At 51.1% G+C, this 70,782-nt stretch overlaps 1 protein-coding gene across 1 annotated transcript; it reads left to right on the top strand.

Annotated features, from left to right (window-relative positions):
- Nucleotides 1-14,082: 14,082 nt before the first annotated feature.
- On the top strand, nucleotides 14,083-58,289 carry SFRP1 (secreted frizzled related protein 1). The gene is made up of 3 exons (XM_061134429.1): nucleotides 14,083-14,623; nucleotides 19,532-19,609; nucleotides 54,821-58,289. Exons 1-3 carry the CDS (start codon nucleotides 14,098-14,100, stop codon nucleotides 55,141-55,143), a joined length of 927 nt encoding a protein of 308 aa, XP_060990412.1. The 5' UTR covers nucleotides 14,083-14,097; the 3' UTR covers nucleotides 55,144-58,289.
- Nucleotides 58,290-70,782: the final 12,493 nt, after the last annotated feature.

The following is a 70,782-nucleotide window of genomic DNA, read 5'->3' as shown; positions in this document are numbered from 1 at the left end:
GTATCCTATATTCTCCACATTCATTCATCATTAGTTCATTTGTTCATTCAGCAAGTGTTTCTGTATTGAGTGCTTTCTAGGCACCAAGGCATGGTTCTTTGGGATGCAGTTTTGAATAAAACTGATATAAATCTCTGCCTCTGAGATGCGGTGGTGGAGGTATAAAGGGAGACAGACAATAAAATAAATGAGAAAAATATGTGGGTGTTAGAAGATCATAAGAGGTGGGTAGGAAAATCAAACAGGAAAAAAGAAAAACAAAAAAAGCAGGCCAATGGGTTGGTTGTGGTAGAAAGGCCAGGTACATTTTGAAATAGGAAAGACCTCCCCGAGCAGGTGACGTCACTGGCAGGAGAGCATTCCTTCCTGAGATGCCTCGTGTTCAACACCTGAGATCTGGGTGCTTGGAACGACTTTCTCAGGTGCACAAAAAATCTAGGCAGAATTCTTGTGTTTGCCATATTGATAATGCAATAGTGAAGAAGAAAAATGCAAAGAGAAGAGCTAAAAGCCTTCTCTCTCCAGGGGGGATCAGAGCACGTCCCTGGCAGAGAAGAGAACCAGCTGGGAAAAGGCCAGGTCCGTGGGGACGATGTTGTAGCACCTGCTTCTCTGCCAGTGGGGGGTTCTCTCATCTCTCCAGCTTGACACAGTCGTTAAGAAATCACATCCAAACAGCCGGATTGTTGGTGATGGCTTTGCTTGTTTCACACTGGTCTTTGCCAAAGGTTATAATCATCACTAACATTTGCACTGGGCTTTTGAGTTTCCTGGTGTTTGGGGAGTTTCTGATGCAGTATGAGATGTAAAGCAAAGGAGCTGTGGCCAGAGTATTCTTTCTACATAAAATGTCAAGGTTTGAAAGCCTTGAGCTTAAGTAGGCCATATGTGTGTGCACGTGCGTGTGTGTGGGTGTGGAAGTCAGTTGCTCAGTTGTGTCCAACTCTTTGCAACCCCGTGGACTATAGCCTGCCAGGCTCCTCTGTCCATGGAATTCTTCAGGCAAGAGTACTGGAGTGGGTTGCTGACTTCCTCCCAAATTAAGGCCCTGAGGCTCAGAGAGGCCAAGAAATAGGTCCCCTGGTTTGCTCAGGCGGAGAAACCAGACTCTTCCCATCACAGAGCTGATGGCTGATGTTATTACAGCACCGTTTCCTCCCAGAAGCCAAGCTGGTTTTTCCTAAATAAAACTCCCAACACGAAAGGTTGTTCTGGGGTTAACCACTGGTACCAGGCCTCGCAAATTAAACACAGAGCCTGCCTTGCCTGCGTCCAGGGCAGCAGCGCGGTCTCCGGTCTCGGGGGCGGCTGGCCCTGACCAGATGGTGTCTGCCTCCCAGCTCTTTTCTGGGTGCTGGGGCGCTTGGAGTGTGGGGCCCAGGAAGTAGCCCGGGCTGGTGCCCCCGTGCCCATTAGCCACCCGCTTTGGAAGCCCTGAATATGGACTTTGTCTGGCAGCCTCCATTCTGCTCCGAATGGACTAAAGCCAGTCATTTGGCAAAAATCAGCTCAGTTGCCGCCATTGTTCGTAAAGAGGCAGAGCTGAAAAGGCTTCGGGACTAATGTATTCTATTGTGCCCCGCCGGCCAGCCTCTGAGCGTGGGGAGGGGGCCCGCATTCCACAGACGCCCCCTCCCCCAGCGCTGGAGCTATGGAGCCAGCCTTTGGGGGCTGGGAGTGCCTCACCTCCCAGGGAGAGTCCCAGAAAATCAGGTGGGCAAGACACCCCATCTGGAACCCCCTCGGAGGAAAGAGAGGGTCTTGAGAGCAGCCAGGAGCCCAGTCTGAGAGCCAGGGAAGGAGTGGAAAAGTGGGGAGCTTCGCTGGAACCAGGAGCATCACACTGGTGGTCCAGCCCTGCCTCCCTCCCCCCCACCCCCCACCTCCGCTCTGCAGGGCACAGCCACCAATCAAGCAGCCCCTTTCCCCTGCAACCCGTTCCCCATCAAGAACATTCCATCTCCGAGGACAAGAAGGGTCACGGGATTTGTTTGGAGCTGCCTGCAGATCTCTGGTTCCAGGGTCAGTTATGCCCCAACCGAGAGAAATATGATGTGTGAGAGATAATGGGAGAGGGCCTGGCGACAGGGTGCCTGGGCGGACACATTCATCACATGCGCCCTTTCGGCGCAGAGAAGCGGTTTTGTGAGTAGTCTTGGCAGACTATGTCTGGTTCCCTGTGTTTTTGCAAAACTGGACCTCCATCCAGGGCTTCCCCTCACCTTGGAGGGCTAGAGGGGACCTCAGCCAGGGAAGGAGGGAGGGAAGGCCGGGTGTGGCCCCCTGGTGCAGGACTTTCCAGCATGACAGGCAGGACTTTCCAGCATGACAGAGGCGTGCAAGTGTGATGCCTTTGGACTTCAGGATGCCCTGCTTCTTCCTGCCAGCCACCCCCTTTAATCTGTTACAACTGCACTTACTCTTGTGACAACAACTACCCAACCTTTGGGTAGTATCAGAAGGCTGAGAGCCTCCTTGTTAGTTAGCTAGTTAAGGGAATGGACAGAATGATGAGGGGAGAGAGAGCGATTCCTAGATGATAGAAGGATGGGTCTGAGATTGAATACGGGATCTCTGCATGCTGAACGCCACAGTGGGGGTGAGGTGGGGTCCTGGGGGGCTTGTTCTGGGGCCCAGTTCCTAGCATGTCCATTGATTTCCCTGAGTTGCTGGACAAGAGATGGACAGACGCAACTTCAAGATAAAGCACATTCCTAACAGGGTGTGACACTTTGTCATCCAGGCTCTTCCCACTGTCCCTCTCTCCAACTTAGCTCTGCCAACACCGGCCCCCTGAGGCATCTCTGATGGGTCTTTCTTTCCCATCTCTACGCTTGTAAGGGTCTGGGGACACATCTTAGATGCCCACTTCCCCACAGGACCCAGCTCAGACAAAGCTTGTGTCAGGAGAAAAGGCAGGATGGAATCAACCCTCAGTCTGAAATCCCCACTGATTACGAGGAGGCACCTTCCTTGCAGTGGACCCAGAAATAGAACCCCCAAAGCTCAGTTAAAATCATGCAGGATGCAGAGCGTGTCATCTTCCAGAAAGGATATTTTATTCTCCGGTCAAGGCGCCAATGATGATGGCTGTAAAAGAAGACGCAAGTGATGCTGGTAAGAACTACGTGACGCCTCAGGAAGTGCTCGGTTACATATTTACGGATGAAAATGGCCGGAAAACTTTTCCCACCCAAGGAGCTCAGGCAGAACTTGGAAAGCACTCCAAGGCTGAGAGGTTCTACTTGGGAAGTTGTTACTGATGGAGCTTATACCGTATATTCAGCAGTTTGGTTAATAGACTACAGTTGAACGTTGAGAACAGAGGGGTTGGATGGACACGCTCTGCTTTCCTAAGGGCTGGGGATTATGGCTTTCTTGTAACGCTGTAAATGTTAAAAGGATCCATAAAAGGGCATGCTTATCTAGGGACAGATACTAAATAATATAGACTCTGGACCTGCTGGAAGATTACAGAAGTCTCCAGATACACAACTGCTTATACTGCAGTGAGTGGGGAGAAAGTGCGGTCTATTTGCTCCTGGCTGGCGCGGTCAGCCTCGGAGGGACCAAAGGCCAGCACTTCCGTGCTGCCTACACTTTGCCTTGTAGCACCCCCTGTGCTGTTTCCTTAAGAAAAGAGAGTCGCTTGTCCACCCGTCTGTCTTGTGAACGCGGTCTCATTGCTAAAGGATTGTCTGAATGCTCTATCCTTGGGGTGGCTGGTAAGCCTCTCTGTGACTGAGTCCCCTCTTCTGATAAGTAGGGGTCCATAAGCCCCTTCCAGTGGATTGCTAAATCAAGGAATACAGAGCAATGAGGGTGCTTGTGCATGACAAATCCACTGACACCTAGATAGAGGATTCTTTTGCAGCTATAGGTATCGAAACAGAAGAAAGAAGAGTTTCTTAGGATGGTACTTCTCATTCTTAAATGTGCATAACATGCCTATAAGAATGTTGTTAAAATGCAAATTCTGATTGAATATGTCTGGGATGGGGCCTGAGATTCTGCATTTCTGACAAGATCCCAGAAGCTACTGATGCTGCTGGTCTGGGGACCAGACCGTGAACAGTAATGTTCCAGGAGGCAGTAAAAATTAGTATGCTCAGTCCTCCAACTTCCCATCTGCTGTGAGAGTCTCTAAACAAGAGCAGTCACTTGGGTCACTTCAGTTTGTTTCTAACTGTGTGAAAGAGAAAACCAGAATGACTTTGAATTTCAACAAGTGAGGCAGAGAGACTGCAGGTCTGGCCCAACAGGAATTCTGAGGTAAGCCACTCAAGTCACTGCTTATGATCCAGGTTCTTCCCATCTTTCTGTCCCTACATTCTAGTATGTGAGACTTTATCTGCATGCTTGTGGTCCTCATGGTTGCAAGATGGCTGCTGTACCTCTTGGCATCACATCTGAATTCCAGGCCAGCAAAAGAGTGGAGGGAGGGTCAAGGTGCTTGCCTTCTAAGGCTGCTTTCTTTTTTTTTAAGCTTGCTGTGCAGCTTGTGAGATCTTAATTCCCGAGTAGGGACTGAAACTGGATCCTCAGCAGTGGAATCAAGGAGTCCCAGCTGCAAATCTGCCAGGGAATTCCCTAAGGCTGTCTTTTTCAAAATGCTTCCCAGGGTGCCCCACTTACCAACCTGCACTTACTTCTGACTGCACAGAGCTGGGTCATAGGACCTGTCTCACTCAGGGATCCCATGTGATGACATGGCAGGCAGGGGGCTAAGTATGGAAAATGCAAGGACGAAAAGGATAAAACTTCTGGCTTCAAGGAACTTTGGAGGAGCTCCAGACATGCAGACAAGCAAAGAGCAGTTGAGGAGGGCTGCCTGGATAGCTGTGGTGCACAAGGGCAGACAGGGGGCCACCTTGGCCTTGCAGGGAGAGCCTGGGGTGTGGCCAGACATGAAACGATGGGGAGCTGAATCTTGGGTACCGGCTGGGAGGACGGCGGGCCTGCAGGGGCAGCGTGGTGCATTCTGGGAATGGCGCATCCTCTCGCTCCTCCGTGGGAACTGCCCTGGTGCTGGGATGCAGCGGCACGCCTGCAGGACTCCATAGGGGCTTCCTACCTGGCATACGACCAGGTTGATCATGCCATACTGGTTTTAAAAGATTTTTAATATTCCCCCTGGGAAGACCATGCAACCTTGCAACTCTCAAGATGTTCAGGGCCTGGAGAGGACTGTGGACAGACCTTCCACCTTACATCATGGACGAGCTCTGGTACAGCGCTCTCTTTCTCTCTCTCCCTGGTGTAGCGAGCTCTCCCGCTTTGCATGGTTTGCAATCTTTTCTCCTCTAGAGCTTTTCTTCTGGGCACCCACATGATGGAAGGTCGGCGGCACGTGTTTCGTTGGCAGCTGCAGGCTCAGAGCATTGTAGTTCCCTTGGCAACCCAGGACCCCCCGAGTCCCCTTTCCTGACAAGCAGTCCCCACACCCCACTTCTGACCCCCGCAGGCACCCGCAACCCTGTCCTGCTCTTCTGCGGGGAGACGATGGGTGAGTGCCCATCAGGTGTGGTGACCACACTGGCACTCTGAAGCCAACCACCCTCCGATCTCCATCCGCAGCTAGGGGCCCCTCTACCAGTCTTAGAGGTCGTGCTCACCTGAGTTCAAGCACTCTGCCCCCCACCCCCAGGACCCTCAGGAAGGCACCTCGTGCACTCGCCCCTGCTTCAGACCCATCTCACCGTCCCTCCCTCTCTCGAAAGCATCGCCTCCTTCTAGCTGGTCTCTGGGAAGAACTTGATATATGAAGTTACGATAAGATGTCAATGCCAGCAGAGGCTCTCTGGGTTTCTGTCCCCAGAGATGGGCATTTCACAAAGGCAATTGTGTTGAGTCAACAGGTTTGGAATCCAAGATGGGTTTTCCTGACCTGAGTCTGTCCAGCACAGAGCCCAGTAATGGCTGGACTGCTAGTAAGGGTCCCACCACTCTGAGCCTCTGGGTCTTCTATTCAAGGGGAATAACCAATTGCTCCGCCTGCTCAGAGGCTTTCGTGAGGCCCAAAGGCAATAACGCAGGTGGAGTGAGGCCTGGGAAGTATTGCAGAGGGGCAGTCACTACTGGGGATGGGGGGTGGGTGGGGGGAAGAGTGCCTGAGCTCAGGTGAGGACCGCCTCTAAGACCGGATGCGTTCTTCAAGCAGAGGGAGACTGGGAGAGGGGACCTCCAGGTGTGGATGGAAATCAGAGGGTGGTTGCCTTATACCTGACTGACACTTGCCCATCCTCTCCCGGCGCCTCTTTTATATCAAACCCCCGAGAAGGGCGGGGCGCGGGGCTCCTCCTCGCGCTCCCCGCTGGCCGCCCATCCCACCTCGGGAAGCCGTCTCAGCAGATTTATGGGCCCCTATGATGGAAGCCTGTGCCACTTCACTTTCACTGCCGGGATCGCCAGAGGGGAGGGGTTCCTAAGGATTCACTTTCTCTGCTCTGTGATGGCCAAGCAAAGCCCAGAGCTCTGAGCCACGGCCTGGCACCGGGTCTCACCAATGCCAAGGCTCCTCCAGCTTCTCTTGACCCTCCTCCACTCTCAGATGCTGTCAGAGGCTCCCAGGATCCCGGGCCTTTTGGGTTCCAGATGCCGATTTTTTAACAGGCTTGTGTTAGCATTTGGGGGTCAGGGTCCACACAGGATTTACAGGAAGTTCAGTTCTCCTCCAGGAATCGTCCAGGGCGTTCACCAACTCCCCAGTGGCCCGGGCCCACGGTTACTCAGCAGCCTGCTTGGTGCAGGCCCCCTGGGAGAGGTGAGTGGGATACGTTTCTGCCCATAAGGTTCACTTTGAGGGTCAGAGGGATGCAGGGGGAAGACCCAACCCGCCACTGTTACCTCTGAAGATGGAGGAGGGGGCCAGGAGCCAAGGAGTGGGGGCAGCATCAGCAGCTGGAAAAGACAGAAAAAGTCCCAGAGCTTCCAGAAGAAACACAGCCCTGCCAATAGCTTGATTGTAGCCCAGAGAGGCTCTGACCTCCCGAACTGTAAGACCTGTAAGACGACAATCCATCAATACATCTTTACAAAAGCCCCACACTGTTTGTTGTTGTTTAGTCACTCACTCATGTCCGACTCTTTGCAACCCCGTGGACTGCAGCACACCAGGCTTCCCCGTCCTTCACTGTCTCCCAGAATTTGCTCTAACTCACGTCCTTGAGTCTGTGATGCCATCCAATCATCTCATTCTCTGTCTTCTCGTCTCCTCCTGCCTTCAATCTTTCCCAGCATCAGGGTCTTTTCTAATGAGTTGGCTTTTCACATCAGGTGGCCAAAGTATTGGAGCTTCAGCTTCAGCATCAGTCCTTCCAATGAATATTCAGGACTGATTTCCTTTAGGAATCACTGGTTGATCACTCTGTTCACAGTATAAGGCTCTGAGGATCAGTTCCTCTGCAGTCAAAGAGAACTATGTGAGTTATTTGTGCTGACTTATTGCCTTAGTTCTCAGGAAACAATGTAAAATTGATGTTCAAGTATATACCTCTTTTAGCCTGGATCCTTCCCATATCTGCCTCCTTCTACTACATATTTATGTATTTATTGGGGGTGCAGAGACTTTCTGAGCACTTACTGTGTGCCTGACACCATGCCGGATGCTAAGGTTGCAAGGATAAGTGAGACAAAATAAGACAAGATCCTGGCCCTCCAAGAGTTCCCGGTCACGTAGAAGACCCTGAAAACAAGCAATTATAAAACAGGAGTGTGGTAATGAAGTGTACACAGATGCTCTGGGGAGCAGAGAAGAGGAAGTGGTTAATCCCACTAAGGGTGGAGAAGGAAGGTGATGGGTCAAGAGGGGAACTGGGCAAGGCTGCTGGGAGGAGGCAATGCTGGAGGGATGAACAGGTGGGTTTGCCATGTGAAATATAGGATGCTCATTTCAATTTAAATTTCACATAAACAGGTATAAGGTGTAGTATAAGTATATCCTATGCAATATTTGGGACATACCTATACTAAAAAAAATTTTTTTTGTTCATCTGAAATTCAAATTTTACCAGACATCTTATATCTTTATTTGCTAAATCTGGGAAGTCTATGAGTTGGAGTTTGTACAGAAGTGGAGGAAATTACTGACAAAATGACATGCATGATCTGGAGGGTGGAGGTGGGATACTGGAAGGATGTTGGAGGACAAGGTCTTGATTCCTACCGAAGTCTGGGCTTTTTCCTGTGGATAGTCAAAAAGTCTGTGAGGGTTTTAATCAGAGAAACAAGCCATTAGAGATTTTTTAATGTTAAGTTAAAAATATGTGTATTCACTAGAGACTCATACTTGGAACTTTGGAAGAACTCTTAACTTAGAGTTCTTGAGTCATTTAGGATAACTTAGATTGTTGTATGTATCTAACTTTTATTGAACTATATATGCAGAGAAGAATTCATATATTGTGTATTCAGTTATTATTTTTTTGTAAATCGTGAATTATTCTGAATTTTGTTAGTTTTTCTTCCTTCATTTATCTGGATGATCCTATGATCATCTCATTTGTTCTATTAATGCAGTAAATTAAATAGATTAATTTTTGAACTTAAAAAAATATGAGTCTTAATCCCCTCTTTTCTGGAAGACGGTATAGAAATTCTACAATGTATATATTTATAATTAAGGTAGTTAAGTGAATACAAAGGGCCAAGCCCAGTTTGACAAAGACTCATCTGGAGAGTGAGAGGGTGGGTCTGTCTGAGCGGTGGGGCAGGGAATGTATGACTGTGACCTTGAGGTTCAGGGCAGGCCCACTGCTGCCAGATTAGCGTGGCCTGGGGAGCAGAAATTACAGGGAGCACAGTTTCCCTTCAGGAAAGGGAGAACATTCTACTGAAGTTGCCTGAGTCTGGTGGCTGTGTCCCCAAGAAGCGACAGGAGCCAGTGGTGGCAGCTTGGGGCTCAGCCAGCCCCCATCAAGTGTGGTCCAGAGGTTCACCAGTCCTGTCCTGGATACTTAAGAATGCATTTGGAGGGACTTCCCTGGCGGTTCAAGTGGCTAAGACTCTGAGCTCCCAATGCAGGGGGCTCTGGTTCCATCCCTGGTCAGGGAGCTAGATCCTGCATCCTGCAACTGAGAGTTTTCAACCCACAACAAAGATCGAAGATCCTGCGTGCCACAGTTAAGACCCAGGGGTGGCTCAGTGGTAAAGAATCCACCTGCCAATGCAGGAGACACGAGTTCAATCCCTGGGCGGGAAAGATCCCCTGGAGAAAGAAATGGCAACCTGCTGCAGTATTCTTGCCTGGAAAGTTCCATAGACAGAGGACCCTGGGGCAGGGTTGGGGGGTGGGGGGTGGCTACAGTCCAAGGGGTCGAAAAGAGCTGGACGCAACTGAGCATGCACACAGCCAAATAAATAAATAAAAGAATGCATCTGCAGGGCAGCTCTCATGTTACATGTTCTTAGGACAATAAAAAGTGAATAAAAAGAAAGATGCAGAGGGGTGCTTGCCTGCGAGAAGATGGGACTGGACTATGCCTTTAAGTGTTTATGGTTCTTCCTAGACAGTTCCAAGCCCCACACAGCAAGTCAGGCCAGTTCTTGAGTCAGAGGGGCTTGGGAACCACAGGGCGTTTGTACCTCCATGGAGGCAGAGTGGAAAAGATGCTTATCCAAGTGAGAACATTACTGGGTTTCATGTTGTCTTCTGTGGAATGCCACTTTATTTGTGTGTTTATTGGTCACGAGGCACGTGGGACCTTAGTCACCTGACCAGGTGCATTGGACCCCACGCCCCCCCGCGTTGGAAGCTCAGAGTCTGAACCACTGGCTCAGCAGGGAAGTCCGTGGAATGTGACTTTAAACGTTGCAGACCTTAGAAGCCTAACTGTGAGCCTCAGCGACACTGGATGCTGAGAATCCATAGATGGTACCTCCTGAGGGAGCGGGGCAGGCCTTAACTGCTCTGATCTACAGACGAGCACTCAGCCCAGGGAGTCAAGTACAAGTCATCCAGCCACAAGAAGCCACACCCTGCATTTCCTGACTCTGGGTCAGGATGCTTTTCTCCACGTGGCCACAGACCCATGACTGCCCAGCCACAGACAGGAGACCCTCCCCTCCGCCCTGCTGTCCCACTGCTGGCTGACCGAGAGGATGCTGAGCGTAGTTCTGGGGATTGTGTGGTTAAGAATCTGCCTTGCGATGCAGGGGATGCAGGTTCGATTCCCAGTCAGGGAACTAAGATCCCACTTGCTGCTGGGCAACTAAGCCTGCCTGCCACAACTAGAAGATTTTGCATGTCATGACAAAGACCCGATGCAGCGTAAGAAATAAATACATAAAATTAAAAAAAATATATATATATATATATTTTTTAAAAAGAGCAAAACCTGCTGGAAAGTTTTCCCCACCTCCTTGTTTTTCTTCTTCTTTTTCCGGCTGCACTGTGTAGCGCAGAATCTTAGTTCCCAGACCAGGGACCAGGATTGAACTCATGCCCCCTAGAGTTGAAGTGGGAAGTCTTAACCACTGGACCACCAGGGAGGTCCCAACTGCTATTTTTCTAGCAAAGGGCAGGGAGGAGCTCTGGGTGTAGGTGCTGGGAGGCCCCACAGTGATCCTGCTTGGCCTGACCATCAGCTTCGGGCTATGGGGAAGCTGAAGAATGCCTCCTTAAGCTGCAGGCTTGAGGCAACAGTGGACGCACTCCCAATGTTCTTGTACAGGCATCTGGCAAGGTGGGGAAAATAAGAACTTTTTGGAAATGAAAAACACAAATGTGAAGGTATATTTTCGCCCCTGTTCATTTAAGAAGGAAAGGTGTGCCTCCTGGTCCATGATCCCATTCTGGAGACCCCTGGCTTCTGAGATCTCTGTCATGTCAATAGCACGTTTAAAGAACCTTTGTTCTACAACTTTCTCCTCTACACACACACACACACACACACACACACACACATTCTTGCCCAGCGGAGGGGAGACTGGGCTTTGAAGTGCAAAGTTTTGACGACATGACTAAGGACAACCCTCCTCCCCAGCCCCTTGCAAAACCCCAACAACTGCATTCGCCTCTAAAATACGGAGTGTCGGGCTATTCTGCCTGGCGCTGTCTTACAGCATGAGAACTGACTGGGGCTGGCAGTCATCCCTCAGAGTCCTGTTCAGTGCTTGGTCGCTCAGTCATGTCTGACTCTTTACAATCCCATGGACTGCAGCCCTCCAGGCTCCTCTCTTCATGGGGATTCTCCAGGCCAGAATACTGGAGTGGGTTGCCATGCCCTCTCCAGGGGATCTTCCCAACCCAGGGATGGAACCAAGGTCTCCCACATTGAAGGCAGATTCTGAGCCACCAGGGACGTCCGTGGAATGACTCTAAGCATTGCAGACCGTAGAAGCCTAGCCTTGAAGTGAAGTGAAGTGAAGTCTCTCAGTCGTGTCCGACTCTTTGCGACCCCATGGACTGTAGCCTACCAGGTTCCTCTGTCCATGGGATTTTCCAGGCAAGGATACTGGAGTGGGTTGCCATTTCCTTCTCCAGGGGATCTTCCCGACCCAGGGATCGAACCCAGGTCTTCTACATTGTAGGCAGACGCTTTACCGTCTGAGCCACCAGGGAAGTCCCTAGCCTTGGTGTGGGTTAAAGACTGTCAGTGGACTGAGACTTGAACCCTGCCTTTCCAGCTGGGCCTTGGGAGGAGCCAGAAATGCACTGAGTTTAAGATTCTGGGGTCTTAGTTGCACTCATACTCCCTGTATTTCCAGGGACAGTCATGTCCCTGGGTGCCCCAAGAGGCCTATTGCTGAGACTATTTGGGGGTGATCAATCAGAAACAACCAGACCTAGGCTAGGCCCTCCCACGAATGGAACTGTGACATTTACTCCTGCCTCGAGACCCCCAACGACTGATGGAGGGGCAGTCCCATGAACTAATTTCCCGAATTTTCATATGGGACAGACATATGGGTCCTTCCACCATTTGGGGAAACAGAACAGACATGAGTGAGGGCTGGGCGAAGCCTGCATCCAGAGGTGACAGGATGTTATCTGCTAACACAACTCTTTGCAGGGAGTGAGTAAACAGGCACATTTGCCTTGGGACCGAGGGCCTGCCTCCGGGAGAGAAAAGGACCCCTACCAAACTGCATTTTTCTCTAACTGCCCCTTGAATTGAGACACAGTTGCCTGGTTTCCTGCGGTCTCTTCTCTGCCTGTGAGGAATGTCTTCCCCAGCTTCTGGGCTGAGCATTACCAATTGTTTAGGGATTAACCCTTTGCCACCCGAAGGAGTCTCGCTCTCCTCCCATCTCTTTTCCTCCACATTGCCCCTCTTGCTTTAGAGCACCTTTCATCAGCTTAGAAATGATGGAGAAGTTGGCCACCAGCACACACTCCCTGGGTGCACAGTGGCATCACTATGTCTTTAGGCGCAGGACTGCTTTAAGAGCCTCTCTTCATCGAAAAACTCGAGTCGTTTGACTTGGAATCTGTCCATCAAGAAATTTGGTCTGCAGGGTCCAAAGTCAGCTTCCCACAGCAAGGCAGCGCCTCCTCCGGTGTCTGCCTTCAGCTAGGGCTCTGTGGCCCATTTGCCACCTGGGGTGGTGTCACGCCACTCAGACGCGATCTGCAGTTTTCTCTGAGCCTCCTCTTCACCCCACATTTTGGGACACAAGCAGTGTGGAGACCCAGCCAGCCTCAGGGACAGTTGTTGCTCTTGCCTGTCCCTGGGGTTGGTTGTGGTCACACTCCCAGCTTTCTGGAGCTTGGGCCTCATTACAAAGGATCCCCAGGGACTCTGAGGTGGAGGGTGGCAGGGGGACCACCCTCTGTTCCAGGGTGATGGTGGGGGTCGGGGGTGGGCTGGATGGAAAGAAAGGGCTGTTTCTGCTGGGACTTCTTTCTTGCCTTCTGCCTGAACAGGAACCCTTGGTTTTTGACTTGAGGTTCCTGGGCTGGCTCTGAATGTAGCATGTGTGCCTGAGTGATGGACTTGATATTTACACAAGCCACGCTGATAAGTGCACATGTGTTTTTAATGTTTTGGCTTTCTAGACCACAAACATGTCAATGTGCATATGCGTGCACACACAGACGTGCTGTCGGGCTGGGCCTTGAGCAGGGCTCTTTTTTCCCTTCTTCTTTTCCTTTAAAAAAACTACAACAAAAAACCCACAATTGTCCTCCCCAAATCAACACCTTTGTGCGCACCTTTCCCTTCCACACTGCCTCGGGACTGTCGGAGGGCCATCATCCGGTTGTCCCACCTGGAAACGCGGCTGCCTTTTAAAGCCAGCAAACAGCCGGACTCCACCTTCCCCCGGGTCTTCGCGGGAGCCGAGCTCCACCGGCCCGGGATGGAAAGGCAGACTTTCCTCGCTACAGCCTTCCTGAGCCCGGGTCCGCCGGCAACGGCCGCTTTCCTACTGCAGTCACAGAAAACAACACCGAGAAAGCAGTCTGCTGCTGCGTTAAGTTAGCGAAAAGTGTCAAAAAGAAAAAAAAAAAAAGAAAAAAGTCTTGATTATCTCATGGACTTGCAAGTGCTGTTACGCGTCCTTGCTTTCCTGAGATCTGACTCAAGCTAGCTGCAGCGTTGCGCATCCTTTTTACCCTCCGCACGCTTCTCTCCAACCCCTCTCTCCCTTCCTTTTTGCTTTCTTTCTTTTTTTGTGTTTTCCTCGTTTTCCCCCCTTCTTCTTTTATTTATTTATTTTTGGTTTTGTTTTTTAAGGGGTGTTGACCTGCGCTGAGTTCTTGGGAGCCGAGCCCTCCCGCCCGCGAGCCGATTGGCCGGCGGCGCGGGTGACTGACGGGCGGGCCCGGAGCGCTCCCGGCGGCCGGCGCTGATTGGCCGGCGCGGCTCGGAGGGCTCGGCCGCGGGAGCGCCGGGCACTCGGGTCCCGCCGCCTCGGGCGCCTGGGCCGCACTCGGGCCGCGCGCTCGCCTCCCAGCGCAGCTCTCCCGGGCCGCCCCGCCAGCGCCGGGCAGGAGCGCGCGGCCGCCCAGCCGGGCGCGGGTGCGGACGGCGCCTTTTGTCCCCGGAGCCGGGGAGGGTGCAGGGTGGGGCGGGTGGGCTCCTGCAAGTTCGCGGCGGGACGCGCGCGGGGAGACCACCGAGGACGCCCCGCGTCGCGGGGGCCGGGGCGCCGAGCATGGGCGGCGGGCGCTGGGCCGCGGCGGGCGCGCTGCTGGCGCTGGCCGCCGGGCTCCTGGCCGCGGGCTCGGCCAGCGAGTACGACTACGTGAGCTTCCAGTCGGACATCGGCGCCTACCAGAGCGGGCGCTTCTACACCAAGCCGCCGCAGTGCGTGGACATCCCGGCCGACCTGCGGCTGTGCCACAACGTGGGCTACAAGCGGATGGTGCTGCCCAACCTTTTGGAGCACGAGACCATGGCCGAGGTGAAGCAGCAGGCCAGCAGCTGGGTGCCCCTGCTCAACAAGAACTGCCACATCGGCACCCAGGTCTTCTTGTGCTCGCTCTTCGCGCCCGTCTGCCTGGACCGGCCCATCTACCCGTGCCGCTGGCTCTGCGAGGCCGTGCGCGACTCGTGCGAGCCGGTCATGCAGTTCTTCGGCTTCTACTGGCCCGAGATGCTCAAGTGCGACAAGTTCCCCGAGGGCGACGTCTGCATCGCCATGACCCCGCCCAACGCCACCGAGGCCTCCAAGCCCCAAGGTGAGGCGGGGGTCCCCCGGGCTGCGCCCCGGGCCTGGGGACGTGGCCCTGCCCGACGGCCGCGAGACGTCCGAGGTGGTGCCCGGCGGGGCAGCCCCGCGCGCGCACCCGCTCCGGGTCGTGGAGCCGCTGCCCTGGGAATCCAGTTTCCAGGAAACAAAGCTTTAGCTCCGGGTCCCAGGAGAGCGCTTTTCTCCCCTGGGAGGGAACCGAGTCCTCATCGGAGCTCTGAACCCCCCCAGACGAGATGCCCCCGGGGCTGGGGGCGGGAAACACAACCCAAACTCTAAATCTGGGAAGCTCAGGAAGGCCGAGCAAATGCTAAGGTGCAGCTTTGTTTATATTCTTAGGTTCGAGGAGGATTTTTTTTTTTTTTTTAATCGCTTTTCTTAGCTAGTCATTCAGCCAAGTAGCTCCCGGACTGGTGCAAAACGAGCTGAGAAAAAAAGTTTAGAAAGTGCAAGCCTTTCTGTTTCCTCCTTTCAGGTAACAGCTTCGGGAGACTTGAGGGAGGGGGGTGGATGGAAAGACTCTTCTCCCCCATTCTTGCATACCCCCTGCTTCTCTCATTCACACAAATCCTCAGGTAATTAGAAAGATAAAATTGTCATTAGCTCATTGTTCCTCTCTCCTTGGGGAGCGGACCGCAAATTGAAGACTTTCCTAACAGCCCCGGGGATGGGCAGGCGGGTGTTCTCGGAACCCCTCCCGCTTAAAGGGCAGCTCTTGACGGGGGAGGAGGCACATCACGGCGCCACCTCCCACCCCCAGGCCACAAGACAGAGCAAAACAAGTTAACAAGCCAAAAAAAAAAAAAGAAAAAGAAAATCCCCAACAAACCAACACCCCAGCACCATTGCCTGAACTTTGAGAGGAATGAATTCAATCCCGACTTCTTCGGAAGCAGAGTTGAGGCTCAAAGAGCTGCCAGTGATCAGAGGTGGGGAGCTGGGTGCCCTGGGCACCCGGCCGGTGTCTCCAGGGCTTTTGGAGGACAGGGCTCAAGGTGTGTGTGTGTGTGTGTGTGTGTGTGTGTGTGTGTGTGTGTCGGGGGGGGGGCGGGGGTGGAAAAACCTGTTGCTTGCTGGCTCAGCTTATCTCCAAGTGATGCCGGAGGAGGAATGTCTCCTGCGGGGCAGGCTCCCCAGAGTGAGGGTTGGGTAGTCTGGGGAAGGGCACCCTGAAATTTGAATGCCTTTCCTTATTTCAGGGAGGGCGGAAATAGGTCCAGAGTGGGGGGTGTGGAGTTGGGCCTGATGGGTGGACAGGGCAACAGCCCGAGGTCTGGGTCCCATGCTCGGCCTTCCTGGAGGTCCGCTCAGGCTTCACCTTTGGGGAGATGCTGCCGGTACCTGGAGCAGACTAAGCCCTTGGTGTTCTGTCCAGATAGAACCCACGGGATTTTCCTTCTTTCCTCTGGGACAGAAGCCCAACACTACCCCCAGAGACCACGGCCAGCTTTGCTGGGGCAGAGCCCACCCCCAACTGCCCCTGTGTGGTACAAGCGAAGACAGAAACCTTCCGAGGGGGACTTGGCAGGTGGGGGCACTGGCTGGGGTGCCTCCTTATGCACGGACAAGACCCCCACCCCCGCCAGAGGCAGGGGTGGTTGAGGGAAGGGAAACCAAAATCCATGCTGTCTTCTTGGAGCCATTTACTCCTTGGCTGCCGCCCCCCCTGGTCCCCCCGAAGTCTGCCCTTGGCACCATCTGCCCTCTTCCCTCCATCCCAGGAGTGCTCAGGTAGCCCCTCTGGACCAGCCACACAGCCGTGAAGGGACCAGTCTGGGGTGGAACTTGGGACCTGGTTCTCCCCACCGTGTGTTTGGTGACCGGTTCTGCGGGAGGCCCTGCTCCTACCCGGGACTGCAGCCCCTTCAGTGGGAGGAACCCCCGAAAGGCGTCCCCCGGGGCTGCCTGGTCACTGCTGTCAGCTGAGCCTGGAAGTGGGAAGGATGGGTGTGTGTGTGCGTGTGTGTGTGTGTGTGTGTGTGTGTGTGTGTGCGCCGGTCAGGGGGAGAGACCAGACTCCTGGTCTTCATCCCTCATGGCTCATGCCCCCAGAATAAGAACTGATACTTTTGGAGGCGACCAGGTACACGTGCCCCATTTTTATCCTTTATTTCTTTTTATTCTGTAAAATTAAAATGGGATTTTCAAAGCAGTGACCTGTCTCCGAATGCCAGCTGGCTGGCTTCTGTTCACATAGGGGGGCAAGTACTGTTTAGGGTACTGGGGCAGGCCTTTGGGACCACACATCATTTAAGGTAAACTTGATAATGAGATGAGTCAAAGGAGGCTCCCTTGCACCCCCAAAAAGCTGAGGCTTAAGCTGCTTTAGCATCGGTTATGGGAGAAGCACTTTTTTTTTTTTTTTTAACAGAAAAGTTATTTCTCAATCTTGCACTTGCATTAGACCCGTGCACTCCCAAGCTGATACACTGTCATTTCTCCTCCCTGCCAGGTTTTACTGATTCAAGCTCCGTGAAGGAGCACATACTTTTAGTTTTATTTTGTTATTGTTTAGGCATGTTGTGCGTTAAATCAGCCTGACTGTTTCAGGCACAGATTGCAGAGGCCACGGTGCCTCATTCTTCCCTAGAGCCCTCCTTAGGGTCCCTTCCCTGTATTGAGGAGCTGGCCAGGGAAGACCTGCTGTGTGTGTGTGTGTGTGTGTGTGTACAGTGTGCATGTGTGTGCATTGATTTAAAAAAAAAATCACCACGTGTTTCTGATTCCAGTGTTGCACTCCTCTTCCCCTTAGATATTGATGAAACACAACACCTTTTGGTTTTTGCTTCTTTCACTTGAAACATTTTAAATACATCTACAAACAGCCATTTCCTCCTGCCTCTCTGATGGATGACTGGGTGGGTTTGATTTTTTGCACTCAGGCTGCCTGCTGCCCCGCCCCGGCACAATCCAGAGGCCACAGATTAATATTGCCCTTCAGAGCTGGCTGTGAGAAAAGGTGAGGCGGGCTGGGGAAAATACACTGAGCTCACCCCAGCCACCTCCTGCCCCCGTGGGAGACGCTGAGGGCCAGACGTGGCGATGGGGCTGAGAACAGTGAGAGTGGTGTCCAGAGCCCTGGGCTGCCAGTCAAGTTGGGGACTCGGGGAGTCCAGACCTAGTGGTCTGAGGGAGCCGAGGCCACCCGGGGTTTGTGTTCGGATAGTCCTGCCCTGCCGCTTGTTTGGCCAGATTATATTCATTGAACTTTGCCCTGTGATAACTTCCGTTAAATTTTTTTTTTAACCCAAACAAGGAAGGTCCCCCAGCACAGTCCACACTCCCCAGGCCGGTACCTCGGTCCTTCCCATACGGTGGGACTACCCTTCCATTTTTCTGCCCTTGGAAGCCAGAACCAGGATGGACAATTCCGGGTAAGCGTTTCCCTTTTGTCAGAAACATGACCTCTGGAATCCCATCTTAAGTTCCGGCTGAGAAGCACAGTTCCAGCCTCCGGGTCCAAAGATAGTCCCACCGTCTTCTGCTTGGAGCGAGGCAGTGGTTCCTGCTGCCGAAGGAGTCTGGACGGTGCGTGGCCCTGGGCCCAGCATCAAGGTGGGAGAGGGGTCTGCCAGCAAAGACAAAAGCCTGTGGCCTCTGCTGGGCCTCACAGTGACCCTGCCTGGGAGCGGGGTGTGGTCAGGCATCCCTTCCCGGGCTCGGGGGACCAGCTGTGTCCCTGGGGGGCAGCGGCTCCGGCCCCAGAATGCTGTAGCTGACTCCCTGTCTGCTGTGGGAGGCTCTGCCCATTTCTCTGGACCACAGAAGTGCTCCAGGGCCAAGGAGATGCTGCCGTAGGAGCCACAGAGAGGGAGGGGGAAGGGAGGAAGAAGAGTCTTAACGGGAGTGGAGGTCGCTCAGCACACCGCCCTCCTTTGTGACTTGCGCAGAGCTCCAGTGCAGTGCTGGATAGAGGTCCCCTAGGATGTGCTCAAGCTTTCCTGCAACCTGGATAAAACTCCAAGATGTCTGATAGATGATGGAGGCGATGCTGCTGCTGTCGGTGGGATGGTGGGATGGTGGTCGCGGTGGCGGTGACAAGCCGCCTCCCCTTCTGGCGATTCCACTGGGTGGCTTTCTCCCAGCTCTTCCACGGAGCCCCTTCACCTCCCAGGGGAGGGCCCCTCCAGCATCTGCGGCATTTGGCCAGGAGGAACCGCTGGCCCTGGCTTCCAAAGCTTCCTCCCCCCGGGGCCTAGCCGCCTCCAGTTGCCCCCCTGCCTGCGGCACACACACTTCCTCATCAAAGCACTTCACGGTGTGAAAACGCCAACAGAGGGTCTCCCCGTCCCTCTCGGTCCTTCCATTTGGCAGCAGGGCTGGTGATGCCCCCCCAGCCCCCACCCAGCTCCTGCTCCCCGCCCTGCGGGATCTATCTGCAGCAGCCCTTCTGGGCAGGGGTGTTCAGGGCCTGTGGTTGGACTTTGTGAGTCTGGCTGATTTTGTTTCTTGGCTCATGGAGAGCTGGTCAGATGGATTGGGGAGTTTGGAAACAGGAGTGGGGCAGGAATCAGGTGGGTATTTCAAGGGGAGGGGAGAAAACAGGAAACAAACAAACAAAAAACTGGGCTAGAAGTGTTTGGTTACAAGTCAGCTTTTCCCAGGGACCCACCACATCAAGACACGATTCATAGGACCCGCCCCGTTCAGCCCCAGATAATGTTGTGAATAGCTGTACCATATGCAGTAGCTCTAGTCCCTGAATTTTCAAGGAACTCGATATCTGCCTTGGTTTCCAAGACTCGTCTTTTCTGGGATTGCCTTTCAGAAATTCCAGAAGACCGTTAACCGGCTTCCAGCCTGGTCCCGAGGCTGATCTCTGTCTGCCCTGGGGGCAGCTCCTCCACCATCCTCGCCCCCGGTCACTCAGCTCCTGTCCTCCCCTTTCCTCTCCTAGGCACAACCGTGTGTCCTCCGTGTGACAACGAGCTGAAATCGGAAGCCATAATCGAGCACCTCTGTGCCAGCGAGTTTGGTAAGAAAGCGGCCCAGGCTGCCTCCGGGAGGTCGGGCATCCCTGGCTCCTCCTGGTCTGAGTCCCTGGAGCAGAGCCTTTTGGAGCTTCTTTTTGGAGATGTGTGTTCTCTCCCTCCATCCTCTCCCCAGACAGCTGCTTTTCTCAGGCTGATTTGGGAGACTAGATAGGGGAACTGGCTGCTTTTTATGAAAAGGCAAACTTGGCTTCTGCTTTTCCCTGTGTGGGATCACTGGGTGGGTTTTTGGGGGGACCTTCTCTGGGCATGGAGGGAAGCAGATTTGGGGCGAGCTGGGGGAAAACCAGGCTGCCGGCTGGTTTCCCGCATGGCTCTTTTTCCATCCACCCCTAGGTGTCAGCACCACGCCGCCCAGGATCGGGGAGGGGGGTCATTGGTGTGTAGGGCCATGGGGGCCGGGACTCTCGCCTGCTTTCTGGCAAATAAAATGACATTCCCACAGTGAGGGGAATTTTCCTCCCTTCTTCCCAAATCTCTCTGGGTTAAAAGGGAATTCTGGGTCCACATTTGCAGCCCCAGGAGGAGGGCTGGATGCAGGCCTGGGGCCTGATCTCAGGGGACCTTTCAAGGGCGGTTCTTGTCATCTGCTCCTCAGAAGATGGAGCCTCAGACACCTCGGGAGTGTGTCCTCTGGAAAAGTAAACATGAACTGCATCCTCTTGAAAGGTCGGCTCTCTTCAGCCTGCCTCTATTTTGTATGGAGCTTACGTATAAAATAGAGGCGCCGGGGGCTGTTTTGCTAAGGACAGGTTCTCACGATTCCAGCCAGGGTGTCCCTGAGGCTGGATCTCTTGCAGAATTCCTCCCAGGAAAAGTGTAAATGACAGGTAAAGGGGATCTTTATGTCCCTCCAGGGCTACCTATTGTGGGTTTTCATTAACCAGGCATAGTAACGCACATGAAGGGCCTCATGCTGACTAAGTGCTGTTGCAGAGCTGCATACGTGTAAAGCGGAAGGAAACAGTACATGTGACACTTGTAGTCTCTGTATTTGTCGCTGTGACTGCGGGCAGGAGTTGGCCCGGAGAGCTCCTTGAGAATGCACACGTTTCGCTTGCCCTGTTTCTGCATGAAGTATCTCTGCCTGCCTCTTTGGTTCTTGGTGGAGGAGCTCTAGGAAGGTTTGTCTGCCCTGCCTTCTGCCGCTTGTGTTTGAGTCATATCCTTTGTCCTGGTTGCCATTTTCAATGAATTTCAAATAAGCTGTAGAGAGCACCTGCAGTGCTTTTTGCAGTGTTTGCAAACTCTGATGATGCTCCTTCTGTCTGACCGGGACTTCCTGAGGCTCACATTCTTGCTCCATCAAGGGGACCCCAGCGCCCAGTGAGGCTGGCGGGTCTGCATGGGCCTAACCTGACGGAGTGACAAGCTTTCCTTCCACAGATGGCGCGAGATTCCTTCCCAAAGAGGCATTTGGGCATTGAGTAAAAGGCCATAAATAAAATCTCTCAGAAGTCCTCACCAGAAACCTTTTGCTGCAAAGGGGAGGGGGGAGGGGCAGGAAGAATCAGCTTGCAGGCCGCTGTCATCCCAAAGCATCCTTCTTTGTGCGGGGGTGGGTGGGGGGTTCGTGGGAGTGGGAAGGGGGTGGGGGACCAGGGTGGGGATGGGGCAGAGGGGTTGGATAATACTCAGCGGCCGCTTTTAGATTTCACCGATCCCCTTTTGATAGTGTAAATCACCACACTCTGAGAAGTTGACTCCCTGATGCTTCAGCAAATCCAGGGAATCCTATTAGAGCCATCTCTGAAAGGTGGTGTATGAGCGGATGCTTGATGCTGGGATCCCATCTCTTGGGACCCAGTGTGTGAAGGAGGCAGCGTCCAGTTGGTCATTCAGCATTTCTTGAGCTCAGAGCTCTATGCTAGACTCCATGTCCCCAAATATGGACCTAGCATAGCTGAAGATTTAATTTTTAAAAAATTTCATTTTTAACCCCGACCAGACATGAAACGGTCGTTTCCTAGAGAATCGTGGAGTCATCTAACTCGCCGCCTGAAAGGGGTGCTGTTGGCGAAGCAGGGCAAAGGATGTTCTGGCGCTTTGGGAAGAGAATCGCTTGTCTTCCCGCTCCGATTCCCTCGAACTCACCAACCTGAGTTTGATGAGGGGCTTTGTGGCAGTTCGTTAATCTAGAGTCATTCCCTAGGCGTGGGCTGAAGGGGCAAACCTTGGGAAAGAATGTGAATGTGAAAGCTGACCTTTGAGTGAAGGGCAAGGGTCTGCAGGGGGCTGGGGTAACCCGCCTGGGGAGATGAATCCCCCCCACGCCACAGTGGGTGCCCAGTGGGTCCCCGCTGGGTCGGCTGGCCACCTGCTCCCTGCAGTGCGCGGGCTCAAGGAGTGTGTCTTATTTTAATAGCCAGTTCGGGCTTGGGCAGTCTGATTAGCAGTTTGGGTCTGTGTTCCTTTGGCCCAGAGATGGTTTCCTTCTTGAGCGCCTAGAACTTTGGCGTTCTCCTGGGTCCTCTGGGTCATCCTATCAAGTCCACTTATTTCACAAAGAAGGAATCTGACCTGCTCTCCTGGTGTTCTTTTTCTGACACGCTGCCTTTCCCACTTAAGATGAACAGCCTCGGGGCTGGACGCCAGACTTCCCTATCTGGATGCAGGAGAGACTTTTATGGGTGTGCGTGTGTGTGTGTGTGCGTGTGTGGGTGTGTGTATTGTGTTCTCATAAGGCAATAGAGAGGACTTGTTTTGTTTTCTCTCTCTCTCTCTCTGCAGGGGCTGAGTTCAGCTCTGCCCTTCTCAGCACCCTGGAGAATGCGGCCTTGTTGAGAAACGTGTTTCCTAGCTCAGCTCATTTCCAGTGAGGGAGGCAGTCAGCCACGCTGATGGGATTCAGTTAGGAGACAAAGAAATGCAGCGAGGCAAGCTGATACACAGCCGAGAAGAAAAAGAATGCTTTACTCCCCACTCTAGGGATCAAACTTTGCATTAAGCGGCCTTGACATCCCCGGTGGGAAGACATCAGCTTTTTGGAAGGCTCTTTGGGAGCTCGGGGAACAAGGGATCCATTCCTTCGGGGTCAGCACTCCCGAGCCCTCTCCTGCCAGCGGTCATCCTCAGACTCCTTACCCGGCCCATTACCGCCTCCCCGGGAGGTGCGATTGTGGCTCTCTGGCAGCTCTGCCTGCCCCCTGGTTCTCTCCAGCCCCGCACTGTATCTCCGCAGTGGAGAGTACATTTTTTTCCCGCCCCCCACTGGCAGGGAAAAGCCTCAGTAGAAACACCTGTGGGCTGATGCTCAGGAATGCAGCTGGATCAGCCCGGATCAAGCCCCAGATGTGTGGCGGCCCAAAGTTAGCCGGGGAAGAGGTTCTGAATTCAGCTAGGCGGCCAGGGCGCCTGCTGGGCTCCATTCAGGACGCCTGGCCCCCGCTGCCTGCTCTCTTGCTCTCGGTCTGCTTTTCCTGCTCCATGACAACAGGGTGCCGCTGTTTTCTCTTGGACGGGGTCAATATATTATTTGCGAGCCGCCACACTTAGTAATCCCGCTGTTAACAACTCAGCGCCCATAACCATCTTTCCTTCAGCTCAGCTTATCCCAGGGGATGGGAGGGTCTGATTTATGATGGCTGTGGGGCTAGGACCACCCCCCCACCCCCACCCCCCTGCACTGGCCACTCTCTCGAGCTTCTGGATCCGTAAACACCTTTAAGCTTTTCTGGTAGAAATGGGCAGAATCATATACTTCTGCTGAGACAGTTCACAGCTTCCTCTTGTACTGGCTTCTTCTTTTCTGAGAGTTCAGGTGGCCCCTTTGTTAGTCCGGTATTTTCTGGCTGTGGAAAAAGATTTCTCGGCCCCCCTAGAAATTTCTCTTGCCTTCTTAACATTTTTTTTTTCATTTATATGTTTCATCATAAAGAGTAAAACTGTACATTGCAACGCTAAACTGAGTCAAAGAGGAAAGAATAAAAAAAGGCTCTCCCTGTTAGCATTTGGGAGTATTTCCTAGAAGAAACATTCTTGGCGGTTCCTGGATCTTCGCTAATTTGTTCTCACTCTGCCTCACTCTGCTTTCAAGGTGTCTTGGCTGGGCTACTGCTTGGAGGCGCAAAGTTTTACTCGGAATGTTTGATTACTCGCAAAAAGTAGGCTCGGCCTTTCCAAGCCAAACCTTGGGTTTCCTCCCGCAGAGGAGGAGATGTGGCTGCCAGCAGGGTGGTTGCAGGTCTGTAAGCTGCTTGAGAGCAGGGTCTGTCTCTGGTACCACATTTTACCTAATGTAAGACACCCCTTGATTGCGAGATGTACCATCCATCACACGTGCGGTGCCTTGTCCTCCAGGGGGACACATCCTTCGTGTTAAAACGTGAAAAGAATCTGTCTTAAAATGAACAAAACAAGGCCTGTGTGTACTTAGATTGGTGATTGCACAGTTCCACGGTAGGCATAAAATAAAAGTTTGTTGGACTCATGTATGGATGACAGGACATGACTGGGAGATGGAAATTGGCCTTCTTTTTTTTTTTTTAAGTGGTTTAATTTCCAGCTTATTTTCTGTTAAGCAACCACAGCTTGATTTTAGCATGCGTCATCTGAAAATCCACAAAGATCAATGAATATAGGAATTTTTAAGTCCAAAAATATTAATGATGGGACGTATACATCTGAGTACAAATCCTAGATTTTCTACAGCGTGCATAAAGTGCCTTCCCTGAACATTCACAATTGTTAAATGGGCACAAGTACATTTAAATTATAAGACTGGCCTGTATTTAAGTGAGAAAAACAATGTAAAAGTCATTTAATATTAAAATATTCCCAGATGAATAAAAATTCGGATAATTTAGACTTACATTTCAACTCATTGTACAGGGTGGCCTTTTTTTTTTTTTCCCCCCTTGACCTAACCATTGTCCATCCTCTTTTCTGGCTATTATTACATTCTACTAGTTCTTATGGAAACTTGGTGAATAGACAAATGATATTGTTCTGGCAGTAAATGCACCTTGTAGGCAGAAAATGGAGCATTGGTTTTATTTTGTTTTTCAGTTTTCTTCTTTTTTAAAAAAAGAAGTGTAGCTGATTTACAGTGTTGTGTTAATTTCCCCTGTACAGAGAAGTGATTCATATATAAACTTATATATACTTTATATGCATAAATATACATATATACATATATGTCTTTTATATATACATATATATTTTTTTCATATTCTTTTTGATTATGGTTCATGTGCTACAAAGTCAGACCTTGTGGTTTATGGCCTTCTTTTTTTATATAAGGAGAAAGCTCCTTTCCAAACGAGTATATGCAATTTGTTTATTAAGTTTGAGGGAAAGTACTTGCCCTGTTTTGGGTAACTGAGTGTATATGTCAAAAACGAAACCAAACCCTAATATCCAGAAATCTAGTTCAGTTGATTTATCATCTCTCAGTTGAAGTAAAATTAAGCAGACACACAGACGAAGGCAAGGTAACCCCGGGGTGGAGCTGTTGGGCTGAAAGCAACTGGTTTTCGTTGTCCCTGGAGGTCTCTGAAATACGCAGCCCGTGCACAGGTTTGGTAACAGTTGGAAGGATTTGTGTGGCCTTTCACGTCCAGGGAAACGCAGCGTCAGCCCTATAGGTGCCCTGGCAATGACACTGTCAGCCCGCGGTCCATCCTGAGTCCTCCAGGGACTTGGGGTGGCTTGTTCTGTACAGAGTCCATGGCTGAACCCTCGAGGGTCCCTGAAGCCCTTGAATGGGTCTGGTCTGGTGGGTCATGATGGTGAGTCCCTGCTCACGCACGGACTCCGAGTGGAGAGCTGGGGGCCTGGCTGGCGGCATCAGGCCCCGGGCAGATGGGTACCACTCTCCACTCTGAAGCCACCTCAAGGAGCCGTGAGGAGAAGCTGGGAAAGGAGCCGAGTTTCCCCTCTGTGAGCACCCCTTCTGCACGTTTCCTTGTCTCCTGGCAGGAAATACTTAGATGAGGCGGATGTCTCTTTAGCATACTCAACCCTGAGGACGTATACTGAACTGAGAGAGACTCAGAAGCCAGGATCCACAGGCGGCGGTGGCTGAGTTCATTTCTCCTTCTGCCCTGGTTCGTACACCTGGCAACGTTGGGCAGTCTTGGAACCTCTCCAGGCCTCAGTTTCCCCATGAAGTGGCAGCTAATACCCAGGATCGGTTTTGTTCAGGAGCAGATGAGCTGGTGTAAGGAACCCAGGCCTGGGCCCCCATACCGACCAGACTCACTGACTGTCCATCCCGGTGGTCCTGCTAAGGGTGGAGTAGCCCAACCCAGTCCAGCCCTCTGTCCCCGGCAGGCGAGGCCTCCCTTCACCAGAGAAGCCAGGGCTGCTGCAGCTCACAGGCTCTCGGTCAAAACCTCTCCAGAACCAAGCGCTGTTTCCAGCTAGCCATCCCGTGTCTGGCCTCCTGCTGGGATGGTTGCTGTAGGTGGGGGCAGTGTTGGTTCAGAACATGATGGCTTCCCCTCTTTGGTGATGAGTGCAGCTTCGACGCGAGGTCATTTCTTGAGACAGTCAGTTGCTACACTGCATGGTTTGGGCGCCCTTTGACGTGGTTTTCAACCTGCCATCCCCTGATTATCCTGTTGAGTGGCTCCGATCCACTGCCTTGCTCTCTCCTTAAAAAAAAAAAAAAAGAAACCTTACCGTGATAAAATATACACAACATAAAATGCACCCCTTTCATCATTTTTAGGTGTACAGTTAGTTCAGTGGCATCTAAAGCATTCACAGTGTGATGCAGGCAGCACCGTCCCTTTTGGATATTTTTCTTCATCCCAAACTGAAACTCTCTACCCTGGCAGTGATCACACCAACCCCCCCCGCCCCCCTCCAGCCTCCCCCTAGGTCCCGGGAACCCCCCACTCTACTTTCTGTCTCTAGGACTCTGACCATTTCAGGTACCGCATGTGAGTGGAAGCCTGCACTGTCTGTCCTTTCATGTGTCTGGCTTATTTCACTTAGCATCGTGTCCTCCTTATCGTTCGATGTGTATATAAACAGTCATGGAGAAGGGAGGAGGGCAAGGGAAGGGTTTAGCCTCGAGTTCACCTGTGTTCCCCCAAGCCTTTCTGGGGGTGGGTGGAGAAGGAGCGGGTAAGGGATGAGCTGAGATGAGGCGGGAGGCCCACCCATTTGCTTGGGTGCTGTCTTGCTCCTCCGTACCCCTTTGTCGTTGTGAAGATCTGATGGGCTGGATGGAACCTCAGAGATCAGCCAGTCCAGGGCTGTCAGCTTACAGATGGAGGGAAATAAGACTCAGATAAAGGCGTTACTCATCAGATGGCCCAAGGCTACTCCACCTGGCATCCCTTGCCGTTTTTTGTTCCCAGCAGCTCTTAGCTGGGTAGCTGGTTCGGATTCCACACCCTTCCTCCTTCATGTCCTCTCATGCCCATTTGCGTTCCCATTCTGCCAGGAATGGGAGAGGAAGCTTTCTGGGAAGGGGCACTGGGTACTTTCAGAGTCTGCCCGGTATAAACGGACTGTGCCTGACACAAGGAAGGGGCTCAGTAATCCATTGGTTTCTTTGTCATGAGCTGGGTCGTGCCGTCCAGGAGAAAGAACATAAACTTTGGGCCAGAGAGACTGGGATGAAATCCCATCTTTATATGTGGAGTGACCGCGAGGAAGTCTCTTAACCTCTCTGAGCCTGGCTCCATCATCTGTGGGCAGTGGTTCCTGTGTGGTTGTTTTGGGAGGAGAATTGGGTCAGTCAAGTGGATTCAGTTCCTGGACCATGGCAGCGGCTCCAGCCGTGACCAGTATTATCTCTTCTTATTGGAAAGAATTGTTTCAGGATGGAAACAGGCCTCGGTAGGAGGGTTGGAGCGCTAATAAAATCAGCTTGCTTGGCACGAAATGTTAGGAAATGGAATGGAATGTCCTGATGGATTTCTGGTTAGTAGAGGATTAAACCGGAGGGAGCTTGCACAAAACCAGTTTAGGAGAACTTTTAAAAGCTTGACATGGCTTCAAGGTGCTAAAGTTCACATAACCAAAAAACAAACCAAAACCCAGGCAAACCAAGCAAAAAGCAACCCTATACATACTAGAAGTTAGGCAGTCTGGGCTTTAATTAGATGACACCCTAAAGTCACTGTAAGACTGAAGTCATCGGATAATGATGACCGCAGGGCACAAGGAGCTCGGACTGAGTGTTTGCTAATTCCAGGACACGCCCACGGAACTTTGTTCATTTGTTTTGGGGTGGCTTTTAGAAATCTTATTCCTCATAAGAGTTTTTCTGCTCATAATGTACTGAGTCTAAGGGAGATCTTTCAGCCCTTGGTGTTGTCCACTTTTCCCAAGCACTGCCTCTGGCTAGTTTTTCACATTTTTTTCCCCCTAGCAGTTGTGATAGTTGTGATATACACACCCGTTTGCTAAAACACAGGCCATATTCAGAAGCAAATGAGCATTTAAATATTGGCTAATTTCTTCCAGTTTTGCAGAAATGAGCCAGAAGCTCCCATCCGTCTTTATTTTTCAAAGGAGAGCAAGTGGCCAAAGAGACGTCTAGGCCCTCACCCTGCCCCAGCCTGCTTGGAGCAGCCAATTAAACATGCATTAGCTTTGGAAGGCTGCTCAAAGGCCTATAGATTGCACTTGAAATCTTTGTTTAGTCTTTCAGGAACACTGTCACATGGATGATTTATCAAAGAAAGTTGTTTATCTGGCAGTAAAATAAACTCCGGGCCTGTTCAGACGAAGGTTTCCCGTGAATTTCTACCAAGGTAAACACTGGTAACTGGCAGATTCTGTGTGAAAGCCAGATGCATACGATAAATATTTGAGCTACAGCTCTGTGCTGTCCAAGGCCCGGCCTGTCACCAGCTTTGTCACTCTCGCCACAGCCCGGAGGCCCTGGCCTTGCAGCCTGGCTGGTGGGGCCACGAGGGCCGGCTCGGGCTGGCAGAGTCCACCTGTGTGCTGGAGCTGCTCCCACGTCGTGGGCCTCCCTGGGCTCAGGTGCCACTTAGCGCTGGCACCGCGGCCTCCCCGGCTCAGAGGCGGCCAGCCTCAGGCCGCTCCCGCCTGCCTTGCACTCACAGCCCGTCCACAAGTGGCCAGCTTAGGCTTCTCTGCAAATACAGACCTGCTGAGCCCAACTGGCTGGAGACTGGGTGTGTTGAATGATCTGGGAGCTGGGGCGTGGAGGTCGGGGGTGGTGCCTGGTGGATTCTGCTGAGCTAGACGTAGGGTCTCAGAAGGCTGAGATACTTCCTGGGGGTCTCTGGCTGTGCTCCTTGGGGGTTGGGGGGCTCCATTTGGGATTAAGGAGGGGGCAGGTCCAGCCCTGTGAGGGCGGCATGTGTGCCTGGGGCCTGGAGCGAGGGAGGGAATGAATGGATGAATGGGGTGATGGAGCAGGAGGAGGCCAGGCCTTCTAGGTCTTCCCGAGGAAGATACTGCGGCCAATGTTTATAGTGACCTTTCAGGGAGGGGCTGAGTTATCAGCTGCTTGTTCTTAGACAGCCCCAGAGGCTGGAGGTTTGGATCACCCTGGTCTTGGTTGGGTCCTCGTGGCATGGCTGAGTTGGAAGGTGTCTGTGGGCACCACCTGTGACCCAGGCTCTGTCCTGGATCCTGCCAATCCTGATATCCCTGGTGGGTCAGGGAGGGGAAGCAAGGACCCGAGAAGAGATGACGTTTGCAAGGGCTTTTGGCGGGGGGGGGGGGGGGGGGATGGGGGTCTGTGCTCATGACTGAGTATCGTGAGCTCATGACTGAGCCCCTCGCCATTCGAGGGGCTGTGGGTGTGGGAGGCCTGGCTGCTTCGACAGCTCTTCAGGGATTGCTGTGCGGGAAATGGAATCTTCCAGGCCTGCAGATACTTAGGGGAATAAAGGAGTATTTCTTTAGGGCAGGAATTAAGGGGAATCATTGACCACAGATTCTGAAAGGATGTCTGTGAGCTGGAGAGAGATGCCAAAACAGTACTTTGGCAGTGGGGAAAAACTAGGAAGCAGCTTCCCTAAGCCAGGCTTGCTCTCATTCAGGCAGGATTACCAGAGGGATTTTTCTCTCTCCTGTTTTCTCCAGCCCTTCCATGGGCGGTTGCCCTGGGACGTTTCCTCCCGGGGGTCCCTCGGATGTGTTCTCTGCGCTCTGTGAGCCCTCGGAAAATGAGTTCACTGGCTGCCATGTCTTCCACCGCAAATCCAGTTGGCTTCTGGAGCTGGCTTTAGGGCTGAAAGTGAAAGAAAGTAAAAGTGAAGTCGCTCAGTCGTGTCCGACTCTGCGAGCCCATGGACTGTAGCCTACCAGGCTCCTCCGTCCAATGGATTCTCCAGGCAAGGATACTGGAGTGGGTTGCCATTTCCTTCTCCAGAGGATCTTCCTGACCCAGGGATCAAAGCCTGGTCTCCTGCATTGCAGGCAGACGCTTTACCCTCTGAGCCACCAGGGAAGCCCTTAGGGTTAGGGCTGAAGGAAATCCCTACTTCTGTGACTGTGGCTGCAGAGCTGGACACGGGGCCTGGAATAAGCATTTGAAACCCTCAGCAGCTGCTGGACGCCCCTCTGTGGAGCGAGTCCCCTCCTGCAGGCTCCACAGGGGCCTCTTGGTCTGTGTCTGTGGCTGCCTGTAGCCTCAGCTCCCAATTGGGTCAGCAGATCAGAGGACCTGGAGGATGAGACAGGCCAGGGCCAGGCTCGTCTGTCCCTGTTTTCTTACTTTGGTGCTGGGTTCTAACTCACAGGCCTGTGGGATGGCAGGGTCTACCGGGGAGCTGGATACATCCAGAGCGGTGCTCTGGAGGAAATGAAGATGACTGCAGACAGTCCATGGTGGCTCAGACGGTAAAGAGTCCACCTGCAATGCGGGAGACCTGGGTTTGATCCCTGGGTCGGGAAGATTCCCTAGAGAAGGGCATGGCAACCCACTCCGGGATTCTTGCCTGGAGAATCCCCATGGACAGAGGAGCCTGGTGGGCTGTAGTCCATGGGGTCGCAGAGAGTCAGACATGACTGAGTGACTAAGCACAGGGCAGCACAGCAGACAGTGAAGACAGGCATCCTGATGTCAGGAGAGGAGGGCGGGAAAGGAGTTAGGACTCAAAACAAGTATTGAAAAGGGTTAGTCACTCAGTTGTGTCTGACTCTTGTGCAACCCTGTGGACTGTAGCCTGCCAGGATGCTTGCTCCTTGGAAGAAAAGCTGTGACAAAACTAGACAGCATGTTAAAAAGCAGAGACGACACTTTGTCGTCAAAGGTCTGTCTAGTCAAAGCTGTGGTTTTTCCAGTAGTCATGTACAGATGTGAGAGTTGGACCATAAAAAAGGCTGAGTGCTGAAGAATTGATGCTTTCGAACTGTGGTGGTGGAGAAGACTCTCGAGAGTCCCTTGGACAGCAAAGGAGATCAAACCAGTCAGTCCAGCAAGCAGATCAAACCAATCAGTCCTAGAAGAAATCAACCCTGAATATTCACTGGAAGGATTGATGGATGCTGAAGCTGAATCTCCCAAACTTTGACCACTTAATGCAAAGAGCTGACTCATTGGAAAAGACCCTGCGTTGAGAAAGATTGAAGGCAGGAGAAGAGGGTGACAGAGGATGAGATGGTTGGATGGCATCACTGACTCAATGGACATTAGTTTGAGCAAACTCTGGGAGATGGTGAAAGACAGGGAAGCCTGGTACGCTGCAGTCCATGGGTCACAAAGAGTTGGACGCGACTGAACAAATTTTTTTTTAAAGAAGCTATTTTATTGAAATATAGCTGATTTACAATGTTGTGTTAGCTTCTGCTATATAGCAAAGTCATTCAGTTATACATATATATAAATTCTTTTTCATTATGGTTTTATCTTAGGATATTGAATATACTTCTCTGTGCTCTACAGTAAGACCTTGTTGTCTATCCAGTCTCTATGTAATAGTTTGTGTTTGCTCATCCCAGCCTCCCAATTCATCCCTCCCCACCCTCCACCCCCCTTGGCAACCACAAGTCCATTCTCTATGTCCGAGAGCCTGTTTCTGTTTGGTAGATAAATTCGTTTGTGTCGTATTTTATATTCCACATATAAGTCATATCATATGGTGTCAAACAGTATTTTTTAAAGTTGACAGAACCTGATTCAGATAAATCACAGGTAGAGAAGATCTGTGTTTTGGCAGCTGACTCCATATCCTGTTGGGGCTCATGTTGGCCAAATCTCAGGGGGGCTCAAGGGCTGAGTTGAGACATGAGGAAGGAGGCAGTCCCTTCCAGGTACCTCCCCCCTCCACTGGAAGGGTGCCGGGGTCCCAGAGGGAGCAGGATTTGGATGGAGCAGATGTGTTACAGGAGTGACCCACCCAGCATGGCCATGGGCCAGAGGCAAGAGACTCCGCCGGGCGGGAGAGTGAGGTGGTCTGCTGTGCGCACCCCTGAGCCCATGAGGGCAGCCTCCAGACCACGTGCAGCGCCCCCATGACAAGGAGGGGCTGGCCAGAGAGTCACGGGTTGGCCTCGGTTCTGAGATGTGGAGGCTCAGATGCCCGCCACGTGCCAGGTGCCAGTGAGCACCCAGTCTCTAGGGTGACAGCCCCTTCCTCTACTCTTAGCAGGCGTTCATTTAAGGACAGGGGTGTGATGTGTGCCTGTGTTTTCCTTTAAAAACTCTTAACGATCCACTGAAGGCACGCAGTCTTGCACAGATGTCACCCAACAGATGAGTGTTGCACTTCTGCTGAGGACACGGCCCTGCTGACACCCTCGCTGCCTCTGCTGACTTTGGGGTCCACAGACATCCAGAAACACAAGTGTTTATATCGTTTCTTCCCAGAGTCTGGGAGGAGGGGAGTCCCCACCACGGTCAAAGCCAGAGAGAGCAGCTGTCTCCTCCTTGCGGGTGCTCTGCCCTTGGCAAGGAAGGGCAGACCTCAGCCAGAAGGCAGCTTTCACCAGCACACAGGTGCTTTTTAGTGGGGGCAGCTCCTCCCATCTTTTTGTGTGCAGCTTTTCAAACTGCATTCTCAGTGAAAAGGCCCGGGGCTTCCCAGGTGGCGCTAGTGGTAAAGAACCCACCTGCCAATGCAGGAGACTTAAGAGACATCAAAGGGATCAAAAACCCAGGGTGCCCTGGAGGAGGGCATGGCAACCCACTCCAGTGTTCTCGCCTGGAGAATCCCATGGACAGAGGAGCCTGGTGGGCTACAGTCATGGGGTCACAAAGATTCAGACACCACTGAAGTGATTTAGCATGTGCACGACCATTCTTGGAGGCGAGCAGCCCGTGTTCTCAGGCTTCAGTGGAGCTGGTGGGAGCTGGTGAGTGTGGCGGTGGAACTAGGGGCGGGGTGGGGTGTTGGGGGGGCGCGGTGTGTCTCCAGATGAGCTCCTAAGAGAACCAGGGCACCTCCCCCTCTTTCTTCTTGGAGCCAGCCTGAGGCCAGAGCTTCATTCGGGGGGGTTCCACCAAGGGGCTTATGTGCTGCCTCTCAGGGAGGGGCATGGCACCCAGCACCTCTGTGCCAGTCAGGGCGGCGTTCCTGCCCTTAGGAGGGAAGTGGGTCATGGAACCAGCCATGTGCTTGAATTAGTCTAAGGCAAACCGAATTGAATGGAGGCTGTGTCTGGTGCAGACTCAGGACTGGTGATGAGCATGGGGCAGGATGACGGGTGTGGTTCCTGCCTTCAGATGGTTGACCATCTAGAAGGGACGGAGGGGAGAAAACAAACATCAGATCGTGTCATCAATGCCGAAATCCCTGTGTGAGGGAAGCTCTGGGGCCCGCAGGCACCCAGAGGAGGGAACAGGTCTTCCTGGGGAGGAGGTGGGAGATGGGCGCAGCTCCAGAGAGAAGATACCTTGTACTGTCCTCCAAGGAGTTGGTTCAAGTTTGGCAGGCTGAAACGGTGAACCCTGGCAGAATATTCCAAGGGGAGGACTCCGCAGTGACCAGGGCTCAGAGGCATGATGTCACCCAGGTGCTGGGGAGTGGTGAACCTCTGCGGTCAGCTTGTAAGGCGTATGGGGGTGAGTGTCTAGAAATGAGACGGCTGGTGTCGGGGAAGGTCAGCTCAGGGCCTTGGATGCTGAGAGGAAGGAAGGAGCTTTTCGTCTTGCTGGCCGTCCTGGGTGTGGGGAGCCCATTTTAAAGTGAAGGCCTGGGGTGGGGAGCAGAGAGAGGAAGAGGAGGAGGAGGAGGTTGAAGGGGGAGATGCTCCCTCATCCACAGCAGTGAGGGGCAAACCTCAGGCGTCTGGGGGAGATGTTGGGAGGAGGGTATTATGGGCTCAGGGCAGCTCTTGCTGGGGCCGGGCCACCCGCTGGAAGGAGCATCGGGCTGGCTGCTTGGATGAGCTCAGCACGTGGCCCGGGCAGCCGGGCAGGGCGCTCTGCTGCGGTCAGGACCCCGGGAGACCTCTGGGCGCAGCGGGGCCGGAGCCGGAGTCTGCCGTCGGCGCACACGCGAGTCAATGTAGGGCGTTGGTCATTACCGAGAGCGGCGGTCATTACGAGCCGTCGTAAACCCCTTGACTTTCTCTGCAGACCTCCTTAGCGGCAGACACGCGGCACTGGGCAGGCCGGCCCGGAACTGCGGGGCTGCGTCGGCCCAGATGTCTGAGGCCTTCCGAGGGGGGAGGCAAGGGGGCTGCAGCCCCGGGGCCAGGGGGCGGTCTGGGGCGGGTGCGAGCGCGATGTGTGCACGTGGACTCACGTTTGAGTGTGTGTGGGTGGGTCTGAGGGTGGGTGTAGCCGTGCGCTGCACACGCATGTGCGGGTCTGTGCACAACGTGACTGCCTGGCGAGCATGCGTGCTAGCCACCCCCCCAGGGGCTGAGCCTCCACGGGTGAACATCACAGGCTTTCTCCTCCGCCACCCCCCGGCCCCCGACCCCGCCCCGCAACCCCCACATCGCTCCAGAGGGGAGCCTTCCAGAACCTGCCAACGACTCCCCCCACCCCGGACCCGGGAAGGCTAAAGTGCCCGGGAGGGACTCCTGGGCAGCTGGCCTCTGGGCACTCCCAACAGTCATCTCTGCGGTCCAGTCTCCCGTGTTCGGTTTATTCCTCCAGATGCTGGCCAGGCCGATTTTGTGAGGTTTCAGTGTTTGCAGCAGTCCATTTAGAACTGCTGGTGCTCTGGGCGAGAGCCATGTCCTTGGTGGATTCCAGCGGTTCTCAGGGATGGTCGTAAAGGGCACTGGTGTAATCCCTGGGACAGAAAAAAGAGTTCATCGGGAGGAACAGGCAGGGCCTGGGGCGTCGGATGGACCCGAGTTCAAGGCCTGGTCCTACCACCTGCTGCGTCAGCCTGGGCCAGCCCCTTCTCCACCCTGGGACTCAAGTGTGCCCTCCCTGGAAACAAAATATCCACTCAACCGTAAAACAAAACGAAAGCCTTCTGGGCTTTTCTGGTGGCTCAGCGGTCAAGAATCCGCCTGCCCTTGCAGGGGACCCAGGTTCGATCCCTGACCCGGGGAAGATCCCACAAGCCACGGAGCAACGAAGCCCGTGTGCCACAGCTCCTAAGCCTGAGCTCTAGAGCCCGGCAGCTGCAACTACCCAGCCCACGGGCCGCAACTACTGAAACCCGCGCGCCCTGGAGCCCGAGCTCCGCAACAAGGGAAGCCTGCGCACCGCAACTAGGGTAGCTCCCGCTCGCCATGCCTGGAGAGCAAGCAGCAGCGAAGACCCAGCCCAGCCAAAAATAAATAAAATTATTAAAACCCCCAAAGTTCTGTGCGAGAGGACGTGGGATGTGACAGGCCGTGATCCAGGTCCCGGAGGCCCTGTGCGCTGGCTTCCTGCGCTGAGGCGGCGGGGCGGAGCGAGCGCTCAGCATCCCTTAGGCGCTGTTCTGCGTAGGCAGGAGCGGGGTGAAACGTCCGCCCGTGGGCTGCAGGCATCATTCTTTGATGCCATGGGTCAAGGTTGGGTGTTTCCCGCTTTCCCTGGGGCCTGGAGAGTCTCTTCCTATATCCTCTTTAAAATGTCGAGGCTGCGTTTGCCCCTAAGGACAAGGGCCAGAGGAACGGTGGCTGAGAGCTGGGACCCGCTTGCTCCGCCAAGGGGAGTCGTGTGCCGGGTCGCTCAGATAGAACCCGGCTTGTTGAGGCAACAAAACCTCGACTCACAAGCTGGTGGGGTCCCCACCCCAGGCGCTATTGACCGGCTGGATGGCCTCTTGCCCGAAGAGGGCAGGAGGCGGGAGACACAACCCTTGGGTCCCTTCCAGCCCCCGCGGAGGCCGGGCTCGGGGGTCCTCCTGGCGCCTGCTGGCTGAGCTCCTGCGGGCGGCTTCCCGGGGGAGGGGCCTGTGTTGGTGTGGGGGTGAACCTTCCTTCTCAGGAGGACTTCGCGTGATTTTCCGGAGGACTGAGGAGGAACTGCTGGGACCCCCAGCATCCTGGGGTACCAGCCTCAAGTCCGACCTCACACATAGACCCTTCAGGAGGGCAGGGTTGGCCCCGGTAGGCACCACGGAACCTTGAAGCCGTCCCAAGATGTGCGTCTTTGTGATGAAGGCCAGAGGGCTTGGAGCCCCTGACTCCCGGGACGGTCCTCGGATTGCCAGGGAGGAGGCTGATGGAGCTTGAATGGAGGTGCGGGCGGGCCTCCCGCCTGCCCTTTCCTCCTTGCGGGTGGGACCATTTGGTACCCCCGGCTCCAGGGATCAGTTTTCCCGGGGACTTGGCCTTCCCAGTTGTGTAACTGGGTGTGCAGAGCGGGGAGGTCCTGGAGCCGGGCTGGCTGCTTTGGAAGAAGGGGGCGTGGTGGCCGGCGTGTGTTTGCTGGTGACGGACAGCCCTTTGCCTGCAGCCTTCTCTCGTTTTGGACCTAATGTGTTTTCTGGCAGGTTTCCTCGCTCTGATTGCCAGACCCTGCGGAGCACCAGCACTTTCCTCTGCTTCTGCTCATATCCCCATCCCCGTCCCCCTTTCCCAGTGGGTTGGCGGGTGGAACCCCATCCCCGTCCCCCCTTTCCCAGCGGGTCGGTGGGTGGAATCAGTCAGGACCGGTTGAGAACTCTCTGTGCTCCTTCCTTGGGCCCAGGGGCCTTAGCATGAGGCATGCTGGCCGGAGCTGAGCATCTGCCTGCTCCTCCCTGGGAGCCCTCAGCGTGGAAATTCCAGGGGGTCCCGCACTCCAAAACTCCGACACGGACACTGACACGCAGCTACTCATGCAGTGGGTTTCGGGCTTGCTGGCGCCCCCCTGGGTGTGGTCGTCAGGGGTGTGAGATCCGACAGCCCATTTTGGGGGGTGACGCTCTAGTGAGGGGAAGCATAGGAGCAGTTCCCTCTGTTCAAGCCCCTGGCTCACCCCAAAAGGCCCACAGAGGAAGGCAGGTCGGGGACTCACCTGGGGAGGCCCCAGGATTGCTCAGCAAGGGTGTCCTGGGCTGGGGAGACATGGGGTGCCAGGCCTCGGCCTGCTGTTCTGTCTGATGGGTGGTCCTGGGCCAGAGGGAGGGGCCAAGCTCTCCTTGAAGGGGTGGGGGGCCGGCAGAGCGACCTCTGCCCCGGGTCTCCTCCTTCACTGCAGCCACGGCTTCTTGCAGGAAGTGCTGAATCCGAGAGAGAGAGAGAGAGAGAGAGAGAGAGAGAGTGCTTGCATTTGGAGAGGAGAGGCTGGGCCTGCGTGATGGCATGGGGTGGGAGCCCGCGGGGTTGGGGTCCTCTTACCGAGACGGAGTGTGTGTTGTGATTGGGGATCGAGGGGAGGGGGCAGCAGGGGCCCGGGTTCCAGCTCCCGATCATCTGTGGGCGGTTGAGACCAGGGTCCTCCCAGCCCCTGTTCACCGTCCGGAACACGGCTTGGCCGGATGGCCTCTCTGACCCCACGTTGCTCTCAGAATGTGCTTCTGTGTCCCGACCCTGTGTCCTTTAAACACACCCATGCCACGAAGCAGAACCTTTCTTCAAAGGAAATCTTACCCTGCCCTCCATCGTAGAAACGGGTCCACAACAACCTCTGGGCTGGAGGAGGGGGCCCTGGACCCGGGTGGACTTGGCCACTTCTTATTCCTGGAGACCGACTGACACTCTTTCGAGAGGTTCCTGGGTGTGTGGAAGGATGTCTGACCTCCAGGAAGAAGGGCTGCGCTTCTCCGATGAGATACGTGTCCTGCATTTTCTTCCTGATGGACACTGCGGCCTCAATGCAGTGTACTCTGTGGGTACGGACAATACCAGCCTGTTCCTGCCGGTGTCCACCTGCTCAGCAGAGGCAGTGGGTACTCTCCACAGGAGACTGACTGTGTCTGCAGCGGGCTTGAGCTCAACTTGTAAGACTTTGCTAGGGCCGAGGTGACATTGACCGCCAGGGCGCTTAGACAACACAGATATATTCTCTCCCTGCCTAGGAGGTCAGAAGTGCGATTAAGGCTCCTGCTAGAGGCTGTGCTCTGCACCCGCCCCTTCTGGCTGGAGGTCTCCTCTGGGCCCACTTGACCTTGAGAGCAGCAGTTTCCATAGCCATGGGCAAGTCTGTTGATGATGTATTTATTTATTTTTTTAAATCTCTTTGATAAGGGCTTCCTAGGTGGCGCTAGTGGTAAAGAAGCTGCCTGCAATGCAGGAGACACAGGAGATGAGGGTTCAATTCCTGGGTTGGGAATATTCCCTGGAGGAGGGCAAGGCAACCCACTCCAGTAATCTTGCCTGGAGAATCGCAGGGACAGAGGAGCCTGGTGGGCTACTGTCCACAGGGTCACAAAGAGCCGGACAGGACTGACGTGACTTAGCATGCGTGCTCTTTTTAATAAGTGGCTTTCCTGGAGACGCAGAAAGGATCCCTGAGTGGGGGTCCCATCCTATTGCCCTGTTCCCCTCGCACACCTTCCCCCCAGGCTTTCAGGACCCAGATCTGCCCCCTTACCTGTGTGAGAGGCTCCGGGTGGGTGGAGAGAAAGAAAAGAGACTCCGTGAAGGTCAGAGGATCTGGAAGCAGGAGTCGGTATACACCCAGCTCGGGGCTGATTCCACTGGCCACCGGGAGTGCCCACCCTCTGAACTTGGCAAGAGCTGGGACCCTCGACAGTGGAGAGGAGGCCAGCTCTCTATATTTTACCTATCGCTTTATACAACTTATAGTTACTAAAAAATATTGGCGATATTCCCCATGTTGTACCTACATTCTTGAGCCTGTCTTGCCCCAGTTGTTTATACCGCCCACTCCTCAACGCTTATCATGCACCCACCCCTGGTTACCTCTAGTTTGTTCCTGTATCTGTGAGTCTGCTTTATTTTTTCTGTTATATTCACCAGTTGCATTTTTTAGACTTTAAAGATCACACATAAGTGATATCATACAGTATTTGGCTTTCTCTGTCTGACCTATTGCACTTAGCATAATGGCATCCAGGTCCATCCATGTTGCTACAAATGGCAAAATCTCGTTCTTTTTCATGGCCGAGTAATATTCCTTGCATACATGTACAACATCTTTATCCATTCATCCATGGGTGGAGACTTAGGTTGCTTCCATGTCTTGCCTATCGTAAACAATGCTTCTGTGAACCCTGGGAGGGGGGCAGGCACATGTCTTTTTGAGTTGGGGGTTTTGGGGGGATATGTGCCCAGGAGTGGGCTTGGTGTGTCATATGGTGGTTCCCTCTTTAGTTTTAGGAGAGACCTCCATACTGTTCTCACAGCGGCTGCACCTCTGCACCCGCCTGGCAGCTTTGGGAGCCTGGAGAGGGAGAAGGGACTCCATCCCTTCCCTCCCACCAGCCCCACCCCCCCACCTCCACTCCAGCCACATCTGTGAAGCACACACCCACCCTTCACACATGGCCCACCTCCTTGTTAGGGTGGCCACTGCTCCTCCTTGCCCAGGACCGTCCCAGTTTATTCCTGTTGTCCCAACGTCTGGATGAATGGCGCTCTTTCTGTCTCCGAAGTGTCCTGTTTTGCAGGCTCAGTTGTAGAGCTCTCACCTCCCCACCCCATGACCTGGGCTTTCCCCTGCTGGACACCCCAGGAAACTTCACGGGATGCCAGGGAATCAAAATGTTTTTTTGGACGGAAAATCTGGTTGAATGCACCCTGGGTGGTTGATCGATGTTTAATTTAGTGTCTTGTGGGCTCGCTGTGGAGTCTTGCTTCTGCTCCCGAGGCAGCAGCACCTCTTAAAGGACAGAAAGCGGCCTCTGAACACCCACAGGAGGAGTCATGAACTGTAGGCTGTGAGCAGCTTATTTGCTCACAGTGAGAAATGATTTCCCAGGTGGCTCAGAGCTAAAGAATCTGCCTGCCATTGAAGGAGACATAAGAGATATTGACTCAATATCCCCTGGAGGAGGGCATGGCTACCTGCTCCATCCAGTATTCTTGCCTGGAGAATCCCACAGACAGAGGAGCCTGGCGGGCTACAGTCCATAGGATCGCAAAGAGTCAGACATGACTGGATGACTAAGCGTGCACACACACAGACACACACAGACACAGACACACACACGGACACAGACACACACACACAGACAGACACAGACACAGATACACAGACACACACACAGACACACACACACAGGCACACACACACAGGCACACAGAGACACAGACACACACAGACACATACAGACACACACACAGGCACACACAGGCACACACACACAGACACACACACAGAGACACACACAGGCGCACACACACAGACACACAGACACACACACATACACAGACACACACACACAGGCACACACACACACAGGCGCACACACACAGACACACACATACACACAGGCACACACAGACACACACAGACACACACACACAGACACACACACAGACACACACACAGACACACACACACAGACACACACACAGACACACACAGACACAGACACACACAGACACAGACACACACAGACACACACAGACACACACACACAGACACACAGAGACACACACAGACACACACACAGACAGACACACACAGACACACACACACACAGACACACACACAGACACACACAGACACAGACACACACAGACACACACACAGACACAGACACACACAGACACACACACAGACACAGACACACACACACACACAGATACACACACACACAGACACACACACACACACACAGACACACACACACACACACACACACACACACGAGGTGCAGTGGCCGCCTGCCCGGCCCGCACGCAGGGCCGGTTCGCCTGGACCGTAGCTGAGCGCCGCCGTGCCTCAGGTGGGGACGGTGCCGGCCAAGGCCCCGCTCCTCCTGGCATGGTTCGTTTCCCCTGAGATTATTTATGAGTTGGACTCCCAGGAATCAGACCCAGCTCTGCCATTGATCCGTGGGACCTCGGCCAGCTTCTCAAGTCATCCCACCTTACCAATCCCTCCTGACCAGTAAGATCAGGAGCGTCTGCCCCACGGGGTGGCTGGAGGGTTCGGCGAGTTAATGTGTGAAAGAGCGTAGACCAGGGCTGGGCCTGCCGAGTACCCCTTGGCCGATGTTGCCACTGACGCTGGGGTTTGTGTGATTAACACCAGTCTCACCAGTGAGGCCAGGACCTTCGGGACAGCTTGTGCTCTTTACATCTCTCGGTTCATCGGTGTATCCTGTCAATGTCAGCTGAGCTCTGGGGCGTGTGGGGCACCCCCTAGTCCATGGAACAGGGCTGGGGAGATGGACGAGTCTGCAGGAGCTCACGTGGGAGGGTGCGGGAAGGCATGCTCACGGCCACAACCACCTCGGTGCTGAGTCACCGTGCAGACAGTGGGGGGGGCGGGGCGTGAAGGTCAAGGCTGGACCGGGCCCGGGAGGCTTCTGGAAGAAGATGGCCTGGAGCTTGGCTGGAAGGATGTGTAGGAAAAGCAGTTTTCCCTGGAGCACACTCTCTGTCTTCAGAGGGATCAGCTAGGAAAACGGTGAAGGGCTGAGGTATGCCTCTCGCTGGTTCTCAGAGGTCATAGCTGTTCAGAAAGTTCTCAGAAAGTCATAGCTGCTTTGGGGATCTCCTAGCTGAGGGGTCAGGGCCTCTCCTCGTATCCGTGAGATGGGATTCTGTGAAGACCTGCCTGCCACCAAGCTGGGAAATGCTTTGCTGGGGCTGTCTTTTGAGTTTAGACCATGCCATGGCCGTCGCTGGACTCTTGACCCATTGTATTCCCTGTGGGCTGGTCTGTGGCCACTCTCAGCGGGGTCCCCGGGCGCTGAGCAGGCGAGAGCTGCCCGTCCCACTCAAGACAGAGGGTTCTTTTCCTCGGAGGATCTATGCTGGATTTCAAGACAGAGAAAGGAAACATGAAGGTTTAGACAGATGGCCAGTGCTGGAATGGACATCGATAGGAACTGGTCCAAGTGGCTCCATGAAGACCCAGAGAAGTAAAGTGATTGGTACAGAAGTTAGTGATGGAGTCCCAACCAGAGGCTGGAGTCACCCGATTCTGGGCTTGGAGTCCTTTCCTCTGAAATGTGCTGCCTCTTGCTGTCAAAGCCTTGGTTTCCTGACTTTGCAAGATTCCGCTCCTGCAGGGTAGCAGCCCCTGAGACCTCAGTGATTCTGAAAATGGCACTAGACCCGCTTGCTCGAGGTCAGCCAGGTTTTGGACATGCCCATGCTGACTTCAGCCTGAGCTTTAACAAGTTTGGAGGGCTGTCCTGGGCCTCCAGAAAGTTCAAACACCATCCAAGAAAGAGTCTTCAAAGTGCAACAGTATGAATAGCCAAGGTGATCGACCAAACAGCCCGCCCTAGTCCCACCCCCCCAAAACTCTTTGAACTGGTGGTTCTCAAGTGTGGTCCCCAGACCGGCAACGTCAGCACCACCTGGAAATAGGTTAGAACTGCAGATACTCGGACCCCATCCCATCGCTGCTGTGGGGGCTTCCGGGAAATCTGCATTTTAACCACCCCTCCCCCTGAAGATCCTGAGGACCCGTCTCTAGAGCATGTCTCAGAGTCCAGACTAGCTCACAGCTTTTCCGCTTCCTGTTTCTGAAACCCAGTCCCCATCTTTTTCTGTCCAAGAGACCATTGCACACTACAATGTGCCATGTGGGCGAACCCCGGGGGGCGGAATGCAGGGGAAGGGAAAACCAGTGACCCCTCCGGGAGGGGGATTGTTTGCCTTGGCCAGTTGGCTTGAACTTGGAGCCAAGATTCCATCAATCCTCATGATTGACTTTATTTAAGCAAGTCTCCTATTCTCCTCTGCCTCCTGCTTGGGGACGCGGTCCTCCTGGGAAGGCGAGGGGCCCGGGCCCCTGCTGCCTGGGCCGCCAGTGCACACGCCGTCCCCAATAAAACCATACCAGGCAGTCCTTTGCTCTTAAAGTGGGGCTTGCATTTTGCACCGTTAGCTTCAATCAGTGGGGATTTAACACAATCCATGAAATCAAGCAATTAGGCAGTGGGATTCTGGATGGCTGACACGGACGCTGCACGCCCGACTGTGTGTGAGGGCTTTGTGAGTGTGTCGGGGCTGGGGGCATAAAGTTGGGAAATCCACTCTCCTGCCTTAACCGCCCCCCCACCCACAACTCCCCAAGATATCTGGGATCCAGAAAACAGGACAATTTCAATGAAATAATTTGCCCCAAATAAATTGCTCAGGAACATTTTCTACATCTGCTGGTTTTGTTTTGTATTTTTTGTAAATGAGAGAAAAAGAAAAGCTGCTTTCAATCATTTTTTTGTTTGTTTTCTTTGGGTTTTTCTTTCTTTTTCTTTTTTTTGTAGCATCTGTCCTGTAGTCGGTAGATGCATGTAAGTATGCCACGTGTGGTTTGTGGTCGGGGAGAGAGTCTGTGTTACTGTGACCGAGCGCAAGCCCCTTTTCTTTGCTCAAGGAATTAATGATGCAAAGCCCGGCCCCTGCTGGGAACGGAGGTCTGTGGAGCAGCCTTTGCGGGGCTTTGTCAGCAGGACTCATTTGGATCCGTTGCAGCTGCCGGGACCCTCTGCTGAGGGTTGGAAGGAGTCTCGGCTTCTCCGGGCCCCGCCCTTACCCAGCGCGGTGACCGAACCTCATTTACACAGTCGGCTTTGGGAACAGGGCTTGCTGCCTCAGGGCCGCCCACCCAAGAGATTCGTGAAACTGGGTCTGGAACGTAAAAAATCAGGTCTTCTCTATCTTACTGCACAGTGAGGTCCGCTCTCTGAACAGGGTTTTTTTTTTTTTTTCCACTGAGAGGATGGGCAGGACGGGGGATGTAAACTGTGGTCCCTTCCTGGTCCTGGGGGCGGGGAACGAAGAGGACACTGGAGGAAGAGCTAGTCAGTCTTGTCATCCCCACCCCAGCTGCTCAGATCGTCTGTTTGGGAACTTCAGCCCTGTCTGCCAGAGAAAGGAATTTAGGAGAGCAAGTCACTAGGAATCTGGTGATGTCAGGGGTTACTTGCCCCAGGAGGATTTTTTTTATTAGCATCTCTTGGAGACAGTGTATCTGATGGCTTGCCAGTGGTCCCCAGAATCTGCAGGGACCCCATACCTTCCTCTTCCTTGCTGGGAGGACCTGTGACCTCAAGTAACGAGCTCTGAGAGACAGGGAGCAGGGTTCCCAGAGGAACTTGTGAGTACCTTCAGCCTTGGGCAGGCAATTCAGCTGAATCAGGTTGAACATCCCTTCCTGTTCAAAGTAAATAATCCAAATGCTAACCTAATTGGGTTTTTTTTTTTTTTTAAATCTGAAAAATGATCCAGTTGACAAACTCCGTAGGCTACCTCCTCTTCTCAGATGAATGGTGGAAAAAGTAGAATTCTTACTCAAACAAAACCCTTCCTGGGAAGCCCCGAGTGAAGCCAAGCTGCTCTAGTTGAATAGGGATTGAAGGGCCTGGAATTGTAATCTTTGTGTTTCTTTTAAGAGCTCCCATTTTGTGATTCATTGACATTTTATATACATTTCAGCTCTTTACTAGACTGCAAGCTTTTTTTTAAAATTAAATCTAAGTTTTTTGCTTCAGAATAAATGCAATTTAAAATGTCAACTAGTATTAAAAGGCTTTTAACAAAAAACTGCAGGCCTCTGCCCAATGCCTTCCAAATACTGATTCCCACAACCCAGAGGAAGTAATTTTCAGCTATTTTAGCTTTTTTTTTTTTTTTTTTATGATAGTTAGCAAAACAGAGTACATAAAGACGATACTAATTTTTTAAAATTTATTTTTAATTGGAGGATAAATGCTTTACGGTATTATGCTGGCTTCTACCATACAACAACGGGAATCAGCTTTAAGTACACGTGTCCCCTTCCTCTTGAACTTCCCCCCGACCTCCCACCCCATCCCACCCTGCTAGTTGGTCACAGAATACTGGGTTTGATCTTGTGTTATAGAGCCGCTTCCTTTAGCTATCTGTTTACACGTGGTAACGTATATGTTTCAATGCTACTCTCTGAAATTGTCCCACCCTTTCCTCCCCATGCTGTGTCCAAAGTCTGTTCTCTATGTGCCTTTATTCCTGCCCTGCAAATAGGATCATCCGTACCGTTTTTCTAGATTTCATATATATGTGTTCGTATACTATGTTTGTTTTCCTGTTTCTGACTTACCTCACTCTGTATAACAGGCTCTGGGTTCATCCACCGCACTAGAACTGACTCAGTTGCGTTCCTTTTTATGGCCGAGTAATATTCCATTGTAATGTATGTACAACTTTTTTATCCATTCATCAGGCTGTGGACATCTAGGTTGCTTCCATGCCCTAGCTATTGTCAACAGTGCTGCAGTGAACACTGGAGTGGGCTTCCCTAGTGGCTCAGATGGTAAAGAATCCAGGAGACTCGGGTTCAGTCCCTGGGTTGGGAGGATTCCCTGGAGAAGGGGATGGCCACCCACTCCAGTATTCTTGCCTGGAGAATCCCATGGACAGAGGATCCTGGTGGGCTACAGTCCACGGGGTCACAAAGTGTCAGACATGACGGAGTAACAAAGCAGAAACATGGGGGTACATGTGTCTTTTTCAATTATGTTTTTCTCAGGGTATATGCCCAGTAGTAGGATTGCTGGGTCATATGGCAGTTTTGTTCCTAGTTTTTTAAGAAATCTCCATACTGTTCTCCACAGTAGCTGTATCAATGTTCATTCCCACCAACAGTGCAAGAGAGTTCCCTCTTCTCCGCATCTTCTGTAGCATTTATTGTTTGCAGATTTCTTTGGTGAGGGCCATTCTGACTGGTGTGAAGTGATAACCTCATTGTAGTTTTGATTTGCATTTCTCTAATAATGAGTGTTTAGCATCTTTTCATGTGTTTGTTGGTCATCTGTATGTCTTCTTTGAAGAAATCTCTGTTTTGGTCTTCCGCCCACTTTTTGATTGAGTTGTTTGTTTTTTTGCTATTGAGCTACATGAGCCGCTTGAAAATTTTGGAGATGAATCCTTTGTCAGTTGTTTCATTTGGAAACCATACTTAATTTTAGCTTAAATTTTAGACATCACTTATTGATGTTCTATGATTGAAGACAAAGATTTATCTTTTGCTTAATTTTCATTTTTAAACAATTTTTAGTTTTTCATCAAATTCTTAATTTTTAGACACTATTGATTTTCTATTATTGGTAATGTCTGTCTTATAGTCTATTCCCTCTTCTTCCCATTCTTTTCAATTTAACATATTTGGTTAAATTGATATTCAGTGTTTAATTTGTTGTAATTATGTAAATATAATTTACAGTTGAGCCGTGTGTGTACTACATTTATATTTCCTTTCTTATATACTGTTTCCCTGAGATAGTTACCTCACTTCATTTTCCTGGTTCCTTATGTTATGAATTCAGCCCCAAACATTCCTGCAGGTTTTCATCCAATCTGCCTGACCCTTCTTTCCTCCTGTTTCAAACTGCACTGGTTGAGCTTTAAGCCCATCACACAGCTGTCCTGGAAAACCATTCTAAGGCTTCCATTGTTTTTATCTCATGTTAGAGCTTTAGTTTCCTGATCCTGGGTTGTATTCTGCATTTTTAGAGCAGTTTCCCAAGAAGAGATACATGGAAGACTTTTTATTTAAATCATTGAACAGTCTGAAGTTGTCTTTCTTCTCACCCCTCACTGATAGTTTGGCTCAGTACTGAATTTTTTAAAAAACCTTTTATTTTATACTGGAGTATAGACAATTAACAATGTTGTGATCAGTCAGTTCAGTTCAGTCGCTCAGGCGTGTCTGACTCTTTGTGACCCCATGAATCGCAACACGCCAGGCCTCCCTGTCCATCACCAACTCCCGGAGTTTACTCAAACTCATGTCCATTGAGTTGGTGATGCCATTCAGCCATCTCATCCTCTGTTGTCCCCTTCTCCTCCTGCCCCCAATCCCTCCCAGCATTAGGGTCTTTTCCAATGAGTCAACTCTTCGCATGAGGTGGCCAAAGTATTGGAGTTTCAGCTTCAGCATCAGTCCTTCCAATGAACACCCAGGACTGATCTGCTTTAGGATGGACTGGTTGGATCTCCTTGCAGTCCCAGGGACTCTGAAGAGTCTTCTCCACCTCCACAGTTCAAAAGCATCAATTCTTCAGCGCTCAGCTTTCTTCACAGTCCAACTCTCACATCCATACATGACCACTGGAAAAACCATAGCCTTGACTAGACGGACCTTTGTTGGCAAAGTATTGTCTCTGCTTTTTAATAGGCTATCTAGGTTGGTCATAACTTTCCTTCCAAGGAGTAAGCGTCTTTTAATTTCCTGGCTGCAGTCACCATCTGCAGTGATTTTGGAGCCCCCCCAAAATAAAGTCTGACACTGTTTCCACTGTTTCCCCATCTATTTGCCATGAAGTGATGGGACCGGATCTTAGCTTTCTGAATGCTGAGCTTTAAGCCAACATTTTCACTCTTCTCTTTCACTTTCATCAAGAGGCTTTTTAGTTCCTCTTCACTTTCTGCCATAAGGGTGGTGTCATCTGCATATAGGTTGTGATAGTGTCAGGTCAATAGTGAAGGGACTCCGCCATCCATATACACGTATCCATTCTCCCCAAACTTCCCTCCCACCCAGGCTGCCGTAGAACATTGAGCAGAGTTCCCTGAGCTACACAGTATATTCTTGTTGGTTATTCATTTTAAATATAGCAATGTGTACCTGTTGATCCCAAACATCCTAACTATTCCTTCTTCCCTGAATTTGGGAATTTTAAAAGCATGGCTGCATTATCTTTCAGCTTCTAGTGTTGCTGTGGACGAATCCTGTGCTATTCTGATGCCTGGTGCTTTGCAGTAGATGTATCCTGTCTTTTTCCCTGGAGGATTCCTGTAAGTTCTCCTTATCCCTGGTGTCTCTAGATGTCATGATTCATTGACCTGTGTGTGCTCAGTCACCCAGTCATATTCTGACTCCTTGTGACTCCCTGGACTGTAGCCGCCAGGCTCCTCTGTTCATGGGATTCTCCAGGCAAGGACACTGGAGCAGGTTGCCATTTCCTTCTCCCGGGTATCTTCCTGACCCAGGGATCGAACTTAATCTCTTGAGTCTCCTGCATCGCAGGTGGATTCTTTACTGCTAAGCTGCTTGGGAAAACCCATTCATTGACCTGTGCATGCGTAATAAGTCTATTCAGTCATTTCTGACTCTGTGCGACCCTACGGACTGTAGCCCACCAGGCTCCTCTGTCCATGGGGATTCTCCAGGTAAGAATACTGGAGTGGATTGCCATGCTGCCCTCCAGGGGATCTTCCTAATGTGGGCACTGTTTAATCTGAGAGCTTGTGTTCTTTCTTCCTGGAAATTTTTCTTGTATTATTTCTTTGGTATTTTCTTGGTTCTTTATTATTTGTTTTCTTGGTTCTTTCTTCTTCAGACGTTGGGCCTCCTGGATTAAGCCTCTCTTTTATCTTTCTTTCTCCTGTTTCCATCTCTTTGTCATTTTGTTCCACTTTCCAGGAAATGTTTCCACCCTTATATTAAAGCACACACGTTTCATTCTTTATTTCTGCTCTTACCTTCTGAAATCTCAAGTACTCTTCAGGTTCTCTGAACATTCCTCTCCAAAGAATTCTGTTCTCATTTCCTGAATACAGTGTCTTCTGTTACCTTTGTAAAAAAGTTTCTTCTGCAGCCTACCTTGTCTCTGTTCTCTGATTTTTTCTTCCTGTGTGTTTTGTATGTTTTATTCTCTTGTTCACATTTAGAGGCTTGCCTTTAAATGCCTGCTGATCCTTTTAAGAGTAAATCACTAAGTTGGTACTCTGTGTGTATGTGTGTCCTGTGAGTTTTGAGCCTCATTTTGGAATTTTGTTGGAGGGAGCTGTGGGTCTTCTCTTTGGGGTTGCTAGTTTCTTCAGATAGAACCTCTGGGATCCTCTGATGGGGGCTCAGAGCCTCACTCTTCACTGCAGGCTTTCACTGAACCCTCAGCCGTCAGGGCTGTTCCTTCCCACCCCCTCTTCCTGTGTGTCTGGTGTGCACAAGCCCAGTCTGTCTGGATCGAACTTTCTGTACAGAATAAACCTCTTGGCTGCTGCTGGAGTGGGTGAGGGGTGGTCATCTGGACTCACGGCCTGACTCGTGGATCTGGGTGCGTCGATGCAAGCTTATTAATTCCTATATTTAATACAGTCTCCGTAACCCCATTCAGAAGCACCCAGTGGCCCCTAGCTTGCGGACATTTCTGGGTCCTGCCGTGTGAATCGGCTGCTTTCTTGCTCACAGCCCCCTCTGTCAGAAGCTGGGTTTCTGCTTTTCTTATCTTTGTCAAGCCAGGATCCACCACCCATTTGCTTTCTGTTATACTAGATGTGATGTCCTCGTTTCTTTACCATTTTCTTGCATATGTTTATAACTTTTTTTAAACTGTAATTTTAGAGGAGTGGAAATGATCCTATGCTCAGTCTTCGGCAAGATGTTTGGCAAGAAGTGTACAGGAGTAACGCTTCACAAACATTCCAGATGCTTGGTGGTTGAGGATGCAAAACCTGTCTTTCCTTCCCGTTGGTTGTAAGCTCTCTGGGATTCTCCCTCAACCCCTCTGGTTCAGGCTCCCACAGGTCATCAGCAACAACCCCCCCACCCCCAACCCCACCATTGCCAAGGCCAGTGCTCCGGTCCCACACTCATCTTTAAACTCAACAGCAAAGGAGATCAAGGAGCGTTACTTCCATGTGAAAAGCACCTTCCCCAAGAGACACCAGGCTGCCTGGTTTTCCATCCATGCCTCTGATGACTTTGCAGGAACTCCCCAGGGAACTTCCCTCTGTCTCTCCTTTTCTCTGTACTTCCCTCTTCACTGTAATGATTATCATGATTATCATCGGTGATATGATGAGTCACAAAGCTGGGACTGACTCAGCCCCCTCCCCACCTTTCCCCTCGGGGCCCTTTCTTGCATTCCTGCTGCAGTTCCTCACTGTGGGTCCTCTAAATGCCTGGCCCTTGGCCAACTGTGGTCTCTCATCCAGGCTTCCTGTCCGGGTGATTGGAAGGATGGCGGCCTCATTAGCATGAGCAGGTCAAGAGAAAGAGATGGTTTTGAAGCCAGTGTGGGTTTGGGATGAGTGTAATGAACTTCCTCTGCTCATTTCAGCCTCAGAAAATGTCCAGGACTTGTGGGGAGGCTACCGAGGGAGGATCAGTTGTGAGCAAAAAAATATGGTTTTGGTGACTGCACGTGGAATGAAGCTTTCAAAGTCTATCTGAAAAGAAGGGGGTTGTGTTTGTTTTTAATTTTTTTTTTATTGGAGCATAACTGCTTTCCAATGTTGTGTTCGTTTCGGCTGTACAACAGTGTGAATCAGCTATATGTACACATATATCCCTGCCTTCCCGAGCCTCCCTCCCCCCGAACCGCCCCCATTCCACCCCTCTACGTCGTCACAGGGCACGGCTTGCTGAGTTCCCTGTTAGAAGGGGTTATTTAATTTTAAGGCTGTGGAGAAAGACCCAGATGGCCCTAATTGCGACCTTAAGTTTAGAGTTTTCATAGTATCTGGTCTCTGAATTCTTGCGGGCAGTGATCAGCAAGGTGAGAGGCAGGAGTCCTATTCTACTGTCAGAGGATGTTAAGTCGTTGCTAAAACAAAACAAAAACAAACCCAAAGAAGGGTTTTGTTTTTGTTTGTTTCTTTGTTTGGTTTTAGCTCAGGGAAGCTGAGATCAAGGGCCCGAGGCAGATGTGGACTCATCACCCGTGGGAGACAGCCCCGGGAGGAGACGGAGAAGCAAAGGGATGGGGCGGGGGATGCGGTGCTGGGGGTGGGCGTCACCGTCAGCCCAGGACCACCCAGCACGGCCTTCCGGATGGTCAACCTGCTGGGCCAACAGGCAGACGGCACTCTGCGCTTTACCGATGGAAAATGCAGACTCTGGGAGCTCGAAACCAGCTTCTGTGGTTAAACACGGAACACAGTTTGAACCCAGGACCAGGGACTCCAGCTGCGCCCCAGCTGTAAGCCCAGCCACTCCATCCTCGGGCTTCTCCTACCTGTGCATCAGCACCGTATGTGATGCAAACACAGTCCTCGGGCGAAGTCCCTGGGGCTCCGGGCTGTCCCCGCTGTGGAGGCTGGGTGGGAGGAGGAGAGGAGGTGAGCATCAGTCCCCCAGCCCAGATCCCCAACCCAGCAGCCCCTGGTTGTGGCATGATGGGGGGGCTGTACACACAGCCACAAGCAGGGGGAAATCAACCTGGGACGGCTAATCGCCTATCCAAACATTGTTGGTAATCTGCATCGCTAAAGTAAACCCCTGGAAGATGGAAAAGATGGTAGTAATTTCTGGCCACATGTGCCTCCTCTTTCCCACCTCAAAAAAAGAAAGTGAGCCAAATGGCAAGAAGCAGAGAGTCTAATGCAAAACACATTTCCATCACTGGCTTCTCCCTCCCCTCTCCCCACCTATGTAAACCAAATTCCTTGACACGGTCATGGCAAAAGAACATTAATTTTTGATTTGAGTTGTGATTAAAAGCAACACAATCAAAAGAGGGAAATAGTTTCCACTGGAGCACTAGCATTTGAAACCCCGTTGGTGTCGTGGGAACCAGCGTGCTCTTTGGGGTCAGGTGTGGGTTTGAGTCCCGAGTCTCTTCTTACAGAGCCTGGCCTCCTGTTATCACCACCCATCCTGGGTCCTTCGTACTGATCGTCATCGGTAAGAACGATCGTGGCTGTGGATGATGTCAGGAGCCACGCAGAGAGTGCCCATCCTGGGCTCGGCATATGGGGGGTTCTTTCTCCCAGATGATGGCTCACTTCTCTGCAGAATAGGAGGTGCCCAGTTGTCCCAGGAAATGCACTTGTCCCCCCCACCCCCACCCCCCTGGTGATGTCATTGATCACGCCTACAGCAACACTGGGATCGTGGCTTTAGACCTTGGGAAGCAGTCCAGGGTCACCTGGCACGCGTCTCCATCGCCTCGCCTCCCTGAAGTCCTGGATCCCTTCCTGGGGTCAGTGGGTCCCCGCAGTGCAGGGGGTGGGCAGAAATGGAGCCGAACCCGCCAAGCCTGGTGGGGAGTCTCTCGGGCTTGTACCCAGGAGAACTTTCTTGCCCAGTGAGCTATAGATTCACACAGATGAAGTCTTTTCTCAGGTGACCCACCAGGTACAAGGATTATAAACCAACCAGGGGAGTGAGCCGGGTGGGCCTGTTGGGGCAGATCTGGGCAGACATTGGGGCTTCCCTGGTAGCTCAGCTGGCAAAGAATCTGCCTGCAGTGCAGGAGACCCTGGTGCTATTCCTGCATCAGGAAGATCCCCTGGAGAAAGGATAGGCTACTCACTCCAGTATTCTTGGACTTCCCTGGTGGCTGAGTCGGTAAAGAATCCACGTGCAATGCGGGAGACCTGGGTTCGATCCCTGGGTTGGGAAGATCCCCTGGAAGAGGGCATGGCTACCCACTGCAGTATTCTTGCCTGGAGAATCCCCATGGACAGAGGAGCCTGGCGGACTACAGTCCATGGGATCGCAAAGTGTTGGATGCGACTGAGCGGACAGAGGTCCCAGAGGGTGATCTGTGCTGCTCCCTATTTGATGCTCTTCCACCTGTGGGTACTCCTGCCTCATCCTCAGGGTCCGGGTGGGTGGGGGAGTCAAGTGAAATCAGAAGGTCTGGGCAGTGACTGGTTCGGCAGGGGTGGTGGAGGGTAAAGCCAGGAGCTCCTTGGGAGACTGCTCAACTCACTCCCGTGTGTGCAGGTCTGTCCAGCCTTCGGGGTGAGGGCCAGCCCTCTGCTGCCTGGACTAGTCCCCAAAACTTCTGCCACCCTTGGACTGAAGTCTTTCATCCGGGCTGAGGGCCTGGGGAGTTACATGGGGCCCAGAGGCTGGAGCTCTAGAACCCTTTCTGTAAGAGAAGGTGATGGGAGCACATGTAGTTTCCTGACTTTGACACATCCCCTGAAGATTTATTTGTTCTAGTGTTTCTCCCTCCTCCTAATTCTTGGGTTGGCCAAGAAAGTGCTTTTACTCAATGAAACATTAAATAATAAAGCCATCACTCAGGCAGTGTTACCTTGGCCGAAATAGCTCCTTTCAACCAGGAGGAACTCTTAGACCATTTCATTAAGTAAAGCCATTTTGAAATGTGGGTGAACCTGGGAAGAGAGCCCTAACCCTAACTGTTTCCCTTATTTTCTTGGTCCATTTAATCAACACTTGAAATGTCAGCTTCATTATAAAGAATGTTGCAATTCAGCCTGCACAGCACAGTAATTACAAGTGGACACTCAGTCCATGAGTTTAAGTTTAGCATCAGTGACTCTGGGCAAGTAAAGGCAACCCTGACACCTCAGTTTTCTCATCTGTTAAATGGGGGGAATAATTGCACCTTCCATGAGGAGTTATTAGGTTTCATGGAGGAAGTGCCTGGAGAAGACTCAACACACTTGCTGACATCCAGATGCTTTCCTAATCACTAGCTACTGTTCTGTAGCTCAGATTCAAGTCTTTCCTCATGGAGTGTGGGTGGAAGCTAGGAGATATTTTAAAAAGAGGGCTTAGTGATTTGGAATTCAGATGAGTTCGGAGGATGGACATACCATCTGGTGACCAGGATCTAGAAATGGTTTTCAGCTCCTTTGGGGCGATCCCTGGCTGGCCAGTGTTTGAGGGGAGCTGATTGTTATGGGGGGTGCTGTGTTTGTGTTCTTGGTGCATTTTCAATTGCAGGACGCCTCCATGCTAATTTACCCTCCCCAGGTAACCCTGTGAGGCCAGCACGGGAGTGTGTTGTCCACACAATAACACCCAAGCACTGTTGGCTCGGGCTCCGTAGAGACAGAAAGATTGGTTTTCCCTCTCTGCAGGGAGCCAGGCTGACAATAGAAGAAGCCCAAGTCCCATGTTGGATCTGAGGAACCACCACCTGGATTTATCCATCAGACCCCCACCAGCATTTGCTCCAGTGGGTTGAAAGGTCAAAGTCAAGTTTGGTTCTGTGAGTCTACCCTGTGGATAGGATAGCCCATTAGTGGCGCCCTCTAGTGGTTGATGAGTGGTGGACAGCCTGTCAGTGGTACCTGCTGTCTGAACTTCCTGGAGACACCGTGGTTGGAACCATGGTCCTGATGCTGAACTCGGACACTGATGTTTGATGCAGTGAGCTTTCCCTTGCTGGCAGCACACACGTAGGTCTTGTCTGTCTTATTTCCAGAGCTGGAATTTTAGGTCCTTTGGATGTTAAAAAAAATTAAACCAATAACTTACTCCTAAAAAAACAACAAACTCAGGGTAAGTTTTTTCTTTGAGTGCCGAGGTCTGTACCATTAGATTATATGGCCTTGATTGGATTAGAGGGTCCCCTTCTTCTCTTGAAGCATTGTATGACCGTCTGAATCCCAGAGTTTGTTTTTAAAAAAAAACCCATGATTTGGTTTTGAACATTTGTTTGAGCCGCTCATGGCATCCTGTGGCAACTAATGAAAAGAAAAGAAAAGAAAATGAAAAGAAAAAAAAGAAAAAAAAAAAGATACCATCAGATACACTGAAACCAAGGAGGCAGAATCTGTGTGTGAAGGTTGCCTGAGACCTTGGTCCTTATCTATAGAATAGATACAGACAGCCTCCCTGTTTGAGGTGCTCTTTGATTTTTATTTCTCCTGCTCTTCAGCCCCCAGGTGGGTTGTGGTTGTGGATGAAGAGCCGTGTTTTCATTTTTTTAATTGGAGTGTAATTGCTTTATAATGTCGTGCTAGTTTCTGTTGTACGAACAAGTGAATCAGCTACATGTGTACATAGATCCCCTCCCTCCCCCCAGCCCCTTCCCACCCCCCAGGTCATCTCAGAGCCCCGAGCTGAGCCCCCTGTGTTCCCCACTAGCTTTCTGAAAAGCCGTGTTCTAAAACTCTCTCCTCTCCTCTTCCTCTCCCTGCCCTCGCCCCTCTAGCCCTGAGGATGAAAATCAAAGAGGTGAAAAAGGAAAACGGCGACAAGAAGATTGTCCCCAAGAAGAAGAAGCCCCTGAAGCTGGGGCCCATCAAGAAGAAGGAGCTGAAGAAGCTGGTGCTCTACCTGAAGAACGGGGCCGACTGCCCCTGCCACCAGCTGGACAACCTCAGTCATCACTTCCTCATCATGGGCCGCAAGGTCAAGAGCCAGTACCTGCTGACAGCCATCCACAAGTGGGACAAGAAAAACAAGGAGTTCAAGAACTTCATGAAGAAGATGAAGAATCACGAGTGTCCCACCTTCCAGTCGGTCTTCAAGTGATTCTTGGGAGGTGGGGGGGGCGGGTTGGGGGGGGGGATCCTGGGGTGAGGGGAGGGGAGGGCTGAGCGGATGCCCCTGGACCCCTGGTGGTTCACCCCCCACCCCCTTGCTCCTGCGAGGTGGAGGGCGGCGTGACCCAGTTACTTTGCAGCATCCTTGACCCTCCCGCCTTCCCCAGGCTCCAGCCCCAACCAGGTAGAGCCGATATTTAAAGCCGCATGCCCAGGTGAGAAACCCACTTAGATTAGGAAGCTTCTCAAGACCTACAAGTGGAGCAGCACGTCCCCGGGGGGGAAAGGGAGATTTCAGGCCGGCCGGGTCCACGGGAGACACAGTCACTAAAAAAGGCAATGATGCCAGCCCAGAAGGGGGGCTGGCGGCCAGAGCTAGTGAGGACAGCAGACGCTAGCTTCCACCACGCTCTCGGTGTCACTGCAAACCATGTGTGGACCTATCAGCTAGTCTATGCCGTTGGAACTAGAACCTTCTAACTCTTGGCAAAATGCATGGCTTTCCATTCCAGAGGAATTTTCTCTTTCTGTCCATTGTTCAGACAGAAACCAACACACCACCACACTCACCATGAAGATCAGCTCCGGAGAGTGACTGGTGCAGGGACAGGGAGCTTGAGAAATAGCCCAAGGGAGTGCAGTGCCTGGCCCCACCCTCCGTGTGGTCCTTGACATGGACCAGCCTGTCTCGGATGCCCTGGAGGTGGTTACCATCAGACCCAGCCGTGATCTCGCCTCCTGACACGTGGAAGGCCGCACAGGCCTGCCTTGGGTGACAGAGGTGATGACTCATAGACTGGGAAGGCAATTGTTAGTGGTTTTCAAAAAAAAAAAAAACAAAACCAAGTTAAAGGAGAAAAACAGAAAAAAAAAAAAAATTTAGAACAGTCCAGCATATTGCTAGTCTAGGGCCAACTGTCACTGGGTGAAGAGCTTATTAATCTAATTCTCTTGTTTGTTTGTTTCACATTGTTTTAAAGCAATCAACAAACCCACTGACTCTTCAAGGTTCCTTTTTGTTTGTTTAAAAAAGTCGCCATGGAGCATTTGGAAAGGTGTGGCAAGATGGGGGACTCTGCATGCCTTTGAGGTCACTTTCTAGCTGAGCAACTGTCTTCCTGGGTATTTTCTGTGCTGGGTGGATTCTCCTGGAAGCGTAGCTGTGGTTCTCCTTCCTGAGGGCTTCTGGGTCACCCTGGGCTCAACACAACACTAATCTAAACTCACAGTGCGTCCCACTCCCGTCTTTCTTGTGAAGAATGGATTCCTTTGAACTCGATTGCCTAGAGATCAGAGACATTCAGAATAGCCTGCCTGCCTGTGCTCCTGCACTTAACAAAATATTTTGTTTTCATTTCTGCAGAGGGAAAGTTAAGCTATAAAGGTCCCCATTCCAAGGAGGGAATTTAGAAAGCAAAGCAACTGCGGTTTTTCCCCGAGGGCCCTAAGATAATTCTCACAGCCGTTGTGTTAATAAGTGATGTACATAAACCCATTCATGGAAGCAACTTGATTCCTCTCGTTCAATGTATAGGAAGCAATTCCAAAAAAAAAAAAAAAAAAGTTAATGTTAATTTCTTCCTCACGTCAGATTCTTAATTCTATGTAACACCTTGAGAACTTCAGTGATTGTCCCTCTGGGTGAATCTGATGCTGCACTGGGACTTGGACTCATCAACCCCATGGCTCATTCTGTTAACTTCCTAAACTACAGCCTGAAAACCAGCCTGCCAACCTCGTTACCTACTTGAGGGTTATCCTGATCTAATGAACCCCTGACAATTAGTGATCCATCGTTTAATACATTTTTTATTCTCTCTGACCTTTAATCATAAAGTGTTGGGGATTGTATGTGATTTGCTTGTAATTTTGGATGATTTTTTTTTTAAAAAAATGTGTGTATATATATATTAGTGAATTAGAAATATCCTCCTTTCCTATTGTCAACTGAAATTCAGAGCAATTCATGAAAGCTTGGATCTGGGTCTTAGTTTTGATTGATTAACCCCAAAGCTCAGTGCTATGTATCTGCTTGTGACACCTTGGACAGAGGGTGTCCTATCACAGGGCCACTTCAGGGTGGGGGCCTTGGGAACGCTTCGAGTGGGGCACAGCGGTTACTCTAGAAAGGTTATTGGTGAATAGGTAGACTCTAAATGGGAATTCTCAGGTAGGACGTGGTGTTTTCAGATGAGAGTTCAGAATAAATTGGAAATGTGAATTGCAACTGCAGGTTTTCCCCCAGCCACAGAGCCCCAGACCTGAGGTTCACTGTGGACATGGGACAGCCTGGGCTGTGACCCATCACCCAGTTTAGGGTGAAGGGAGGCTCTGGGTCCAGAGCTGCGTTTGATCACAAAGCATTGCTTTTCTCAACAAAGGCGATGACGAAACCAACTTGCAGATTCGTGGGCTTGCTCACTTCTTTCCAGAAGAGCAGTGTAGGTGATTTGGTAATCATTGCTAGTGCAAAAGATCATCTTCATAAAGGTTTAAAATGATCATCCTGGGTGGAATCCGGTGAGGTCATGGGCAAAACTCAGTCACATCTTTGAAGAGGACCAGTATTTTCCTTAGCAGACAGAAAGTGAGGTGAGAATTCCAAGAATATTTTATTTGTAGAGCATCTTGTGTCACCCTGGGCTTTGGGTGGCTGTAAATTAGCACCAAGGGCTCCCTAAGGCATCTGGGTCTGTGAATGACAGAGGCCCCATTGTGCAAACCTGGAATCCGTCTTTTTCAGCAGACTCCAAGTACCCAGTTGCTCTGCCATAAGTGTGTGGATGTCTCGGGCTTAGGTGCTCTGTTTTAGAAAAGATTTCCCTGGAACAATGTGTTGGTCCCACTGACCTGTCACAAGCAGATACATAGGACACAGACCAGATTCCTGTTTCCTCTAGTTCCTCCACGTAGCACTCCTCTTATAGAGCCTAAATCTCTTATAAATGCTTTGAATACTGTGAAAATGTTTTACATTCCATTTCATTTGTGTGTGTTTTATTTTTAACTGCATTTTACCAGATGTTTTGATGTTATCACTTATGTTAATAGTAATTCCCGTATGTGTTCATTTTATTTTCATGCTTTTCCTGCCATGTATCAATATTCACTTGACTAAAATCACTCAATTAATCAGTGGTAATGTGCATGGTGAATTTTTCCCCTCCCCGCAATGGCACACCGTTTACCCTCCTTCGCCTCACACATACCCCTTCTCTTCAGTTCTTCCAGTGATGTTTTCTGGCCCCCACTCAATACTTTTCACATGGTAATGGGGCATGGTGGGATGGCAGAGTACCTGGGGGCCCCAAGGCACCAGCACCCCATCCCATATATACCACCTGCTCCCCTGAATCACTTCCAGAAGTTTCTCCCGGCTGTGTGTTCCAGATCAGAGAGAACGTTAAATACCTGCTCCCCAAGGATGTATTTTTCAACCCTGCCTGAGTTTCTTCTCTCTGTTTTTGGTTGCAGATGCTCTTTCCTCTCCAGAAATTCAGTGTTAAAATTCCAACTAAGATTTGAAAACTCTTTGGTATCTGGAGTGAGCCTTAGAGGAAACCATATCTTCCCTGTTAACAGATGAGATGCTCAGACGGGAGATGGCCAGGTTTGCTCAGAGAGTTTGGGGCTTCCAGGTCACTGGCATTGCTGGAACCAGAACCCAGTCTGGGGGGAACAAGGTCTGAATTAGAAGGTCTGGGTCCTCCCTCTGGACCCAGGCAGTGCACTTGACAAGCCCAGCTTGTCTTATCTAGGCTACAGGTTTCTTGCCTAAGGAATTCTTTGGTGTGATTTTGTATTCTGTGAGGAATGACAGTGACAACTTCATGTTGTTTCCTGATTAACAAGGCACTTCCGAACCTCAGACAGCTGGCAGTTTTGTCCAGAAGTGAGCAAATTCTCCCAAGTGACCCCCAGACCACACCTAAGCACAGAGACACTATTTTTAAGGCGTGGTATGAGGACTTGCAAAAATCCCGGTTAAGTTGTGCTCCAGTAGCAAAAGATTTTCCCATACTTATGCTGGCCTGACCAAGGAAAAGACTGACATTTCCTTTTCGTTCCCCTCTGGCTGATAAGGGAAATCTCTTAAGCTGGGTGTGGGTGTCAATGTCATCCCAGTGGAACCCCACCACTATGACCCATACGTTCTCATTGCTCTTGTGAATATTTAAAAATCAGATCACCAGATAGATGCTGAAGTGTGTGTACAAAAGCATTCTAGCTTCAGCAGCTGGTGTCGCCCTGGAGTTGGGGGTGTACCAAGGGTCGGGACTGCTTGAGCCTCATGTCTAAAAGATGCTAGAGCACCAAGAAGACCAGCCTTGCCCTCAGGGCACAGCATTCACACCTCTTGAAGGAATTGTACCCGTGCTCTTCAATGCAGGGCCCGAAAGAGATCAAGGATCAACATGTTATCCAAGGTAGGTGGGTCTTCTAAGGCAATGATGAAGCCAGAAGTGCTAGCAATTCAGTGTCTCTCCTGAGAAAGAGAAATCTGTATCAACCATCCTACAGTACACAGAAGAAATAAGGAGACTCAGTCTTAAGTCTTCACATGTGTCACCGAGGGGAGCTTGCTAACCTGTGGTTTCTGCTGACCAGTCCCAGAAATTCAGATTCGGGAGGTTTTCCCTGGGGCCTTAGGATCTCAGCTTTGAACTAGTGATCCAGGTTTACCAGACGCCAGCACTCCACTGGATCGTTCTTTCCATAACAACCTGTAGGACATAAGTGGCTTGGGGTTGAGAGGTGGACAATTATTTTGGCATCTCCTTTCCCTACCTGCAGGGCTTCCCAGGTGGGGCAGTGGTAAAGAATTCATCTACCAAGGCAGGAGACAGGAGTTTGATCGCTGGGTCAGGAAGATGCCCTGGAGTAGGAAATGGCAAGCGGCTCCAGTATCCTTGCCTGGAAAACTCCATGGACAGAGGAGCCTGGTGGGCTACAGTTGCAAAGTGTTCAAGGGGACTGAGCGCTGACGGCAGCCCTCCTTTCTCCTACTCATAGGCTTCCTATTGCTGCAGCCCAGTCTGAAGTTCTGTTCTTATTAGGCATTAATCAGAAGAGGTATACCAGGGAGTGGATGAACCTAACTCTTTCCTTTACTGCGGGTACATCAGGCTCTCCAAGACGGCTTCTCAAAACTCTTAATATACATGTGAGTTACCTGGAGACTGCGTTAAAATGTAGGTTCTGATTGGACAGATCTGAAGCCGCGTTGGCGTTCTGCATTTCTGATTGGCTCCAGAGTGAGGGGCGGGGCTGATGCTGCCGGTCCTGGGAGGCTCCTGGGAGGCTCCAAGCTGCAAGAAGGGCCGCCCGCCCAGCAGAGTCCGGGCTCCCAGCGGTACTAATGCAGTCGTTTGGGTCAGGACTCAAAATATTAACCAAACTTTGGGGTGGAAAGAAAAACTGCGAGAGTCGCAGTTAGAAACTCAAAGCTGCGAGCCCATTCTCCCTGTCCACTCAGAGTTCACTTTTGTCTTAGCTTTCCAGGGGGTGATTCTTTTCCCCCAAAGTCCTTTCCTTAAAAAAAAAAAAAAAATTGCTCAGCAAACTATTAGCCATCCTGCCTCTGCCCTTTAACTAACCTTCCCCCACCCCTCCTCCCCCACCAGGCCCGGCCCACTGCAGGGGCCTTGAAGTTCACCTCCAGCTGGTGTTCCCCTCCACCGCCCAATTGTATCAGGATTTGAGAACAGAACGGGAAATTTCCATGTTGCGATGCTCACATCTGGGCAGCTTCAAGCTCAGGTTATGGAAGAGGCCACGAAAAGAGGGGTGGAGGAGGAGGGGAATGAAGTGTTTGGAGGGGAAATCCCACCTCTTTGATAAATTGAGGCCAGCCTGCCCAACAGGGCTGATTTACTGGGGGACCAGGCGTGAGGAATTTCTGTCAGCGAAGGCCCAGCAAGGCTGCTCTTTGTAGGTTTGGGGAAGATGGGTACCAGAACAGGCTGCAAATAGGAGCCCAGAGCGCCTGTGTCTTTATACATCTGTGGACTATTTAGATAAGTGGAGGCTGTACTTAATCACCGAGAAAGTTGTTTGCTTAAATAAAGGGAGGGAAAGTTGCATGTGTGCATTTAAGGGGAGGGAAGGAGGAGGTGGGAGGTAGGAGACAGGATCCAGCAATTTTTCCACAGCTGAAACCCCACCACGTGGTTTAAATTAGGATGACCTTCCCATCACCTGAGTGCTGGAGCTGGTGGATGGGGCAGGGGTGAAAGGTTCTGAAATCTCGTGGCCCTGCCCTCTGGCATTTCAGCAGAGCTCTGCTGTAGGCATCCATGAGCTACAAGGATTGGTTTTACCTTCTCTCTTCCCTGGATTTCCCGAGTTCTGAGCCCTGAAATGGCATGCTCCAGGAGCCTAGAGGTCCATCAGCCAGCCAGGTGGAATCCTGGGCTGGAGGCTGCTCTGAGATTCCCTGGAAGTCAGGACTTAATGATAAATAAAGCCATCAAACCCCGGAACTGCACATTAGATTTCCTTAAAAAGAGAGGGTGAGAATTAGAAAGAAGAGGAGACCTCATTTTGAGCATGATCCCACCTCTGTTGTACTTTTAAACAATGCACACCAACCGTCACTATCACTCTTTGTACCTGGGAAAAGATTGGGGGTGGGAGGTAGTTTAAGGGTCTGAGTTTCCATTTTTGCCTTCGAGTCCCGCAGAGAGTTTGTGCAGATCTGGGTAGTTTAGCCTCTTTGCTTAGAAGATTGAGCCCTTTGTCTGAAGGAATAAAGGCCTCGAATGCCAAAACCCAAGTGTGTATGTCACAGTGTGGCCCAGAGACAGCCAGGATGGATTCCCCAGAATTAACTGGATTCCTCAGGGGTCAGCACTCCCTCCCAAGGGTGGCAGCAGGGGCCACTGGGAATCCCAGCTCTGACTGCCCATTCTGGCAGGTTACTCAGTGAGATCTAGCAGCAGTATGTCTCCTCAGCACAGCAAATCAGACCCTGGGCTGGGCCAGGCTTGGGGGAGACCCCCAAGGCCCCTGCAGAAGAGGAAGTGGAGGAGGAAGAGGCAGAAAATTGAACCCCAGCCTGTGATGCTGAGTTAAATCTGACTCTTTGCAACCCCACTGACTGTAACTCCCCAGGCTCCTCTGTCCATGGAATTCTCCAGGCAAGAATACAGGAGTGGGTAGCCATTCCCTTCTCCAGGGGATCTTCCTGACCCGGAGATTGAACCCAGGTCTCCCGTATTGCGGGCAGATTCTTTGCCGTCTGAGCCACCAGGGACGCCCCTAGCTTCCTAGAGCTTCGCAGCTCTGCCATTGGCTTACAGACCCCTACCACGTGAAAACTCTCCGTGCCCTCCCATAACTCTCTCGAGCTCCGTCCTTACTTTCAGATGCCGCCTCTCTGCAGGCTGTTTAAGAGGTGGAGGTGGGAGAGGGATGATGAAGGCATCCCTGGATGAAGAACACACAGGGACAGTTGAGGTGGACAGCAAGACCCAAACACTTGCTTTTATTTCCCTTCAATGACTTGGAAGGAAAGAACTCACCTTTAAAACCTGAGGAACTAACTTGACTGTGTTGTAACTCTTGATGAAAAGTAGGACAGTGGTGGCCTTTGTCAGGCCTCTAGCAAAATATTCAATAATTGCAACCTAGACCCTCCTCCCCTGTGATCCTACCTCCAGTCAAGCCAGAGAGCCCAGCTCTCGTTGGGGACCATTCTTCTCTGGGTCTGAACATTTCCCATCACGGTTCCACTGAACCTCCAGCAGGCCCAGAGAAAGTCCTCCTTCTTTGCTGACTCACTGTCTCCTCCCTGCCTGGTAGATAGAAATGTAATTTTTTTTTTTTTTTCAAGAGAAGAGGTTTCAATTGCAGCAGAAAGAGATCCAGCTTGAAATCAAGTCAAATGAAATTCATGTGTTTCAAAAACACCCCCGCCCCACCTCCCCTACACACACAGAATCACACATGCGCCCGGCGAGGGTCACAGCTCCATCCCAGGAGGACGGTTTTTTCCAAAGTGCAAACAGCTCCGGGTCTCAATTTGTTGCTCTCGTTTCTATAATCACTGTGATGTGTTGGGATGATTGTGAGTGGCGTTGGGAATGTTTGTTCTCATGTAATTGCTTGTTTCCTACTGAAATTTCCATGTCAGACCCTTTCATTGTTCTCATTATCGCTTGCCTCCTATTCTGCCTGCCCCCCTGCCTGCCTGCCAGGGAGGCCGTCTGGGCGCTGTTGGTATGGTTGATAGTTGGTATTGTTGGTATCGATTATGAAGCCAGGTGTTCTCCCCCCTCACTGCCCCCCGCCCAGGCAGGCTGTCAGGCGGCTCTCACCCACCAGCTACAGGATGTAGGGCTGTGAGCTCCTGCTTTGTCTTGCCCACCTGGGGTCCCGGATGCTGGGCCAAACGTGGGGACAAAAGAGACATGACAAGGGCCTGGCTTATTTCCTGATTTGGGATTAAGCTAAATGCGCCCCCACCCCAAGTATTTCAGAGGAATGTGACCCCCGTGTTTCTTACTGTGTACCTAACTCATTAAAATGTTGATTTACAAGGGATGGGTGATGTACAAACAAACCTCAGGGCCTCTATTCAAAGCCAAGCTTTTTTCCTTTTTTTTCCCCGTATGACCTTTGTGAGGAGGGTAGGTGGGAAGAAGGAATGGAAGGTCTTGCCTTTGAACCGGGAAGCGGCATGCCATCAGGAATGAAACTTGGATCAGAGGCAAAGAATTCCTACCTTCGGAATCAACCAGGTCTCTGCTGGACAAGCCTTGTGTTTCCAGGCCTGATCAGAACCACCTGGATTTTCTTACAGCCTAGTCACTGTCCAGGCAGCATGAAACATTTGAACTTGACCTGTGGTGGAAATGAGCCAGAGTCCATGAAAAGAGAGGCCAGCCTCTGTTCACAGGAATAACACTTATCCTCAGGAACACTCGGAATCTGGGATGGACTCTGCATGCTTGTCTCTTCTCTCCTTCATCTCAAACTCCAGAGACCACCTCCCATGGACTCTAATTTACTCCTCCAAGAAGCCCAACCATTCCAGGAGCTTAGGGTGCATTTTCTTATGGGTTCCACATACAACATGTTTGGAATAAGGCAAAAGGATGATGACTTATTCTAAATTTAGCCAATGGAGAGAGTATGGAGAAAAGGGAACCTTCCTACACTTGGTGGGAATGTAAACTGGTGCAGCCACAATGGATTACAGTATGAAGGGTGAAGTGAAGTCGCTCAGTCGTGTCCGGCTCTTTGCGACCCTCTGGACTGTAGCATACCAGGCTCCTCCGTCCATGGGATTCTCCAGGCAAGGATACCGGAGTGGGTTGCCATTTCCTTCTCTAGGGATCCTCCCGACCCAGGGATCGAACCCGGGTCTCCCGCATTGCGGGCAGGCGCTTTACGGTCTGAGCCACCAGGGAAGCCCATGGATCACAGTATAAAGGTTCCTTTAAAAAGTTAAAATAGAACTAACAAATGACCGAGCAATCCCACTCCTGGATCCTGGACATATATTCAGAGAAAACTCTGACTCAAAAGGATACATGTATCCCAGTGTTCATACCAGCACTATTTACAATAGCTGGAACATGGAAGCAACCTAGATGTCCATCAACAAATGAATGGATAAAGAAAATGTGATAAATACATACAATGGAATACTACTCAACCGTGAAAAGAAGGAAATACTGCCATTTGCAACAACATGGATGGACCTAGAGATTGTCACACTAAGTAAAGTCAGAAAGAGAAAGACAAAGACCATATGATATCATTTATAGTGGAATCTAAAGTATGATACAAATAAACTTGTTTACAAAATAGAAACAGACTCACAGACATAGAGAACAAACTTGTGGTTACAGAAGGGGGAAGGAGGTATGGAAGGGATAAATGAAGAGTCTGAGATGAACAGATACAAGTATATGTAGAATAGATAAACAACAAGATTCTACTGTATAGCACAGGGAACTATATTCAGCGTATTGTAATAAATCATAATGGAAAATAATATGAAAAAATAATGTATGTACGTATAACTGAATCACTTAGCTCTATAGGTTGCTGTACACAGCTTCCCTAGTGGCTCAACCGTAAAGAATCCGCATGTGATGAGGGAGACCTTGGTTCAATCCCTGGGTCGGGAAGATCCCCTGGAGGAGGGCATGGCAACCCACTCCAGTATTCTTGCCCGGAGAATCCCATGGACAGAGGAGCCTGGCAGGCTGCGGTTCATGGGGCCACAAAGAGTCAGACACAACTGAACGACGAAGCCCAGCACATCATTGAATAACTTTTCTGTCCAGCGGAAACTAACACAGCATTATAAATCAACAATAATTTGATAAAAAAGAAATCAGCCAGGCCTGCCTTCTAGGGCCCCCAAACCTCTTTAGGAAGCCATGGGCTTTTGTCCACTTCTTATTTCCTTCAGCGGAAGAACGTGAACATGATACACCCCGAGCTGGTGTGTGGAGAACACATCTCTTCTCAGGGTGTGTATGGATGGTGTGCGTGTGTGTCTGTGAGTGTCAGAGTGTGCAGGAGTTGGTGTTGGGATGTGTGTGCTTGCACTGGTGTTGGTGTCTGTGTGTGTGATGTGGTTCCACTACCAGGCCGTGGGGGGCTCCCCCCCTCATAGACCCCTCTTCTGCAAGTGTCCGCCATGCCTGATGTATGATGGGATGTTAAACTGTGCAGTGCCAAGCCTGTCCCATGGGTCCCTCTTGTTCCTGGAATGTCTTTTAAACCCTTTAGCGTGTTTGTAGGCACGTGGGGTGTGCTCGTGTGATATACATTGTACCTTATATTACACGCTGTAATACATATGATACCCGCATGATGGTAGTTCTGGGTACCCACACCCCCCCCCCCGCCCCCGCACTGTATTGCCAGTACTTGGGTAACTTGTCTTCATGGTTTAGAAGGAGGATGAGTGGAAATAGCTGGACTTCTGGATCAGCAGATGGGACCCTATATGGGGCCCCCCAGAAAAAAGGAGAGTTACTCAGAGGGAGCGCTTCCTCACCTCCTGGGGCACCATTGGGTGGAAGCTAGTTCAATTAAACTAGATTTGCTTTTTTTCCATTATGAGAGGAAAGTGGTGAATTCGTGCCAGTAGATTGGAATGTATTAAAGATTGGTCTGGCTTCACAGAAAGTGTCCATCAGTTGCTGACATACCAAGGAAATTAGGGGAAAGCTGACTTTCCAGTGCTTCTTTGGCGGAGGACCCAGCAGCTGACATCGAACAGAGTCAGGACTCATAAAGCGCAGAGCCAGGACCTGCGCGCTGAGCTCTTTCTTCAAAGATGCTTTCAGCTCCTTATCTTTCAGAGCCATTAAATGTCTGCATTTGGCTCACTCCCCTGGGGACCCTTTATTGATTTTTAGAAGGATCCCATCTGATGATGCGAGCAATGGAGATCTGAACCAGCCAGAAAGCCTGGCATGTTTTCTCCTAAGTAAGTGGCTTGTTTTGGATCTTACATGTGAAGTTAATTCTTTAGAATTTCATGCTGTACAGCTTGAAAATGCGTACTCATAAGGCACGGAAAAAAAAATAAACAAAACAACAACCCAGCATCAAAACAAAACCCAACCAGCAAGAGCAAAGCAAAGACGCCAAAAACCAAACCCCTAAGTTTAACACAGGTCTGCAAAAAAAAAAAAAAAAAAGGATATCTTAGAGCCTCATGTGAATTCTGACATGGAAAACAACAGAAAGAGAAGGTCAGCTCCTGTCCGGTCCACGTCTGCTTGTTGGGCCTGCTCTGAGATCCAGGACACACGTCAGAACAGGCTGTTATCTTGTTCTCTCCCTTAAAGACATCTTGAAAAGAGCCATGCTATGGAAATTGGCTAAAAATCCTCTTCTTACAGGAAACCAAAGGGGAAAAAAAATGAATGAATTGGATTACATCAAAATTTAAAACTTCTCTGCACCAAAGGACACAGCAGAGTGAAAAGGCAGCCCATGGAATGGAAGAATTTGCAAATCATACACATGATAAGGGGTTAAGACCTAGAATATATATAGAACTCTGAAAACAACAACAAAATAAAGAAGCTTAGTAAGAAATGGGCAAGGGATTGAATAGTCATTTCTCTCTCCAAAGAGATATTCAAATAAGCACATCCAAAGATGCTCAACATCACTATTACCATTAGGAAAATGCGAATCAAAACTACAAGCTGGGGTGGGAGGGGTGGTTGTGGGAAATAATATGGCAGTTTCTCAAAAAATGAAAAATAAATTACCATGTGATTCATGCAATTCCATTTGTGGGTGTACATTCAAAAGAACAGAAGGTAAGGTCTTGAAGAGACATTGGTGCACTCATGCTCACAGCAGTGTTATCCACAAAAGCCAAAAGGGAGATGAGTGGATAAACAAAGCATGGTGTATCCATACAATGGAATATTTTCAGCCTTTAAAAGGAAGGAAATTCTGACACACGCTCCAACATCAATGAAACTTGAGGACATTATGTGAAGTGAAATAACAGAGGAACAGAGTGTGAGTCACTCAGTTGTGTCCAACTCTTTGCAACCCCAGGACTTTAGCCCCCCCAGGCTCCTCGGTCCATGGGATTTTCCAGGCAAGAATACTGGAGTGGGTTGCCACTTCCTTCTCCGGGGGATCTTCCCAACCCAGGAATGGAACCCAGGTCTCCTGCATTGCAGGCAGACTCTTTACTGTCTGAGCCACAAGCTAGCCACAAAATGACAAGTACCACAGTGATTCCATTTAGAGGAGATCTGTAGAATGGTCAAGTTCACAGAGACAGAAGCAGAATGGTGGTTGCTGGGGGCTGGGGGCCAGGAAAGCAGAGAGTTGTTTCACAGGAACAGAGTTTCAAGTTTGTGAGATGAAAAGGGAACAATGCAAGTGTACTCAACCCCACTGAACTCTACACTTAAAAATGGTTAAGATGGTAAACTTTGGGAATAGACTAGTGGTTGCCTAGGAGGATGAGGGGAGGGGGAGGGATGGGCTGGGAGTCTGGGATTTTCAGACAGAAACTGTTATATACAGGACGGATGAACAACAAAGTCCGGTGATATCACATAGGGAACTGTATACAATATCCTGTGATAAACTCTAACGGAAAAGGGTTTGAAAAAGAATGTATATATGTGTATAACTGAGCCACATTGCCGGAGAGCAGAAATGAACACAATGTTGGACATCAACTATACTTCAATAATAAAAAAAAAAAGATGGTCAGTTTTGGTATGTATATTTACCACATTTAAAAATAGTTTTTAAAAAATACTGTTCCTTCTCTCCTGGGCATTTCTGGGACAAAGGAGGGTTTCCAGAGCCCAGGAAGATGTGAGTTGGAAGCTACGGGTGCAGTCGCCCCATATTTCTGAATTCCTTGCACATTTTCGTGGCCTCTTTCATGGAAGAAAGCCTCCCGGGGTGCTTTTTCCACCCCCTCTGCTCACCGCACTGGGGATTACAAGACGAAAACAGCTCCGCCCAAAGCGAAAGTGAGCGGAACTCTCAGGGGGCAAGATTTTCCAACCCCGGCCAGTCGAGCTCCTCCTCATCTGTCCCTCCACACACACATGCATGCACACTCACACACACACTCACACACACTCACACACGCGCACGTACTTTCCAGCCAGCTTCAGCAGACGTCCTGCCCTGTGTGAGATGACTCTATTTCCTTGCACCCTGGCTGGACGGGGGTGGAGCCCTGAACTCGCCCCCTGGGCCCCCAGGACTTGTGCCGGGAAGAGGAAGGAACTGGACTGCCTTGGGCTTCACTGAGAAGCTCAGAGCTCACCTGTGTGGCCCTGATCCTTGCTGGTGGGAGAAAGAGGCAACTTGAACCAAGAGCCCCTCGTTGGAGGGGACACATCCAAGCAACCCTGTCCCTCAAGATGTAATAGGCTCTATAAACATCACCTCCTATTTGCCGTCTTCCCCACAGCTTTTGTTTATTTCTTTATTTTCCTTTTTCTCTTGCTGATTCTTTTCTGTCTTTTCTCTTTTCCATTCTTTTTTTTTAAAAAAACATTTAAAATGATGATTCTAAAATTTTAAATTTAAAATAAAGATGATTTAAAAAAATCATCTTCCATTTTCTTATTGGCATATAGTTGATTTACAATGTTGTGTTAGCTTCAGGGGTATAGCAAAGTAATTCAGTTGTGAAAGGGAAAGTCGCTCAGTCATGTCCGACTCCTTGTGACCCCATGGACAACACAGTCCGTGGAATTTTTCAGGCCAGAATACTGGAGTGGGTAGCCTTTCCCTTCTCCAGGGGGTCTTCCCGACACAGGAATTGAACTGGGGTCTCCTGCATTGCAGGCAGATTCTTTACCAACTGAGCTACTAGGGAAGCCCAGTTCAGTTGTCTATCTATCTATCTATGTTTTTATATATGCTTTTCAGATTCCTTTCTGTTATAGGTTATTCCAAGATATTGAATATAGTTCCCTGTGCTATACAGTAAGTCCTTGATGTTCATCTATTTTATATAGTAGTGTGTATATGTTAACCCCAAATTCCTAATTTATCCCTCCCTTTTCTCTTTTGTAACCATAAGTTTGTTTTCTGTGTCTGAATGACTTTTCACATTTATGAGTCTGGCTTTTCCAGAGTCCACATCTCAGTGATATCATACACTATTTGTCTTTTTGTGCAACTCATTTAGCATGATGTTCTCATGGTCCACCCTGCCTTTTGTGTTGAGGGATAGGACGAGGTTTAAGGGTATAAAGTTACAGCGAATAGTAAATAAGCCCTAGAGATCTAATGGCCAGTATAGTGAATATAAACGGAAGTGGCATGATAATCATCAAACTTGCTAAAAGACTAGATATTCATTATTCCACTGGGCACTATTATGAAGGCAGCAAAGGTAAAAAGCAACTGTAATTATATATAGCAGATCAAGGTGCTAATTATTGCTACAATGGCAATCATATGATAATATACACATGTATCGAGGCAACATGTCACACACCTAACGTTTTCACATCGTTATATGTCATATGCATTTCCATAAAAATGTTCAAAGGCATCGTCTTCCCTTACAGCTCTCCTCTTGGCCCCTCCCATGCCCGCCCCCTCAACCTTCCCATCTTCCTTGTCTCCCCTTCATAGCCAGACACAGTCCTGGGCTGGGAGACTCTGGTTTGGGGCGAGATTCAGCGGGGACCCTCCCGCAGGCAGGACCGCAGTCGGGAGTCTGTCCGCGCTGCAGTAGGTCAAGATCCTCACTAGACCGGATCCGTTCAGGGGCTGTCCTGCCTCTCAGGCTTCTCATTCAGCCTCTTCCAACGGCCTTTGACTCAAGGCCTTCAAGCCGGCTGGGCAGCAGAACTGAAGGGGTGGCAGCCTTTTTGAGGTGCAGGGGGACGCGAGTCAGCTCCCATAGGGTTGAAATGTGGCGTGTGTCGCCCACATGCCGCCCTCTGTCCGGGTGCATCCTCGGATGCTGGAAAAAAAAAACAAGCCACGACGGGTTTTCCAGCTCACGCGGCACATTCCTCCCCCAGCTCAGCACCCTGTAATCAAGCCTTGTGCGTGCCATGCACATGAGACTCTAAACAAAAGTGCTCCCTTTCACACACCGCCGACCCGTCTTCCAGCTGCCAGGTTGGCATCTCCAGCT

The sequence above is a fragment of the Dama dama genome, chromosome 32, assembly GCF_033118175.1.
Source record: "Dama dama isolate Ldn47 chromosome 32, ASM3311817v1, whole genome shotgun sequence".
NCBI lineage: Eukaryota > Metazoa > Chordata > Mammalia > Artiodactyla > Cervidae > Dama > Dama dama.
Note: the sequence above shows the minus strand (reverse complement) of the source record. Positions and strands in the feature narration are given on the sequence as shown.

Coding starts and splice junctions, on each gene's coding strand:
- SFRP1 (XM_061134429.1), top strand. CDS start 14,098: ATGGGCGGCGGGCGCTGGGCCGCGGCGGGCGCGCTGCTGGCGCTGGCC. Junction 14,624..19,531: donor CGAGGCCTCCAAGCCCCAAG/GTGAGGCGGGGG, acceptor TTCCTCTCCTAG/GCACAACCGTGTGTCCTCCG. Junction 19,610..54,820: donor CCTCTGTGCCAGCGAGTTTG/GTAAGAAAGCGG, acceptor TCGCCCCTCTAG/CCCTGAGGATGAAAATCAAA.